Source organism: Eucalyptus grandis, chromosome 10 (genome assembly GCF_016545825.1).
Source record: "Eucalyptus grandis isolate ANBG69807.140 chromosome 10, ASM1654582v1, whole genome shotgun sequence".
Taxonomy (NCBI): Eukaryota; Viridiplantae; Streptophyta; class Magnoliopsida; order Myrtales; family Myrtaceae; genus Eucalyptus; species Eucalyptus grandis.
In genome coordinates this window covers 35,458,351-35,529,117 of record NC_052621.1, presented here as the reverse complement: position 1 = coordinate 35,529,117, position 70,767 = coordinate 35,458,351, and the positions used below count along the sequence as shown (strand labels likewise).

Sequence of the window (70,767 nt, the reverse complement as noted above, 5' to 3'; positions counted from 1 at the left end):
TAAATGGTGTCGATTCCAATTGCTCATTTTGGATAGTGTCTCTAACATGATTCTTTCTTTCCTTTGATAGGAAGACATCAAACGCTTAAGGGCAAATGTTAGTGAATGGTAATGCCAAGTTACCAAACATCCACGAGGGTGAATCCAAGAGATGTTAGCTCTCAAAGGATAAAAGCGAGTGAAGGGTAATAATGTATCGTTTCCAACATTTCAATTCCTAAAGATCTTTGCGCTAACATATTCTTTTACATTCTTTATAGGGTTACCGGATCGCCATGCCGCGGGTAAGTACCCTTCTTCTCAATCTTTTTTTTTTAAGTAAAAAAAAAGGAGAATTTCCATTACAAAATATAACTTTTGGCACCTTCTTAGAGACAAGCAAAAAAAAAAAATGAAATGAATAATTGAAAAAATTCTACAAACATTTGAGCATCCATTTTATCTCAAAATTGTCTTCTCGTTTTGTGGGTTATTCCTTTTGAATTAAATTTCTCTATGGAGATTGATCTACTCAAATGATCTCGGCAGAGTGAAAAGTGAAACATTAACCATGCCAAACAAGAAGTGCTTAGGACGAAGAAAGGTGAGCCATTTCCAAACACGTCCTTCAAACACTTTTGAGAGTTGAGAGAAAAGCGACCTTCTCTTAGGATGAATGATTCATCCGCATTGAGCGCAAAGATCGAAATGATAAAGGCGTTTCCTTCATCAATCCCAAGCACCGTACTAATCTCTTGCTAGCCCTTTCGGCTGAGTAAAGATGATTCTTGAAAATACCCCTGTCGAGAATGACCCTACATTGGGGCAGCATAGGAGGTTACGATCGTGTTGTAGAGCGAAGGATCGAGAAAGATTCTATTACTTTCACTTGCATTAATATTTTGGTCGTAGCTTCAGAGGAATTCTCATTAGAGCTTGACTCATCCTAATGTGAAGAAGATCATTTCCTTCTCTACCCAAACATTGATATCCATTGATTTAACCAATTTGGGCTTGATTATTCATTTCTAAACCCTGAGTGGTGATCATCTCCCTTCACTGGGGCAAGGCATAAGAATTTATCAAATACAATTGACAGTCACGAGAAAATATGAAAAAAAAAATCTCGAAAGTCATAAGAGCTACAACAGTTCAAAGAACAAAAAGTTCGACAAACTAGGGGGCATGAAAAAGCAGTGTGCTTGGTAAAAGCAAGGCCAATACCCATAAAAAAAAAAAAAAAAAAAAAAAAAAAGAGCTAAAAGGCTGCATCTTATGTGAAAAAAAAATTATTATCAAAATCCAAGTGCTTGCGAAAAAAAATCATCATCGTATAGGGCAAAAGAAGTTAGAGAAAGGAGCAAAGCTCCAATGTAGAAATGATTAGTCAAGGGACTTTCGAGATGCGCAGTGTTTCAAAAGCCAAATGCCTTTGAAAGATCGAGTGACTTGGTCACAATGCCATGATGATCACCAACTCTTAAAAACCCTCCTGAAAATTTTAAGCCTTTTGAGCCTCTCCCGAGCCAACATTACAACCTTCTTCCGAAGTCTCTTCTGATTGGGATGGTTTGAGTGAAAATGAGAATATCACCAAGAAGTTATTGCTTGAAGGAGTGGAAGTAATTTTATCTTGTCTTATCTTCCAAGTTCTCGACTTGTAAACCCGTTGAAGATAATGACAAATATTCATTTATTGGCCTCAAAACAATAATTCCTTTGTGTAAGCCCTAACCGAGCCTATATTGCAGTCCTTTTAAAAGACCCTTTTAATCGATTAGATTGTGCTCATCGCGAATGTTTCTGAAAGCCTTTGACATGGGTTATGTGAGATATCATTAGCAATCAGTTACTTCCCACACGAATGGATGGGATTAAGTAGCCATTTTATCGAGAGTGGGTGAGAAACCCTTTCTAACTAAGAAGCTCTAGTTTGGCATGCTTAATGAGCCTTTTTCATAAGTCGTAACCGTTTTGATAAGAACTTGACTCCCGGAGAATTTGATGATTAATGATATATCCCTGAGTAAGATGACAGTTTTGCGCCACATAATGCTAATTGACATCGTATGTTTTTCTAAAGCAGTCGGACTTAGCTTGATTAGCATGTTCAATTAATGCTGTAATATTGCCAATACGTCTCTTGATGATGTCTCTAACGACATTTGCTCAAGTTGAGTTTGACAGGATTCCTCAGTGAAGCCATGCGGTTTTCATGGGGTTAGCGAGTGCTTCCCTAAAAACCAAAGGTTCATGGTCAGCCTTAAATCATGCCATCTCAAAGGTTCATGGTTAGCCTTAAACCATGCCATCTCCAAAGGTTCATGGTTAGCCTTAAACCATGCCATTTTCCAAAGGTTCATGGTCAGCCTTAAACCATGTCATTTACAAGGTTGGTGGGTTTATCCTTAAACCACAAGGTTGGTGGCTTTTCCTAAACCACACGGTCGAAACCCGTTTGTACACGGTGAGACTATCATCCGATCGAAACCCGTTTTTACACGGTGAGACTATCATCCGGTCGAAACCCATATGTACACGGTGAGACCTTTCTCCCAATCGAAACCCGTTTGTACACGGTGAGACCTTCCTCCCAGTCGAAACTCGTTTTTACACGGTGAGACTATCATCCAGTCGAAATCTGTTTGTACACGGTGAGACTATCATTCGGTCGAAACCTATTTGTACATGGTGAGACCTTCCTCCCAGTCGAAACTCGTTTGTACACGGTAAGACTATCATTCAGTCGAAACCCATTTGTACACGGTGAGACCTTCCTCCCGAAAACCCGTTTTTACACGGTGAGACCAAATCATCCAAATAAACCCGTTTGTACACGGTGAGACTATCATTCAGTCGAAACCATCGTTATACGGTGAGATATTCCTCCCGTCGAAACCTGTTTTTACACGGTGAGACCATCATATCAAGTCAAAATCCGTTTTTACACGATGAGACCATCACATCAAGTCAAAACCCATTTTTAAATGGCGAGACCTTTTTTTTTTCCAGTCTAAACCACACGGTTCGTGGGTTTATCCTTAAACCACAAGGTTCGTGGGTCATCCTTAAACCACACGGTTCGTGGGTCATCCTTAAACCTCGCTTTTAAAATGTTCATGAGTTTATTTTTAAATTGCAATTTTTCAAAAGGTTCATGGTCAACCTTAAACCATGTTATCTACAAAGGTTCATTGGTTTTCCTCAAATCATGCATTTTCAACCCGGTCAGAACCCATTGTTACACGGTGAGACCTCATTCCTCTCTTTCTTCTTATGACACGGCGTGCTTCTGTAACCCGGGGTATTTTCATTCTTCTTAAGACACGACGTGCTTCTGTAACCTGGGGTCTCCTTTTCTTCTTATGACACGGCGTACTTCTATAGCCCAGGTCTCTTTTTCTTTTAATGACACAATGTGCTTATGTGCCTATGCACCTAGGGTCCATTTCTCGTCGAAATAATTTAGGTGTCTTCTATATTTGAATGCAACCTCTTCGAGCTCCCATTCAAAGAGGGGCAGTTGTTGACACCTAAATTTTACTATTTTATTTAAGACTTAATCGTGTACAAGATTAGGAATTAGCCACTAAAAATAAACAACAACAAAACAAAAGAAAATACAAAAAAATTAAGTAATTTAAAAAAAAAAATGAAAACGAGAGACTCCATTCTCTCTTTCTTTTTCCCCCACGCGCAGGCCCTTGAGCAGCCCATCTTCTTTTCTCCCTCACGTGGCCCACGCACGGCCCATCTTCCTCTTCTTTCTCCTCGGCTCGGCTCGTCTCGTGCCCAGCTTTCTTCCCCCCTCCTGCTGGTCTTCGCTGAAAAAGACCTGCAAGAATAGAAAAACAAAGTAGCAGAAGTTGCAGCAACACAGCGAGAGCAAGAAGATCAAGGTCCGGCGTGATCCGCGGGTCGAGAAGCAAGCTGGTCGACAGGTTGGCGAGGCAAGAACCAGACACACCGACCGTTGATCTTGAAGAGCTCGGTAAAAAAAAAAAGAGAGAAAAAAAAACAAAGAAAACAGGAGGGCAAGACAGAAAACGGGGGTTGGGGGCGAGAGAAAAAAAAAAAAAAGGAAGAACTCCACAAAGGGAGGAGGGAATAGAACGGAGAGGGAGCTGGGGCAAGAGAAGTCCTGGAGAGTGAGAGCGGGAGCGAGAGAAGTGCTCGAGATCCCGCTTCTTGACCCCCTTCTTCTGGAACTGTGAGAAACCGAGAGAGCTGAGGAGGAGCCAAGGGGAGCACTGAGAGGAACCAGAGAGAAACCGAGAGGGAGAAGAAGTCCGAGTGAGGAAGCAACTAAGGGAGAGCAAGGGAGCTTCAGCTGTCGTTTTAGCTGCGTGCGAGCCCCGCCGGACGACCCCTCGGCCAACGTCCTCAAGTTGAATACGGTAGGTCCTCGCGCCCTGTTTTCACCCTGTTCTGTGCATCCCAGGCCGGAGTTTGTGATCGACTGGTTTGCGTGAACTCCGGCCCCTTCCACTCCCTCTCTGGTTTTTGTGTGTCTTATTGTTTGTTGGTGAGAGTCTCGGTTTGGGTTCGGGTCCTGGTTGAGCTAGAAACCGTGCGATTCGGGAGCGCACTCCACCTGTTCGGTTAAATGTCTAAATGAGATCTAGTCTTGTTTCGTCGTTTTGAACCGGAGTCGAGTTGTTTAGGCACCATCCCACCTAGCCGAGGTTTTCATGTGATCTTTTTAGCGTCTTAGACGTAGCCACGCCACTCGACCTGCGGCTGCTCTTGTTGCGACGCACGAATGCCGCGGATCTCTTTTGTTTTGGGCACAGGTGGCGGCTCTCGTGGCCATTGATCCGCTTCCGGTCAGACGAGAGTTGAGCATTAGGCTCGGCTTGGTCAAGGCGGTGCCATCACGCCTCAGTTGGACTCAGAAACGCGGCATCTTGCTACAATACCACCTTCGTCGCGACTGGTTTGTTGCGAAACCGCAGGTCACGAGGTGGGTCAGCGGGCCAAACCCAATGTTGTCGCTGGACTTTCGTCGTCGATGCCCTGTGTAGAATATCAGTTGGCGGTCAAAGAAATGTTGGTGTTAAGAGTTTTAGTTCGTAGAAGTAAATTGCAAACGGAGGGAGACGTTCGGTGAAGAAGACGTAGAGGAGTAGAACGCACGAAGGGGAAGGAGACCAAAGGGGAAGAGAAAAAAAAAAAAAAAAAGAAAAAGACATATATAGAAAAAGTAAAAAAAAAAAAAAAAAATAGAGAAAAAAGAAAGCAAAAATTTGCTTCGGAAAGGAAGAATGCAGAGAGAGAAGTACAGCACAAAAAGACAAAATCGAAAAGGACAAAAAAGGATAAAAGAATTAAAAGAAAATAAAAAGAAAGAAATGTGAAAAGTGCGCTGAGATGTTCTGTTGTGGGCTGGGCTCATTTCCAATGTGGGCCGGAAAAAGAGTTAAAAAATTCATGAACTTTTATATTTAATTCCAAGCGGCCTTTTAGGGTTAATGTTTTTAGTTTAACGAAATACAATATGGTTCGGGTCTATTTAGTTGGGTCAAGTTTCATGACCCGGTTCGCCCCTTTTTAAATTAAAAATTATTTTTAAAAATTAAAAATTAAAAAATTAATTATTTAAAAAAAATTAAAAAATTACAAAGTTTCGAAAATTAAAAAATGATGGTGTTTGGTTAGGACTTGCCATATATAGTCTTTTTAGTGAAATTACATCTTTAATTGCTCGTATATTGATTATATTGCATGTTTAACTTACATGTTTAACTATGTTCGTACTTGTTTAGTTACATGTGTTTAATTTTACTGCAATTAGAATCTTGGTAGCTATGATTGTTACTTTAATGATTGTGCACCCGCAAGACAACCTCACATGTTAGTGGATAGGTATAAAATCAATTCAAATTGCCTGACAAAAATCATTTTTGTTAAAATGAACAAGATTAGGTACCGAAAGGGCACTAATTGATTAATTAGTGTAATCAAGTCCCCGACCCTAGATTCTCTGGTTGCGTAGGAAGTGAGGTACACTCTCATGCCTCACTTGGTTTCTAGCCGACCTCAATAGGCTAGTGGGGACTTATTTTATGCAAAATTCCTAAAAAAAAATACTCCAATGTCACGCGGGGCATGAGCTTAGGAGAGCCCACGCCTAATCATGGGCCTTAGGCCCGTCCTTAGACAATACCCCTAAACCTGCTCTCTCCCCCCGAGGGTAGGTTGCGACCAACTATGCCTTCCCTTCGCGAAACATTTTATGTTTAGCGGAACACCAAAAACTAATGTCATTTTCCGGAAAATGACTTCTAATAAAATATTTTCCGGAAATGGTCCATTTTTCACGAAACGAACATACTCTTAAATATTCTCATTTTTTTAGTTGATTCTCGAATTTAATATGGGAAGTCAAGTGCGACTTTTCATAGTTAAATTATGCTTAAAGATGAATTCAAGACTTAATCCCTATAATAATTTTACAACTTCATTGTACTTTTTAAAAACATTATGACTTAATTGCAATTTTACGACGAGTTTTAAGACTTTAGTAATGCTTATTCCTATAATAATTCATTCAAGTTGGCCAGGCAATTAAATTTGGTGCGGTCAAGTATAATGGTTTTAAACTTTGGGCTATCTCTTGTTTCTACACTAACTTCATATATAGTGAGTATTATGACATGGAGGGAGATCACATTTATAATATATATATATATATATATATATATATATATATATATTTAAATACCTCCTATCTCGTTCAAACATGATTTGACGTGTCAAATTTGACCAATGAGAGGTCGTACATGTGAAATGGATTGGTGCAAAACACAACTTTGATGCTATATGTATATGAAGAACATATAAACCCCGTAAACAGATAATGTGGTGATATTTCGACACGACATTAAATGTTGGACATTGTCTTAATGCATGGCTTGAAGATTTTAGAACATATATTATTGATTCCATAAACTTTTTACTCAAATAGTCCCACATTATTAGAAAAAAAAATTAAATCATATGTCAATACATACTAATTTACCCAAGCTTCCCATTAACTCGGGTCTTCGAGCGAAATTGAGTCTAATAAATTAGGTGAAATGGGTACTCGCTTTGAAGTTATGGAATGGCATGCTTTGGAGTGCATTTAAAAGTTTGTACGCTCGTTTTACTATTCCTAATTGATCCTAATAAGAGCAATTCATTCAATGATTTTATTGATGGCTTGAGTAAGAAAAGCATCGGACTAATTACATGATTTACCACCACAATACTTGAGAACAATAAAGATGATTTTTGCTTCAATAGTGCACATTGCACTATTGAATAAAGAAATTAAAGAGCAAAGACTTTGCTATAGTAAAAGTGAGTTTTACTTTCACATTCGACCAGAGAAAGAATCTTGGTTGATTTGTTTTTCGATTCAAAAAGAGAATCTTGTTGTGGAAGCTGGTTTGCCTTTGCAAAAAAGACAAAATGGAGTTGACCATTTCTTTGGTCCATCGGTTACTATGTCACAACAACATTATCATTGCTAAGATTTGCTTTTAATTGACGAACCGATATATTTTTCTTCTGATGCGTCCTTTATATCTAGTGATCATATGTGCTCTTCTTTTCGATGTTTTTACCAAACGATATGTCTTTTTAAGTATTTAGTTACTCTAGTTGCTCTTGACAATGTCTTGGCCAAATCGATGATGGTGATCTAATCGTCAGTGTAATGTCAGCTTTGTTTTAGGTTCCATGAAAGTCGACAACTTAACAAACATTCAATTAGCGTGAAATGGATGACGATATTCAAACTCTAATTTCCTTATCTCCTCTCTTCTTACGATCTCAATTATTTTGTCATAAGTGATGGATTTAAAGTCATTAAAAGTGACTTGACTCTCCCCTTGTCTTCAAACTAGATCAGTAAAGCTTTGGTCAATTCTCATGGTAGACCAACAAAGTCACTAGAGAACGGACGATAAGGGGCTCGAGTTCAAGACACATTTTTGTTTCGAGTCTGTGGTTCTATAGTGCTTGATCAGATCAACTCTAAACCAGAAGGGACATTACATACTTATGTCACGGTATGTGCAAATTTCTGCTAGTCTCATATCATCAATTGGTTCTTTCTTCGAGTTTGCTCGCTAGGATGAGCCCTCATTTTTTTCGAGTCCTGCCATTAATTGTCGTAGATGGGACAAATCAATTACATGTCAGTGGGTCCTTTTTTGATGAACATGCAACGTTACACTGGTGATGCATGTTACGAAAAGGTGAGCGATCGAATAATGATATAGACAAATGAAGAAAATAAATTGGATATTATATTTACGTGGTTCAATCGTAAAGACCTATGTCCACAGGGAGAACAGCAACGAATTTCACTATAAATCAAGCGATATAAAGAGATTACACATTCAAGTCACTCAAACACTCTCTCGGTGTTTCCCAAATCCCAATTACACCAAATACACCAATCTTTCTTGGATGTAAATCACAAATAAGCTTTGCCGCATGAAAAACACGAAGACTCGCTATCAAGCACCCAGCACCAACAGACGTCTCTCACAAACAGAGAACACCCACGGCACTCAGAGTAAACGACGCTTCAATATGTAGCTTTTCTCAACACGTTGTTGACACCTAAATTTTGGCAACCCATTTAGTCATTTATCGCCTTAAAAATTAGGGATTAATTTTATCTCTGAAAAAATATTAATTGCATAGCATATAGATTTAGGTGCATTTGTTTTTAATTTGCATTTTTTTTTACATTTATTTATTGGATCTGTGGCAGATGGGTCGAATTAGTGGTTTTGGGTTTTAAATTAGCAGGCTGAGCTAGGCCCACGAAAGGAGAAAATTAACCAAAGCCCGTCGTTATGTTTAATTAATTATCTTATGAAAAATTAAGATTTGATGTGATATTATGATGATTTTGAAAATTAAAAAAATCGCATTGTAATCTTATCTTTATCAATAGATGATGAAATCGGGAGAGAATATTTTTGAGATAAGGATTTTTGTGATCAAGAGGTTATAAGCAATATTCGTGAGATGAAAATATTAATAAAAAAGATCATGTTTTGTTTCGCCTATAAAAGGATGCGTACGGAGATCAATGAAGGGGGGCCTTTCAAGTTTTTTTCTTAGGGTCTTCAAAAGAGAAAAAGGTGAAAAGTAAAAGTGAAAGGAAAGTTGCAGCGAGTGACGTGAGAGAGAGAGAGAGAGAGAGAAAATCGAAAAAAAAAAAAAGGGGAAGGGGTCACCGCATCGTCTTCTTCCCGAGGGGGAAAGCTCGGACGGGCCAGCCTGCCCTCGTCCGGCCACCGTGCCGGCACCGCCTTGCCGGACACCACCGCACCTCGCCACCTCGCTGTTCCGTTCGCCGCCGCCACCGTTGCGCCGCCGGTCTCGTCGCTCCGTCCGCTCCTCGACGCCTGCGCTTGAGATCTGCTCGCGACCCAGCACTCGGCGTTCCCTGCTCCAGTCGTGACCGGCGCTAGCTGAGCCTCCCTCGCCACACAAAGCCCGCCGTCGCTACCGTCGGCCACCGTCACTCCGAACTCCCCTCTGGAAAGCCGGTAGTCCGCGACCCACCTCGACCGCACCCTCCGGCCCGCCAAAGCTCTGCCCAGGCCGGACCCGAGCCAGATCTGCCCACCGCCTGCACCGCGTCGACTCCGAGCTTCCCCGACGACCGTTGCTGCTACTCCCGTGACGCCCCTGCATTGCGCGCCTCTACCCCGCTCCTCCTCTGCTCCGACGACCCGGCTCTATTTTGCCCGTGAAGCCACAGCTGTTGCCGATCTGCATCGCCACCCGGTTGGTCTCGCCCGTGACGCCGCTTCTGTCTCTGTTTCGCCCCTCTCCGAGCGACGCCCACAGCAGCTTTCCGCCGAGCCTTCTTCACCAGTCGCTGCTGCATATCCGGTGGTCCGCTCGACGCCAGCAACGCCGCGACGCCCCTTTCGCCGGTGCCCGAGCGCCGGTTGCTTCGCCCGTGCCGTCCCTGTCCCGCCTGACCCGCGACCAACTGTGCCTTCCCTTCGCCGGAGCTGCCCCTGCCGGACCGATGACAGTTGCCCTGGGTGACCTGCCACGAGCAATCCGTGCTTGGGAAGGGAAAAAGAAAACAGAAAAACAAAAGAAAAAAAGAAAAATCAGATTAGGTAGTTTCTCTTTTATGTTTTTTATTATTATTTCTTTAATATTCTGTTTTAGTGGAATTGTTCCTTAATATATTATTGATATCCCATATGAAATAGTCCCTCAAGCTAGGATTGACAAGTTCAATTTTCGCGTCCGAAATCCGACTCGCATTCCTTATAAAAATCGACAATCCAATCTCTGCCCAAATTCGATTCGCGATTTAATTTAAAATCGCCAACCCGATCTCATGTGCGAGATATGATTCGTCAATTTTTGGATATCAATTTTATCTTGTTTGATTTCTATCGTCGAGTTGGTTGAGTCAATCTTATTTTTGTAAAAAAAAAAAAATCCAAAAGATATTTGAGTTAGGAATAGATTTGCTTTAGAATATTTATTGTTTAGGATTAAAATTGCAATCTTATTTTGAAATTTAAAAATAAAAAATGTTGATTTAGGGTTAGGTTTTTTTTTTTTATATTTATAATTTTTTTTAATCAAGGAAAAGAAAACCAAAAAAGAAAGCACATTCATTTAGGATGTTAGTGTTATCATTATTTGAATTGCATGTGAAAATTTTAATTTCGAAATTAATAAAAAAAAACACAAAAATCATCATGCATATATCATGTTGAATTAAGGCATTCTTTGCACGTCATTGCATGTTAGGGTTGCATGTTGATCAATTATAGGTAGATAATCTCTCCTAGATAAATTGCATGTTTTGTTAGGAAAATAAAAATGCCCATGTCATATAGAATTAGGTCCATTAAATGCACGTCATTTAGTGATTTTTGTTAGGTCCATTTAATTAGAAATTGTCAGTCATTAAATTAATTTAGATTGCATATTTAAATGTTGCATTTCTTTAATTTCGAATCTCATAGAAAATACAAAAAAATTATTTAGAATAAATCCATCTCATGCTTAGGATAGACTACATGCTTAGTTATGTCATATTGCTTAGGTCATATAGTTAAGGCATGTTGCCATGTCATATCATTTCATGTTAAATTAGTGGCATGCATTTGATTTTCATTAAATAAGTGCAAAAAAATGAAATTGCGTGTTAATTAGAAATCATATTTAGGACTCGCCGATGTGAATTCTAAACTAACAACGCAATGCTTTCGGTGCTACGAGGTAAGTTCTGCAATTTATTTATTGCTTTACTTGGGTGTTAAATTGGTGGTTTGCGCACCCACACGATCGTTTCACATGTTAGGGAAATAGATTTAAAATCAATCCAAACTAACTTGTCAAACATTTTTCAAAATAAAAAGAAAGGTACGAAAGGACGTTAGAGAAATCTAGCGTAACCAAGTCCCCGTACCCAAATCTACTGTTCGTAGGAGTAAAGTAAATCTCCCGTTACTTTACTTGGGTTTCTAATCGACCCACCAAAAATAGATTAGTGGCGACTCCTAGTTAAAAATCAATTGCATGTTAAGAACTCAACCGAAAGTCGCGAATTGGTATGGGCTTGGGAACCCGAGTTAAGTTTCAGCTTAACAATCATTAGTCAAACCCTAGGTGGTTCACACCCGAAAAAATTGGTCGCGACACACGTACATAGGCTTCGACGGCGTCTTTACGTAGGGTTTCAGGCTGCAACCAAAACCAAAAAAAAAAACCTGCAAAAGAATTCTGTTTTATACGTGGGTGTGCCCAAGGTCAAAAGTTTGACCTTGGGCCCCACCTTTCCCTTTTGATTCTACGAAACCGAGTGGGACGCTGCTTCTTTGTAACTTCCTTTTTTTTAATGTGTGCCCATTTGGGCCCCACCATGGCTCAATAAAATTCGGCTCCTCCTTTGCAACGCAAAGAAAACTTTGCTGCACATATATTATATTTTATTTTATCGTTTGTGCAGCTTCAAGATTCCAACTCAAGTCATAATTTAACAATCTCCACCTTGGCTCGATGTTTGAGCCAACTCTTGATGGGCTTGAAGATTCCAACTCAAGTCATAATTTAACAATCACTTCGCAAAAAATTCAAACTCTGCTACTACTTATCCATAGCCATGATGGGCTCAACTGCCACAAATATTATCCAAGTCCAAGCCTCGCTTGAACTTCGCCATAACCAAGAACGTCATCAGAATACCAACTCCACATGCACCTTTAACTGCTCTGCAAAGATTTTCTGATACAACCTCCTTAACCGCAAATAAAGTAAAACCATTGTTGCATTCATATCTATCAGGAGATCAAATATATACCTCGTCAATATCAGCAGTTACAACAACGGTTGGCTCTATAAGCTCTACCTCAAGAGTTTTTAGTCGCAACTCCACCTCAAGTTGAATATCGTCCAGATCCGTATTAACACTGCCACAAACACTCCTAGCCAGAAGTATCAGAGACTTGTCAAGGGTAACTTCTCTACTGCCAACAGGTGAATTTATATTTGGGCACTACAACTGATTGCCCCGCTCACCTTGTGCATAGCCATGTAATATGCACATTGCCCTACAATCAAGCTTATCATTACTCACTCGAAAATAACCCGGGCAACCAAAAATTCTAATAATAGAATAACCAGCAACGTTACTTGACCACTTTTCTTCAAAAGTTCACCTTTCAATAGCAATTGATGGGGATCTATTCACTAGGTAGCTTACCGTACTTAGCACATCAGCTAGAATTCTCCTAACAATACCGGCACTAGAGATAACTTTTCGGGCCGTCTCTAGTAATGTTATTCTCGTAAATTTTGCAAATTGTTGTGATTTATTTGCACTAGTGCGGTGTTTCACTATGCTTTCTTTCATGCATAATTTATTTGTCAGCTCCGAGCAAAACTCCATGCTATTGTCAGTCCGCACATGCTTGATCAACTTACCAGTCTCCGTCTCGATCAAAGCTCTCAACCGCATGATCCTGACACCAGCATCAAACTTGTGCATCGGCATAAACACCCAAGTCTTCCTTGAGTAATCAATAGACTCTCGAACAGATGCATCTGACGTCTCCGAGGCAAAATCTGTCATTGTCTCACCTTGAAGTTTATACATGCCTCTGTGCTTGATTCCTTTCATTATTACCAAGGCACCTCGAACAACCTTCAGAACTCCACCTTTTGAAGAATACCTACAACTAGCTGAATCTAGAGCACCCAAGGAAATTAAGTTCTTTTTCAATTTTGGAACATGCCTCACTCCAGTCAATGTCTTCACAATACCATAATGCATTCTGATTTTAACATCACCAACACCCACAACATCGCACTCAGTGTTGTTCTCTAACTGGACTTTACCACTACCCGTGAACTGATAAGTGATAAACCAATTTCTATTTGGTGTGACATGAAAAGAACAACCAGAATTCATAATCCATCCATCAAGCGATGAATCATTAGTGACAGACAAGACATAATCGGCATTATCTGCTACAGTTACAATATTATTTGTAGAATCAACTATAATTCCCTTACTTTTCTCATTCTTCAACTTAAGGCAATCCCTTCTAAGATGCCCCCTCTTGCCACAGCTCCAACAGACAACATTAGCAGTCCTAGATTGACTACATCTGTTCATATTAGTACTACTCTTACCCACACGTATTACAGATCTTCGTCTATTTTCATCTACTAAAGCAGTAGATACAGATTTGCCAGATTCTCTTCTACGAATGTCCTCGCTCAGAATCAAATCTCGAACCCCATCAAATGTCAAACTTGTTGACCTAGAGGAATTACTAACAGCAGTAACAATAGTATTTCAACTATCAGGCAATGAGGATAATAGAATCAAAGCACGTACCTCATCTTCAAAGTTAATCTCAACTGAACTCAATTGACTAACAATCACATTGAGTTCATTGATATGATCTGCAACTAACGCACCTTCACTCATCTTCAAATTAAACATACGTCACATCAAATAGACCTTGTTGATCGCAGAGGGCTTCTCGTACATATCCGATAGGGCTTGCATCAAATCAGCTGTGGTCTTCTCCTTCAAGATGTTAAATGCGACGTTACGAGCCAATGTTAGTTGAATAACACCCATAACTCGTCTATCCAGCAAATCCCAATCATCTTGCTTCATCGTCTCTAATTTCTCCTCAGATAAGGGCAAGTGCAATTTCATCTGATAAAGATAATCTTCAATCTGCACCTTCCAAAAACTAAAACCCTTCACATCAAATCTGTTGATTCTCACTTTTACTTCTTCTGTCGCCATCGATTCGCTTCAACTTAGCCAAGCCTGGCTCTGATACCACTTGTTGCGAAAAGGCAAGCGATTGAACAATAATATAGACAGATGAAGAAAATAAATCGAACACTAGATTTATGTGGTTCAGTCGTAAAGACCTACGTCCACGAGGAGAGCAGTAACGAATTTCACTATAAATCAAGCGATACAATGAGATTACATATTCGAGTCACTCAAACACTCTCTCGGTGTTTCCCAAACCCTAATTACACCCAATACACCAATCTTTCTTGGATGTAAACCACGAATAAGCTTTGCCACACGAGAAACACGAAGACCCACTATTAAGCACCCAGCGCCTACGGACGTCTCTCACAAACAAAGAACACCCACGACACTCAGAGTAAACGACGCTTCAATATGTGGCTTTTCTCAACACGTACGTAGGCTTCGACGGTGTCTTTATGTAGGGTTTCAGGCTGCAACCAAAAAAAAAAAAAACCTGCAAAAGAATTATGTTTTATACGGGGTGTGCCCAAGGTCAAAGTTTGACCTTGGGCCCCACCTTTCCCTTTTGATTCTACGAAACCGAGTGGGACGCTGCTTCTTTGGAAACTTCCTTTTTTTTTTTTAATGTGTGCCCATTTGGGCCCCACCATGGCTCAATAAAATTCGGCTCCTCCTTTGCAACGGAAAGAAAACTTTGCTGCACATATATTCTATTTTATTTTCTCTTTTGTGCAACTTCAAGAGTCCAGGGAATTGCGTTTTTGCAAACGCTCAAACTCGAGTCATAATTTAACAATGCACATCTTCTCCGGTAGCAGGGCTCTCATCTAATCAATGATACTGGTTAATAATACTGGTTGTTGCATTAGAACCTCGAGACAAAAAGCTTATTCCACATTCTAAGAATTCGAGAGATTAGGATTGCCTTTTATTTGGATATAAACATGTTGCAAATGTGTGCATTATCATAAGTCAAGCTCAAGTTTTGTGTCCATAATTTGTTAATGATGCTTGCGTGTATATCCTAGGATGCTTGTGAGAAGTAGTACGTTAAGACCACCAGAATCCTAATTATCAATTTTCTCATTCTACCCCTTCAACATTGCCAAATTGTTGCCTCTTAATCAATTGTGTTGATTCCAACTTAAATCTCAGTTGAACCCCAAGAACGTGCTACAAGGGCCTGTTAATGCCAATTACCTGATCCATGGATAACCTCAAAGTTAGAATCACAACTCACCTCCGCCCATGCTCAATAAGGAATTTCTAATTCCCCAATATTAGAAATGCCATGAACTGACATTGTGAATGGAGAAAGAAGTAACAAAGGACGAAAGGATATCATTGTTCAAAAGTGAGTTTTGCAGATTTATTTATAATAAGAAAAGGGAAATGGATGATGCAATTAAAAAAATATATGATGGTACAAATTTGTTGACAAAGCCTTTATGGATTGGAAAAGTTCTACTACCTTGCCATAGGGGCATTGTCAGAATGGAGCTCTGGGGAGGTAATTTCAAAGGAACCGCTTGATTTGCTCACCAAAGACACTTTCAACTCTGCTAGTACATCATTTATGTCCGGCCTTTGACTTGCTGTTGATCGCGTACAGGACATAGCGATCTCCGTTACTCTCCAAGCCGAGTTGACGTCGAATTCTCCTTGTAACATTGGATCCATAATCTTCTCTATATCCCCACTTTCAACAATAGGAATCAACCATTGAAGTATGTGCATTCTGGCATTGCCATCCTGGCTTCTCATTATTGCAGATTGGCCCGTGATCAATTCAAAGAGTATGATTCCAAAACTATAAACATCACTCTTCCTATTAAAGATTCCAGAAAAATGAAACCTGGGTGGAAAAGAAAAGCAAATAATGGATCTTTAAATCAAAAATGAAATCCTAGGCAATGTCAATTTTTATATGTAGAATCACATTGATAATATCAAGTTTTAGCTATTACTCGGGGTCAATGTAGCCAGGAGTGCCCGCGGGACAAGATGACACATAAGAGTCATTTTGAGTCACAAAAGTTTTTGATAGGCCAAAATCAGCTATTTTGGCTTGGAAGTCTTCGTTCAACAAAATGTTCGTAGTCTTCAAGTCTCTATGGATGATGGGTGGCTTGCAACCATTATGCAAATAATCCAAACCTATAACTCCTCGCAGAAACCATGTCAAGAATGCCAAAGCAATGTCAAGAAAAAACCTAAAACTGTGGTTATCCCATTCATGTACCTTTTGCTGCATCCATAGCTATTTGTATTCTCTTACTCCACGTCAAGACCTTTGGATGGTCCTCTGTTGGATGCATCCTAACTTTATTTATGAGCAAGAAATAGAGTTTTACATGACTATTTTAAAGAAGAAAACAATAGAAAAAAACATATATACACACCTGATAAATGTTGCCTTAAATTTCCGTTGGCCATGTATTCATATATTAAAGCAATGTGCCTGGAATCACCACAATATCCAAACAAAGAAACCAAGTTTCCGTGATGAATAAGCATTAAGAGTTGCACCTGCAGTGTCACAAGTGTGCATTATAATAATGCATGTTGACAATAATCTAAGAGGAATTTTCTAAATGAACGTCTGCATAAGTGTCGGCGTAAGTCGATTTTAAAAGGAAGAGTGATTGCATCATCCTATCTAACCTCAGCTTGAAATTCCTTGTACCCTTGCTTTGATGATTTAGAGAGAGTCTTCACAGCAACTGTGGTGCCATTATCTAGTGTACCAAGATAAACCTTTCCGAATCCACCTTCACCAATCACTCGTCCAAAATTTCCAGTGATTCTTGAAACCTCTGTATACTTGAAAGGTCGATTCTTTAATCTCAACGTTATTTCACTAGATTCTGTATCAAAAAAGTTCTCATGAGTTTAGTGACTATCCTTTCAGGTAGTAGACTTTCATGGAAAATAACTTCCCATGGTCATTGCATCCACAACAATTAAAAGACATAGGAAGGGTTTTACCAATCCCATTTAAAGAGCTATATTAATGGAGAAGAGGACAATAATTGAAAGATCTGGGCAGGGGTTCTCTGTCGCCTACCTTCAACATGCTATCAAATAGATAATTGTTCTTTTCTCAATACACAAAGATTAGTTGGAATGCTCAATACACAAAGATTAGTTGGCGAACGCACAATCAAACTTTCTTTTTGGGAGCCTCAAAATATTAAGGACAAAGTTGTACTATCAAGCCGTTCTAAGTCCTCGTGCATAGCACGGTTAAGTTAAGCCGAATAATGCACATACGCTTTGTGATGTTGATGCGATCATGCTGTAAATACCCCTTTCTCTCTTTTTTCTCCATTTTCTTGTGACCACTATGTAACTCAAATTATCAGCATTGGAAATTTGGATTAATGCTAACGTTCCTTTATTCCTGAGGTTGATGAGATAGTAAAATGATAGTCCAGGTGGGGGTTGGGGAGGGGGAGAAGAGACAGCAAGTTGCTAAGTTATGTTTTCTCAACTAAATTATCCTAGAAAAGACACCGTTGCAGTTAGAAATGTACCAATGGAAAACCAAAGTCAAGATTGCCGTCAAATGCAGTTTAGATTGCGTGAACAGCACAAGTAAGAATGCTTACCTGCTTTTCGTCTCTGTTTAATTAACCAAACGATAGCTAAAGCACCAAAGAGAACTAAAAAGAAGCTTGAAACTGATGTAACAATTGGAATGAGGATGGAATTTTGTTTCTTCTTCTGCGGACAAGGATCAGCTAGGCAAAGATTCTTGTTTCCTGCCAAGCTGCCACAAGAATGAAGGAGCTGAACTCAAATTCCTATCAACAAATGCCTAGATTGATTTCCCATATGTTGATGGCAAGTTGGCCTTCTTATTTGCTTTTAATCACAATAAAGAAAACATATTGATAGTCTTGCCACCTTATAAAAGTCGCATATGACTCAGAGACGGAGAGAGAGAGAGAGAGAATCAGAGAACCTCATGTTTAAAGTTCTGTCCACGACCCTTTTCTTAAGAGCTTCAGGAACCGATCCAATCAGGTTATTTCTGCTTAAATTTCTGCAAATATAGCCGTGATTAGAGATACGTCCACCTTAAATCTCTTGATGCTTCACTTAGACAAATTAACTTACAGAAATCTAAGATTTGGTAATCCTGCCAGAGTTTCTGGTATCACTCCTGTAAGCTGATTGTCAGACAAATCTCTGGGAAAGAGCAAGTTTAGAGCACCTCATATCAGGTTAACCAACTCCATAGCCAAATGCAATATGTTTCCACACATTAGGGCAATATTTCAACAGCCTCTGTCTTCTAAAACACAACCTTAATTATTAAATCATGAGTTGACTCCCAGGGGATGCTTAATCATGAGTGACGTGCGGACACAACTAATTCAACCATGGTGATACTTACAAGTATTCCATTGTTGACAGATGTGACAGTGATGAGACTATGTCGCCTGTCAAATTGCTCGAGCTCAATTTCCTGACCATTGGAGATCAAAATAGAGGATCATGTCATTGCCATCTTCATAAAGGCAGCATTATTTGGCACAGTATAGAAAAGCTTGTGCAATTAATTCTTCAAAATGAAGATATTTTAGGTCCTCCTGGTGTGAATGTTTTAGGCACTAGAAGACCATAATCGTCAATTTTCTTGCATGGGTCTCACTATCTCCTTGTTCTATAATTTATGTTTATTTTTGGACCTAGAGTACCTAAAAATTATTCTCGAAGGACCCGATACTTGCTCATACACAGAAATTTGGAACACACTAGTGTCAAAAATTGGAAAAGTAGGCTATTGGGGAATCTCACATGATGTTGGCGAGAGCTCATAGACTATTCCTAATTTCACACCCACCGCAAAAATATCACCATCCCATGTGAGAAGTTACTTCAGGAGGTTGTAATTATCTTAAATATTATTCCTCGCTATTACATGCATTGATCATAAATATTATTCCTCGCTGATACATAAAATTTCCAATTTTCATGACAAATAAGATTTCTTTTAAGATTCACTAAGAAAATCAGTAATCGAGAAACAATGGTAGAGAACTCACAATGATATAATCCTTGGAGGATTTCCATAGCTACAATCTAGACCATTCCACGTGTATTTGCTTGGTACACATGGGTCACCTTGCCAGCTTTCTCTCCGAATGTGATACGTTGTTTTGATGTCATTAATAGATTTCACTGTGATTTGAATCACAACAGAGAAAAATATTATTTAGAGAGAAGTATAGAGATGCAAAAAGTGGTTGCAATCAATCACATATAAATCATATAGACTTTCAGTTTTTCAAAAGACTTGTAACATCTTAGGGCTTCAATTTGAAGAGACTTTTCAGCAATCACCAAGCAAAAAGTAGCCAAAGCGGGGAATTAAGCAGATAGCAGAGTAATACTTAGCCACATCTGTTGATCCCAACAAAGCAACTACTGATCAGAGTTCACGAATAAAATAGGACCCACAGTGGAGACTAGTATATTTAGTATAGGATTGCCTAAATCTTACTTACTGACATTGGAATATCTGTACAATTATTGTCGATGTCGGTTGTAGTACAATTGTACGTGTATGTAGACAATAGCAATATGTAAAAGAATAAAAGGGTACCATCATCTTGTGCTGTGGGTACATTTGGAGGATCACGAATGGCATAGAACTCCACGGCATTGAGGATCGGTGGATATCCAGACTTATTTATCGATTCAATCGAGAAGGTGATGGGCAACCCACTAATAGGAGCGGAGACTACAACCACTGGCTTTAAGTATTCAAGGCTCACTGTCTCCCTGAATTGATTATCATTCATGGAAATTGTGAACTCCCTCTGGAGGCCGTTTGTCAGTCTCTTAATATCAACGAAATAAAAATACACAGTCCATGTCTCTACAGAGCTTGAAGGTTTCCATTGTAAATACAAGGGAGTACTGGCATTGATTGAACGTTGAGCGGTCTGAAGAACTTTGCTGGGAACTTTATATGCATCAGTATTGTCAGATGAATTAATGATAGATGTGTTGTCTAGAGAGATCCAATTAGGATAGTTTTTCGTCGCCCAAATCCGATCGTAAACATCGTCAGGGTACCTGAGTGAGGCAATTTTACAAAAGGTTTAAGAGCAAACAATAAAACAATTGACTGAGAGACTAGCAAATGCCAATTCATATGGATAAGCGACAGAATTATTGAATTTACCATATTTAACACATTACTAGCGAAAAGCCGATGCTTTGGTTGGTTGAGAAAATCAGAATATCTCACTGGTCGAAGAGTTACATATTATTAACAAGTGTCATAATGACACTAGTTAAGATCACTAACAGTATAAAAAACACATACTAATATATGTTGTGAATATTGGAAGAAATTGAAATACTCTAAATAAAAATGGTCATATATTCAAAATATAACTAATAGCCCTTAATGAATATCCCGAGAGCACTTTTATTTTTTGTATATATATATGTAAAGTCCCATCTTCATGAGTAGACATTGAGTTGTATAACATACTCGATACAATCCGTGCTTTGCACGGTTGTTGTATTCTACCATTAACATAGGATTAATAATTTTGAGCAACAAATATAATGATATAGTCAATGTGACGCCTTAGGTACATCACGCGCTACACGTGTCCTTTATAATTCCTTTCCAATTATATTTTATGCTTATAATTATAATTATGCATGTGAAAGCATTACAAAATACGTCACCATATATCATACAAGAAAGTTGCATGAATTTAGTACATATTGCTTTTTACTTCATACAACCATCGGTACTTATCATCAAAACATATACACCTAGGACTAGTGAGTTAAGGGCTCACTAGTACTACTACTTCCGTATTATTTCATAAACAAGCCACCATCCAGCTTAGGGTTTGATGGTCTCATGCATCATCTCATCCCCTCCACTGTTATGCACAAGGGAACCATCCTTATTTATAGTCTTCATCCATGGCTATACAATGATTGAGAGTAAGTGTAGACAAGAAATGAGAGCTTTTGTCAAAGAATATAAGGAGTAAGAAGAAGTGACAGTGCATGCCAAACTGAAGGGGTAAGGCCCCCTTATTTATAGTCTTCATCCATGGCTATACAATGATTGTCTTACCTAAATGCAAGGCTAAGTTTTTCAATAGAAAACCCCACCTGACTTAACTAAAGTTTGGGTGGCAAGTCTACTTATATGATGTGTCTTTAGTATAATGATTATGGAACAAGTGCTCCAATGAATGAGCTTCAAGTGGCCCCCATGAGAATAGCCAAGGCACAAATGGCCCGATGAAAATTTGCCACAAGAAGTTAATTAAATGGAGGTGAAGAGCTCCTCTTCTTTGGCCAAGTGTGTGCATATATCATCAATACATTGATGAAATATAGGGATGAGTCACCCAAAACATTAATGAACTATAGTTGAAATTGATGATGCCATGCATGATTTAAAAGCCAACCAAATCAAATATCTCAAACCAAAGCATAGGTTTAAAAATTTTGGTAGAGAAAAGAAAAGTGGCATGCCAATTGAAGAGATATAGAGATTTAGGGAAACCGATATTCATTCTGAACATTAGTAAGTTTGAAAATATTTTAAATCTACTAAAATTATCAATGAAGATATCAAAATTAGGAAAATCTCAATTCAATAAATTTGAAATTTGGATATCATAAAATATGAAATTCAAAGCATATCAATCCCTTTTTACAATTGATATGATTGTAACGATCACAGAAAATCATGTTAAATACTTTTATCAACCATAAAAAATTCAAAATGTCACAATCAACATGATGTTTTGGCTTATTATGTTTCGTTTGTTCTTACTATGTCTCAAGTGCATCCGATTTATGTATTTTTATTTAGTAAATGTACTTGTATACTAATATATAGTATTATGTCATTATCAAGGTGCGGAACTTCTTCGATACAAATGAGGTGCAATTAAAATAAAGAAATAACGAAGGGAGGAAGGAGAGGGACAAGCAATAAGTAAGTAGCAAAATGAATAGAGAGTATAAGAAAATACTCCTTTCAACCAGATCAATCCCTTACAAATAACAATCCTATGTGTCAACCTTAATGGTGATAATAGGGAACGCATTTGTGCATGCGAGAATTAATTGTGAGATTTGTCTATGAATTTGAATTAATGGAACACTCACGTTGGATATTTTTATATAATTTATCCACGGATCATATTGAACAAATTATAAATTTATGGATTACATTGCACATTGAAATAAAGTTCATGGACTATAATACATATTAAATTAACGTATAAACCCCTGAACTTAGGCTCAATCAAAAGATTTGTCTACTTAAATATTCTTGAAGAAGAAAAAAATATATTGTGTTCCTTAAAATAGGAGCTCCTCTTTATTTAATATAATAATGATATAGATTAAAATCATACACGTATGATAGAAAGGAGGTAAGGAATATGATTACATTTGTTGACATGACAATCTACCAACAATAAGTGAATTTCCTCATATTACAAAATCTTCAGTTTGTTATATCACTAAAGTTTTGAACTGAGAGATAATTATCAATTTCGCCTAAATGATTGTTCCTCAATCACATCATCTGATGGTGAGTTTTATTGAAAAACTGTATGCAACTCAAAATCACCACATGACCTTATATTTATTTGACATCAATAACTTACTATAACATTAATGTCTTTAGTAAATAATTTGCAATGTTTTCATTTCAAACCTTTATGATAGTATATAATACGTATTAGTTTATTGAATATTTAGTTGCATATTTAAGGCCAAAATTAATTATGATTATATTCAATTTTTTTTGCAATGGCGTTAAATTTTTTTCCTAAATAAATCAATCAGTCTGCTTGTTATGTTGGAGTAACTTGAGTGTTTTTTATACATATCTGAAATTCTACTCTTGATTTGGATTATAATTTCAACTTTTTCAAATAACTTTTTTTTTTCCTCGGACCTAATGGCTTTTCTGTTTCTCTTTTAACATTTTCAATCATCTAATGATTTTTGTTGTAATCTTTGACGTCTAATATCATTTTCTTTAATGATATTTAAAGTGTCGTTTGTTTCGAAATCTGTTGATTTTTCTTGGCCTTTTTTTTCCTTGCGTCTTCGCTCAATTTTGCCTTGTGTAGTGGCCCCCTTTTGGTCTTTCACACATTTGACTCGTTACCAATTCGGTTGGCTTCATTTTTTTCTGTTAAATTAGGTACATGTGCCTTCAATAGTTTGCAAAATGGCTAAATTCGATTAAAAAGAAAACGGAGTCTCTCTTGACTATGATCACCATGCATCTGTATATAAAAAATTAGCTGATCACCTGATGAAAGAGTCCGGGGCACCTCCGATGTCCTCTCGCCATTGGAGTTCCAAGAATCCAGATCTTAATCGATAGATGCCATCATCATCTATATGTCTTAGTTCCAATGCCGAAATGAAGGGCACCCCCTTGCCAGTATTGACAAGACACACTTGTATATCATCTGCCGAGGACACGTACATGATTTCTTCATAACTACGATCCGAGTAGTCCACCGTGGTCCAATAATTAACATCAATGTATAGGTCGAATGAAGGAGCCTGATCCTTTTTATCATAGTTTCCATACCAAAACCTTGCCCTGATCAAGTAGGTGTTGTTCTTGCCTTGGTCTGGTTTTAAAGTGTAACAATTTCTCGTTCCGTTGGGAAAAATCCTTAAATTAATAAAAAACGGTCGAAGGCCTTCTCTTATGAACACTGAGGATATCTGCTTGTTTTTTCCAGAGTCTATGAACCCTTCATCGGTTTTGTATATTATTGTGGTGTCAACCTCAGTGTATTCATCAGTTGCTCCACAATCAATACTGATAAAACCTTATAAGTTCAGAGAAAAAAAGAACTCAGTAAAATGGAAAAACAATTTATCTTATTGGACCATTAGAACAAACTTGGTGTTCCTTGATCATTCGCATAGTTCAATAGTTATTATTTCTAACGCATCGATGATTTGATGCGTAGATCAAATGAGTCTGAATAAAAAGAAGAGAGCACTTGGTTTCAATAGAGGGTCATGACTATTGGAGGGGTACGCAGACGATAAAATGACCAACATTTCTTGACGTCATAGATGGGACAATAACATTGTACGAAGCTTAAACCACAAGACAGGAAAAATATCATGCTGTGATGAGGCGAAAGGGGAGAAGAAATTGGGGTCGAGGATGTCCATGATTTAGATTTCTCCTCCTCTCCCATCTTATAAAAAGTCATAATTTGTTCTGAGATTTTCACTCAAATTTCCCCGTCCGTTTTCTCTCCTTATAGTCCAAGCAAAGCATGCAAACTCTAAATCTTTTAGCATCTCATGCAAACTCATGGGAACCGAAAAACTTCTCTCTTAGCATCTCATGCGAACTCAAAAACTTTTCTCAACGCAGGCGCGCAGGCATGAGAGAGAGAGAGAGAGAGACCTGGAATCTGTTGGGCTTGAACCACAGGGACTAGTGATGAAGCTAAACCAGCAAGCAAAGCAAACGAGAAAGCTGTAATAGATATTTCCATTGTCATGGAGCAGTGGAGATTGTCGAAGAGAGAAGTGTGAGGAAGATATGCATGCAGGCCTTATATTTATAGCGTGAGCTCTCCGTTTAACCGGCATCATCTTAATGGCTATAGACCAGTATATTTCATTAGTCTCATCTTAATGTCAAATTACTAAGAGGATCGGAAGTACACGCAACCTCATGTGGTGCTGGTTCGCCCCCACATCAATCTCATCTTGAATTTTCTTCAGTTTATAAATGACTGAGACATGGCTCGAATGCAAGAAGCCCAAGAATTGAAGCTAGGTCTTCATCTGCAGATGTACGAAAGTTGAGTGCCGCAATTAATCTCAATAGACAGCTTGATTGATCACGTATGGTCCATTGGTAAATTAGAAAGGGAGAATTACCCAAAAAGTCCTAAACATATTGCAATTGTGCCAATTCAGTCCTAAATTTATTTTATTTTTGGCCAATTTAGTCATAAACCTTTTACAATTATGTCAATTCAGTCTATCTGGCCAAAATTGGCCGGCCGGCGTTGACGTGGACGTCAACCGTTCGACGATCGCTAACGTGGCATTTTTTACAAAAAATTTTAATTCTTTTTTTCTTTTTTTCCCATCATCTTCTTCACCTCTTGGCCGCCCGACGCCGGCCAAAGGCAAGGGCCGACGAGGTCAACCTCGCTGGCCAATGGCGAGGCTCACCCCCGCCGGCCACTGGCGAGGGCGAGGCCCCGCCAGATCTGGCAAGGTCAGCCTCGCCAGCCACAAGCGAGGGCAAGGCACCGCCAGATTTGGCGAGCTCGGCCCTCGCCAGATCTTGCTGGGCCTCACCCAGCCAAGGCAAGGGTCGACCTTGCCAATGGCCGGCGAGGCAACCTTGCCCGCTGTCCACAATGCGGCGGCGATCGGAAGCCGCGAGCTCGCTTGCACTCTGAAGGCACGGTCGCAAGGCACGAACGAGGCGGAGAGAGAGAATAGTTCCGAGTGAGCAGCGAGGCGACCTCCTAAACCGGAGAATCTATGGGTGACTATCCCTCTCTCTCTCTCTCTCTCTCTCTCTCTCTCTCTCTCTCTCTCTCTCTCTCTCTCTCTCTCTCTCTCTCTCTCTCTCTCGTTTGAAGTGACCGAGCGACGGCGACGGGGCACGCAGCGCGTGCAGTACACTCGGCCAATCGTGATCGAGATGTGGCGGCCGATAGGGTTTCAGGGGAAAACAACGGCAATGACGCGTCGAGCAGCAACTTGTCACCTGTTCATAGCGAGGGTACGGCACAGTGGCGTTGCTGGTCGGCGAGATGGCATCGCCTGTTGCGATGGCGACAGACGGTAGGGATTTGTCTCCGAGACAGCGTCAGGACTACGCTGAACCAAATGCTAGCGAGTGATAACGACGCGGCGAGATCTGGTGCAACGACAGCGTCGGGGGGTTTGAGCAGCGTTGACGGTGCCTCCTTCCTACTCAGATCTGACCTCGTTCTCTGGTCTCTCTTCCTCTCTCTGGCCCCTCTTTGCAAATTTGGAACTCCCTTGCCTAGAACTCCTCCCCTCCGGCTAGATCTAAGATCTCCGGCGGGGCCTCGCCCTCGCTAGCCCTTGCCTCCAGCCGACGCCGGCTAGCCAGGAGGTGAAGAAGATGATGGGGAAAAAAATTAAAAAAATTAAAAAAAAATTATAATGCCATGTTAGCGATCGCCGGATGGACTGAATTGACACAATTGTAAAAGATTTAGGACTAAATTGGCCCAAAAAAAAGTTTATGACTGAATAGGCACAATTGCAATAGGTTTAGGACTTTTTTGGTAATTCTCCCAAATTGGAAACAATACGTCATGTGATGCACTATTTTTTTTTTTTTGTATGTATCATTTTTACAATACACCGTGGAATTGACTATATTTTTTCAGCTAGAGGCATCCACATTGAAAAAGTTATTTTTGGCTAATTGGATTTCTCCGACAAGCCATGTCAGGCTGATACATAATAAATTAATGTTATGTCGGATTTTCCGGTCAAGAAAATTGTGGATGACACTTAAGTAATTTTTTTATTTTTTATTTTTTTTATAATTAGGTAGTCAAGTGCTTGCTCAAGAAGTTTTGACAATGAAGTGCGTGTCATACAAAAATTATGGCATTTCTTATGTCCTTTCCCCTATTAAGGTATAACATGGAGCAGTAAAGGATACGTCACCACACAATCAAATGTGAAATTATCTTTCATCTTAAGCTTGCTGGTATGCTGTTATGTAACATGTAGGAGGAAATAACAAGTTGAATTCGATAATCGTGATTGGGTGTTCATCTCTAACACTACCTATTTAGCATGGCGGTGGTGGTACAATTATCGGCATGTCAACAGTTACGGCTTCAGCTAAAGATTCACACATGAGACTTATGTCTTCAACCGCAAAGTTTAGGAGGACACACAAGTTCTAATAAAAGAAAGCTTACGGAAGGTGAGGTCACCCCACATGATGTTCCAGAAAAGGAAAAGAGAAGTCAGGCTTAGTTGTATCTCTTAGCATATGCCATATATTATGACAAGTAAGCGAAGCCTTCAAAAGAAATATTCCTAATAAACACATAAGGCGGTGATTATTTGAGGTAAATATTACCTGAAACATCATAGGACCTCACCCATCTTATACGAGACTTGAGGGGTCACGAGATAAGTGTTGAATTTCCACATTTACCTTGCAAGGGGAACACCATCACAGTCAAACCCCAGAGCGGCCAGTTCAATGAAGCCGGTTGATTCCATCTCACTATTTTCCACTCTCTGGCGTGCCATGTCTATGGCTAAACACTCCTTCAGTTTAGCGAAGATGTGACTTGTCTCTGGCCTCTTCATTGCACATGGCGAAGCACATCACGAATCCCTATCTTCACGACTTTCCAAGCTGACATTCGTTGGGTCCGCGTGCTCTCTACGTCTCCGCTTTTGACGATTGGAGTCCCCAACCGCATTTTCTCCAGTTTATATTGACTGAGTCATGGCTACAATCCAAAAAGACCAAGACTTGCAGCTAGGTCATCATCAGCATGTGCCCAAGTCTCAGGACCACAATCAATTTGATTGATGACATATAGATCATTGTTAAATCTAAAGCAATATATCATATTATGCATTAATTTATTATTTACTATATCATTATTACCATGAATTATTTTTATTTTTCCGGCCGGAGGCATCCGCCTTCAATTTAGCTAAGATGTGGCTTGTGTGTCTGGCATCGCAGATGGCAAAGCACATCATGACATCCCTATCGTCACGACTTTCCAAGCTAACATGCCCTGAGTCCGCAGTGCTCGCTACGTCTCCGCTTTTGACGATTGGAGTCGCCCACTGCATTTTCTCCAATTTATAGTAATTGAGTCATGGCTACCATCCAAAAAGACCAAGACTTGCAGCTAGGTCTTCGTCAGCATGGGTCCAAGTCTCAGCACCACAATCAATGTCAATACGCAGCTTTTTTGATCGATGACATATAGATCATTGGTAAATCTGAAGCAACATATCATGTTTTGTGCTAATTTATTATTTACCATATCATTATGAAGTATTTTTATTTTTCGGGCCAAAGGCATCCGCCATCAGTTTAGCTAAGATGTGGCTTGTGTCTGGCATTTTAGATGGCAAAGCACATCACGACATCCCTATCATCACGACTTTCCAAGCTGACATGCCCTGAGTCCGCAGTGCTCGTTACGTCTCCGCTTTTGACAATTGGAGTCGCCCACTGCATTTTCTCCAGTTTATAGTAACCGAGTCATGGCTACAATCCAAAAAGACCAAGACTTGCAACTAGGTCTTCGTCAGCATGTGTCCAAGTCTCAGCACCACAATCAATGTCAATACACGGCTTTTTTTTATCGATGACATATATACCGTCTGTGAGACGTCGGATGCCCACTGCCACCTTCTAGAAATAGAAATTTTATTATGTTATTTTTTTCATAAATATAGATTTTGGGTAGTTATCAAACACGTTTCTTTATTTAGAAACTCGTCAAAGAAATAAAAATGAGAAATCAAATCTTTGTCGAAATTGATTTCTTTTCAGAAATTTTGTCATACACGCCCTTATTATATATCATATTACTATTACAATGAATTATCTTTATTTTTCCTGCTGGAGGCATCTGCCTTCAGTTTAGCTAAGGCGTGACTTGTGTTTGGCCTTTTAATTGCAGATGGCGAAGCACAAGACAACATCTCTATCTTCGTGGCTTTCCAAGCCTAGCTTATGTTGGAGCCGTCCGGATATTCCTTGGGTCGGCAATGCTCTCTATGCCTCCTCTTTTGATGATTGGAGTCACCCACTGAATTTTCTTCGGCTTATATTGACCGACTCATGGCTACAATACAAAAAGACCAAGACTTGTAGTTAGGTCTTCGTCAACATGTGTCCAAATCTCAAGACCACGATCAATGTCAATACACAGCATTTTTTATTGATGACATATAGATCATTGGTAAATCTAAAGCAATATATTACGTTATGCGCTAATTTATTATTTACCATATCATTATCACCATGAATTATCTTTATTTTTCCAACTGGAGGCATCCGACATGGAAAACCAGTAAGGTAAATTATAATAAGGAAGAGTAATTAATGGGAGGATGAGTTTTTACTCATGCTTTAGCAGTTGGCATGGTCGGAAACAACTGATTGACGACAATGTTTTCATGGGAGATGAGAATTTCTAGTTCTGAATGCCATGTCTATATCTTCTGCAACGACCACTAAACAGACCATCAATATGAATTAACCTTACCATGGTTAGGCAGACCACCTTCCATTGCCATGCGTCATTACCGAAGGCTAATTTTGTTATCTAGATTAAGAAAATCTATTTAGTTATGCATGGGTAACCCGAGAAAGGGAAAAGTACCAAAAAGTTCTAAACTTTTTGAATTGGTACCAATTAGTCCAGAACATTTTCACATTTGTACTAATTTAGTTTATCTGGCCAATTTAAGCTGGAAATTACTAACGTGAGCGCCGACGGTCCTAAATGACACCATTAGCACCAACTTGGACAAATTTTATAATTTTTAAATATTTTTTAAAGATTATTAATTTTTTTTTTTTTCTCTTTTCTTTTTTTCATTTTTCCTTTCTCCTTACCCCTTGGGCAGTGAGGTTGCCTGCCAACCATCAATGGCCACAAGCGAGGGTGTGGCGGCCCTTGCCTAGATCCAAGCAAGGGCACCATGCCCTGCCTGCTACAAGTGAGGGCATCGAGCCCTCACCCAAATCCAAGCAAGGGCCACAACAGTCTTGCTTGAGGCATCACAGCCATCGCCCGCCACAAGTGAGGGCCTTCACACCATTGCCTATGGGTGATGAGGGCACAAAGGCCCTCACTCACTCTTGGTCGACGAGGGCCACCACACCTTTGTTGGCCAATAGGCTAGGGTTTTAGCCCTCGTTGGCCAATAGGTAAGGGTTTCAACCCTTGCCTGGATCGAGTGGGGACCAACGCCCTTGCCTATGGCAAGCGATGGTTGGCCGGTGACCTCGTTGGCCAAGGGGTAAAGAGAAAGAAAAAAGAAAAAAACATTTAAAAATTATAAATTTTGTCCACATTAGCGCCGGTGATGCCGTGTAAGACTGCCAACGGCCATGTTGACAATTTCTGTCCTAATTTGGTCGAATTGACTGAATTGATAATAATGTAAAAATGTTTAGAACTAATTGGTCCAATTAAAATATTTAGGATTAAATTTGTACTAATGCAAAAATTTAGGACTTTTCTTGAGAAAGAGTAGGGCAATTGTTGCTTTCAATGAAAATGGTATTTCAGAAGAAGTCTATTAGAAACGTTAAAAAAGCACCTTTCATCGGTGAATAAGGCTATACATTCATATATAATTAATGTGTTGTGGAAATAGCTATACTTCTCAAAGGTCCAGTCCAAATATAATTAATACGTTGTGGAAATAGCTCTACTTCTCAAAAGTCCAGTCACCCCTCGTGTTATTCAAAAAGGAAAAAGAAAAAACGCTAGGCTTATTTGTCCCTCTTCGGATATACCATGTCTTAATGACCGGTTCAATGTGGACTGAGCCCACAAAAAAAGTATTTTGAGCGAAGTGATGACCATCTCAAGTGGATCTTGCTCATTTATAACGTCACAAGACATCATCTTTTTCGACGTGGGAATTGAAATACTATGTGATATGTCTTGAATTTCCCCCATTTACCTCGCAAGGGGAACACTATCACAGTCAAGCCCCAGAGTGGCCATTTCAAAGAAGCTGTTTGATTCCATCTCACCATTTTGCACTTTCTGGCTTGCCACGTCTACGGCTAAACATTGCTTCAGTTCAGCCAATATATGACTCATGTCTCGCCTCTGAATTGCGGATAGTGGCTTACATGACATTGCTATATCCTAGCTTTCCAAGCCGAGCTTACGTTGAACTGTCCGTTTAACCTTGGGTCTCCAGTGCTCTCCTTGTCTGCACTTTTGATGGTTGGAGTCACCCACTGAAGTATGTGGATGTGTTGCCCTCTTGGGTTCTTAGTGAACATTCACTTCCTCTCTTTTCCAATTATTTTTTATGTTTCTAGAGGGAGTGAACCACTAATCTCTAGAATGATACAAGGCGATGAATCATTAATCTCTAAAATGCTATAAGGAGGGGGGTTGAATCGTTACAAAAACAAAGTATATTTTCTTTATTGAGTTTCCGATCTTTCTCCACAATTAGAATTTGAACTTTTGTTGTGTGCGCCAGCAAGTGGTATCGAGCAAAAGGTAGGAGACCGTAAACTCAGCGCTCAGGAGACATGGTGCATGAAGACAGTGGTCCAAAACTATTCTACGTGAGCAGGTGGTCCGGGATCGGAGCGCCAGAGTTCGACTAGTGCATAATCAAGGATTGTGATCAATTGGTCTAGGACCAAGCTTACTTGGTATAATGTTGGGCATTATAACCAAGTCATGCTCATGGATATTTTGAGTCTTTTTAGCAGCATTGAAAGGCTCAACAACCCCAATGGTAATAATTAGAGTATCCGCATTCATATTTACCTATTAGGTCAAGACTTAAAAGAGATATTGTTGGCGGCAGCAACACCACACTATATATAGATGATAACGAGTTGAGAAAGCAGAAGATAAAAGTTGGAATTGTGCTTTATGTTCTGGTAGTGATCGTTGAAGATGAATTGTTACAAAACATCGATAAGGTGATGACTCTGAAGGAGGTGTGAGATGCCTTGCAGCACTGTTTGCAACAACAAACGATGCCAAGTGGCAATATTGGAGAACAAGTTATTGTCAATTTCACAACAATGCATGACGGTGAGTTAATAATTCTCCAAAGTAAAATCTCTTTGTTAAGAAATTCTAAAATTGGATTCTCAGAGTGCCATGTCCAAGATAAGGATAAGGAGAATTATCATTCATGGATTATGACTGGAGTATAATGATATTGTCATGGCCATCCGTAGATAATCACAAGACCCAGCTCTTACTGATCTAGAGAATATACTGGCCAATCCAGAGGCTTTAAAGGAAAAGTTGTTTAGGGTCTTAGACAAGGATGATAAAAGTGCACTACTTGGTAATAAAGGAGTGCTCAAGAGTAAGAGGAGAAACGGACCATGCACTGAAGATTAGAAATAGAAAAAAAAAGGTCACCGAAACTATCAAAGAACTAGAGAGAGCTCATTAGGATCGAGGAAAAGATAACAAGAATGAAGATAAGAACAGATAGAGGTGAGATGGTCATTGCTAAATTTGTGGCAAAATTGCTCACTTTGCTAGGGATTGTCGATTAAAATGATCATAAGGAAATGTTGCAACATCCATCATGAAAGAGAACAAAGTTAAGAATAGTGGGATTTCCAAGCATCTATTGTGGTAAAAAAACGAGTAGAGTTTGCAGCCTTCTTTATCACTATGTTAGATGATGCGACGGCTTTTGTCATGGTAAATTTAAACTAATTAATTATGACAATGATTGGATAGTTGACTCACGATGCTCAAACCATATGGATCAAAACAATCTATCCAACATGTTTGAGTATACCAGTAGATGAGTAGAGTCATCGCAAAACTAGACAGTGATCACGTCCAATTCAGTTGACATCAGATTGATTAGCAAAACACGTGTATCAGTACTAGGATTGAAAAAAACCTATTGTTGGTGTCATAACTTACAACTTGAGAAATTATGTGGTGTTTCACCTAAATGATTTAAAGGTGCACTGCAATTTTCAAACCACTAGTAGGTTGATCAAGGAGGGGTGTTGACTGAAGTTTATATACATGATGTCGGCATAGACAACATATGTGGACAAAATCCAAAAGAGCGAGACACCCAATTGACATGCTCAGCTCTGACACATAAATTATCATAAGTTAAAGGTGACGATGGAGAGGCTATGATAAAGGGTCTCCCCCAATTAGATGTTCGAGAAGACATAATATGTGTCCGGTGTCAACATGGGAAGACACGTCAACTTCTGTGTGAGGAGTTCCAATACCAAGCCAAGACTCCTCTTGAACTCATCCACTCAAATGTATTTAGACTAGCAAAGCAATGGATATTTAGATGTCAAAGTACATGACAACGTTCATTGCTAATTTCTTTAGGTATGTTGATTTTATAGAAAAAATGTAAGGAATTTAAAGAAAATGCAGAAAAAGAATTCAGCAAGCAAATATGATACCTTCGTCCTAATAATGGGGTGAGTAGACACCACATGAGTTTACATAGTATTAGCAAAAGTGTAAGATACGCCAACAATTTACATTTCCAAGTACAGCACGACAAAATAAAGTTGCAGGAAAAAAAAAAGAGAATGGGCATGTGGTAGAAACCTATAGGAGCATGTTTCAAGTATAGAATGTTCCACAAAAGTTTTAGATCAAGGATATTAAGACAACAACGCATGCGATCAACAAATTACTCCAAACAAGTCTTGTTTTTATGACATCATATGAGAAATTATGGAATTGCAAGCCCAAAGTGAGTCACTTTAAAAAGTATTTGGATGTGTATATTATGCATTCACGCCTAATCACCTATTATTGACACTTGATTTTAGCCAACAAGCCTGGTTGAGGTAAAAACTTGAGATTAGAGGTCCCTAATCACGACAAATCCCGTTTCCCGACAAAAAAGAAGACATTTCATTGGTTTCTTAGGACGCACATGACAAAATTTCTAGAACATAAATCAATTTCTGGCCAATAATTGATTTCTCAATTTTATTTCATGGACAAATTTCTAAGTAAAAAAATGTGTTTGATAACAATTCAAAATTTCTATTTCTAGAAGCGGCAACGACCGATGTCCGATGGCCGTAGTTCGATGTTCGGTGTCCGGTGACCGAGGCGGGCAGCCAAAGTTCGAAGTCCAACGTTCGGTGTCCGGTGCCAAATCCGGTGATCGGTGGTGGGTGGCCAAAGTCCGTCCGACACCAAAGTCCGGCAACCGGCAATCGGCGTCCAACATCCGAAGTTCGACGTCTGATGTCCGACATCTGGAGTTCGACGACAGGAGGCCGACGGCGAGTCGCTAGTGGCCGGAGTCTTGTGGCGGGTGGCAAGCGGCCGACATCCGACGGCCAATGGTGAGCGGCGGACAGTCATTGGCAAACATCCAATGGTTGGTGATGAACCTCCGGCATTCAATGATTGGCGATGAGCAGCCAACAACCGGTGGGCATTTGGCATCCGGCGACCGGCGATTGGCGACGGGCGGCCGGAGTGCGATGGCCGATGGTTGGCAATTGGTGGCCGAGGCCGAGGGTGAGCGGGCGGCAACCGGCGGGGGCCGAGCAACTGCGGGCGTCCGGTATCCCATGGGTGGCAAGTGGGCGACAAGCGGTGACAAGAGTGAACGATGAGAAAAATTTTGATTTCTCATTTTTATTCCGAAATAGAAAAGTTAAAAATTTTAATTTCTGATTTACTCTCCAAATCTATTTCTAAATAGAAATCATTCCAAAAATAGAAAAATGAAATTGTGTTACTAAATAGATTTATGTTCCAAACCTGTTTCGGAAACGAAAAAAAAAGAAAATAGAAAAACATAAATTTTGTCATGCGCACCCTTAAAGTTTTTCAAATTCCATTGCATTCAATCGAAATGCAAGCATTGATTTCATCAATGATCCAACGTTGACTTTAGAGTTGACCTTTTAATCATATCCTAAAGTCAATTCTTCGTCAACATTTTTCAAAAATTTGAAAGATCGAAAAATCATCAATTCAATTATTGGCCAACTTAATTTTTTTTTTTTTTTAAAAAAACGATAGAGAGTTGACATTTTGACCAAACTAAAAATTTTGACCCCGATCGGTAACATTCAAAATCCATTGATTTCTAGAGTAACTTCTTTGTGCCAATAAGCATTCCATCCCTGCCATGCCTAGCGGTATTGGAGCATACGCTTCAAGAGCACTCTTGGACTATGGTTGACGGACATTTGATCCAAAAGTTGTAAAGCAATGAAATCTTAAGCCAATTTTGAGAATTTGAGCTTGAGACAGGTTAACCAATTTTTGAGCATCATTTTAGGGCCCCTATCTATCCTTCATAGGTAATGCCAATTAGTCCAATTGGAATCCAATTAAGCTAAATTTATTCAATTTCAATATCAATTTTGGCAAAATCTAACTTGGCATAACTTGACTAAAAAGGCAAATTGGGATCGATAGGGCCCGGCCAAGTCAACCCAGTTGACCCGTTCCAATTGAGCCCACTTGGACCAAAACCCGATTTAGCTAATTGGGCAGAGCAAGGCAAGGTTGGCCAAACCCATTATGCAATTCAAAGCAATTGGGATCCCACAAGTTAATTCTGTTGAACCTAGTCAACCAGCCTCGAACCGAGCCATCCAAGTTTGACCGATAGGACCCGACTCCTTGGGCCAAAGTCCAATGCAATCCCACTTGACCCAATTAACTAAAACAGCTCAGCCCATAGCATAAGGGGAAAAAAACTACCAAAAATCCCAAACTTTACTCAATGTAACAAATTTACCATAAACTCCTGGGTTGAAAGTGGGATTCTTGCTTAAGCCAGTAGAACCAATAATTTTTTTTGGCCTTTTTTCTTTGAAACCCGTTTTGACCCATATTTTACAAAGCACTAACCTTACAATATCAATTATACTCATGACAATCACATGACATCCACCAATGGCTGAAAAGTCTTCAATTTTTACCACAAAATATTGATATCAGACAAAGCCATGAAGGCTTTGTCCGTGTGTAGCATCTTTTAGGTTCAACAATAGAGTTTTGAATCATGTGAAATTATTTGGGATTAGGGCTATCAAAATGGGTTATATGAGTTGTGTGTGACAATGTCCTAATCCTAGTATAATAGCACATTGGTTATTCAAAACTATACGGTTGGGACCTAAAAGGTGTTTGCACTCGGACAAAGCCTTCATGGCTTTGTTTGATATTATTGTTTTGTAGTAAAAGCTACTTAGGGAGATTATCTAAGCTATAAGCTGGCTCTATGGACTAAGGGTGCATTTGGGTAGACTTTTGGAAAAGTTTTTAGGAAAATGCAAAGAACTTTAAGTGAAATGGGTTTGTCAAAATGCAAATTGCGTTTGGAAAATTATAATCTGAAAGTCCATTACGAAATATCTTTGAACAAAATGGTGTTTGGAAGCCTTATATTTACAAAGCATTTTTATTATTAAAAAAAGAAAAAAAAATTATTTGGCCGGTAAGGGCAATGGTCGCCGGCGAAGGTCATTGGACCTCAGTCGGCCCCTAGAAACCACCGGCAAGGGCCGCCCAAGGTCGGGCGACCGCGAACGAGGGTCACGCGACCCTTGTGAGACCCTCGCCTAAGGTAAGGGGGCCTCAATGAGGGCCGTGCCTGGGTCGTGAAACCTCACCGGCAGTCGCACGACCCCGATCAGTAATTGCCGAGGCTACGCAACCCTCGCCTGAGGTTGGGGGACCTCAGCGAGGGCTGTGCCTGGGTCACGCAACCTCGGCGAGGGTTGTGCCTGGGTCACACGACCTCAAGCGAGGTCGCTGAGATGCAAATCGCGCAGCCCCCCGCGAAGGCTGCCGCGACCCAGATGGCATGGAGGTCGCCACAACACCCTAGCGACAATCGCCAACCTCCCTCTAGCCGGTTGCTAGCCCCTTGCAGCCCTGCGCAACCCCACCAACTGCCCTCAACGAAGAAGATGAACAATGAACGCCGAAGATGATGAACAGTAATGTTTATCGACTGAAAGCCCAAGGCACCCCAAGACCAGCCTTGGGCTTTCAGCCTTGAGAAGGCTTGGCGGCTAATGGGACTTGTAAAATTGTTCCCAAACACCTCATACTTAGCCCAAAGGACTTTAGGGGTTCAAAGCCCTTTGCAAAGTAGTTTTCAAACGCAGCCTAAGAAATACTAAGGTCTTTCAGCCTATCGTGGATGCCATGTGATTGTCATGAGTACAATTGATATTGTAAAGCCAACTATTTAGTGCTTTAAAGTTCGAAAAACCGGTACTACTTCACAGATCTTCCAAATATTAGTGTCACATCCAGCTATTATAGGATTTGGTTGATGATGTTAACCTCTTCTTTTTAAATCATCGGCGCTTTTTCCTCTCTCTCTTGCCTCTATAATATTTATTCATTTCATGCCAGCGAAGAAATGCCTGTTTCATTACTTGAGCCCTAGGGAGTCACTATCAATGTATAACTTTGAAAAATTCCAACCAGAATATTCCAATCCATACTTGTGTAATTTATTCAAACCCTGATCTCCAAGAGAACATCTAAAATCATTCTTAGCCGCGGCACGTTTTGCACATAATCACCAAACGTCACAGGACTAAAGGCCAAAATGATCACTATACATGCATCCGATACCTTGTTTCTAGCTCTATCTATTTAAGTGAGAGTGAGGAAGACGGAGTGTGTGTTACAGGTTGAATCTAATCACCTGGGTCGGCCACATGGAAATAATCAGGACCATTTCTACTACAGAAAGTTGCACCTAATGTAGTTAAAAAGCTTTTCAATTAATTGATCTAGTTTTCACGGTCATATTCGCAAACAAAACAGATGCACTGATTAAGTATCAAGCAATCTCTTCATAATCTAATGAGGCAACCGAAACGTGCCTCTTAGTAAGGTTATGACAGCAACAGCGGCTTAAGTTGGAATAAATTCCCTTAACCTTAGAAAGGTCATGACAGCAACAGCGGCTTACTTCGCATAAACTCGGCGAGGGACATTGAACCCTCGCTGGTGCCTGACTCCCTCTCTTTCTCTGTCAATGGATCTCTAATGTTAAGTTTTATATTTAATTCTTGTGCAACTTTTCAGCTATCGGACAAAGGTGCCCCTAGTAATCCTAAAAAACATGCACATGACTAGTACGTGCAAATATTTTGGCCGATGACCAAAATATTTGCATCTCCGCTGCAACAAAGAGAAGCACCGAAAATGCAGAAAATCGATGATGGTAAGGAGGACGGAGGATTAAAGAAAGTAGAAGGAAAACATCAAAACCAACGAATCCAGATTCCAACTAGATGAGCCGAGGGAAAGGAAAACAAAACCGCGGACTAATTTCCAGGAGAAGTACAAAGAAATCCATTACCCGGCCGTCATATTCAGGAAAAAAAACGAGCTTTCTTCTTGTTGCCACAACCTGAAGATAAATTGGTAAGGAAAAAGAATTTAGGCCGTGTTTGGTAGTTTGGACCTACCTAGTGTTTGGTGACATTCTCCGTGTTAGAATAAATGTGTGAACTGTGTTAAAGAGAATATGAGAATAGGTGTGGTGTTGAACAATTAATATATTATTTGGCCTATATCTCATTAGCTTAAGCATCCAATTGACTATATTGATAAATTCAAACTTAAATTATTTCTTGGCGATCTCATCACGTATCGGGCTTTTGCAAACTACTGCACTCTCCTAACACTCCAAAGCACATAAACCCAGATTAGATATAAAATTTGAAAAATAACTAAAAAATTCATATTTTATCTTTTAAAAGAATGATAAAGTGACGAATCACATATTGCTTGCCTACACCACTCCCCTAAGGATCACCACAAAAATTATCTATGTTCATCACTTTTGACCATCACATAACCGTTGCCTTTGACCACTGCAGTCGGTGATTGTGTTCCAGCAAGTTAGGGTGAAAAGGGGCCTCAAGACGATCGCCATGCCAACTCTGCATGGATCCTCCTTTCCACCCTAGTCGCAAACATGCATAACATTGAGCCGACCTTCCACGATGATTCGGCTCTTCACCTGCTGGTCGATGAAGAATGGCCAGCACACCATCAGTTTCTTGGTGACCAAGCTCTGAAGTGTTGAGTTCTAGCATCAAGAACGCTGCAACGGTACTGTGATGCAAAACCTCCTCCCGCGGGCATATCCCATGACGTACATCTTCTCCGCTATCGCCTCTCTTAGCCACCTTCTTTGGCAATGGAGCCTAGTCGTACAACCCACATGAAGTGGGTTCTGCTGTTCATGAGGCCGTCCAAAATTATGTTAATTCGTATCCATTGAGAGGCCTCATGTTCCCGAGGTCTACTTCCCAAGAGGGTTTGAGTCTCACGTATAGAAGGGACAAAGTTAAATATGGGATTTTCAAATGAGAAAGATTTTCAAAGATTTTCGATCTTATGTAGTTGTGGATTTCCAAAAATTATGAAAGATTTTTTTCAAAAATTCCAAATTCTATCTTAACTTGGGCTAAAGATGTGATAAGATATTTTAACAATTCGAGGATATGTGAAAGATTTTCAATCTTCTTTATCCTATCATATTATAATTCAAAGTCAGACGACTAAACAAGGGATAAAGGCTCGAAGTCAACCAATCTGCAGATCAGTAGATTAGGCCAGCGTAGAGATCTGTAGCAAAGAAGCGGAGCAATTGCAATAGTTTAGCTCCATATCGACGCACGAGTGGTGCAGGATAAGCAAAATGCACCAGGATTTGAGTCACTCTTTCATGTGATTTCCCCGCTTGCATGTCCAGCCCATTTTATTTGAGAATTTTTCATTTGTAGAAGAGAATCATGCAATCCCTAACATCTCGACCTTTACAATTTTCTGCAATATATCGGAAGCAATTATTTTCCTAGAATAAAAAAGAAGAATTTCCAGTAATAGCGAAATCGATTCACATATAAAAAATTTGCCCGGATCTGATTCCGTTTTGATTTTGCGGTCCACGAGTAATCACAAAAGACCTTGATGATCAAGTCTGAATGGTCATCTAAGAGGTATGCTTGTTTTGATTGCTCTTGCTGCTGCTTACCAAATTTAAGAAAGAAGGATTCGTCGTCGGTACTAATTATCTCTGAAATGGAGTGGAAGTTCAGATTTGAAGAACCCGAGAATTTGAGACCTTTGTATCAATAGCTTCTAAGACGCAAGCTAATCAACTTTGAGACAGTGGCCCCTGTACAAGAAGATTTTTGTCATTTTCTCGTTATCACTACAATACTAAGCAATTGCACGGGTTTTATCAACAAAACGTGAATCAACTAATCCAGAAAAGGAAAGAGAGAAACATAGATGCGGCCCCGAGAGAATTTGCTACTTACCTATTACGATGTTGCGGCGGCCAAAGAATCATTAGTTCGTTATGATCACCTTTTGAGATAAGTCAAAACACGAAATTCGTTATCTCGAATGATAAGGCCGGGTACTTAGCTCTTGTTTGCTCACACGCAAGGTGTTTTAATTTCATCTCTAACTCATGTGTTGAGAAATTACTAAAAAAATTTGACAAAGCATTCCGCTCTAGGAATATTTTCTTTGTGCAAAAGCGTAATTGGATAGATTTGATCTAATGAATTATATTGTCTCATGATAATAAAAAAAATAATCATATTCACATTAGAATTCACGAAATAGAGCTACAGATATACACTATCATTAACTCGTGGGCATTAATTTGGTTCCAATGGATACATTTGAGCATTCTTTAATTAGTAAATCTTCTTTTTTAAATTCAAATTGCAAAAATTTCTTAGTTCCAATGGAGCCCCTTTTTTGGGACAATAAAAAAAAAAAAAATTTGTTTTACTTTATTACAGAAATATTCTTATTTCTCTATCTCTATATCTATCTACATCTTCGCCAACCGAATCTCGCGGGACTTCCTTTTTCGATCGTCAGATCAATTTAGCTCAGGATGGAGTCAAGTAGTCTGATAAGAAAAAAATAATATTCAAGCACCAAATTTTAATGCTAAACTCCTATTATATATAGATACTCTTATTATATATTGATACTGGTAGTAAAGAGATTCTCTCGCGCCATACTTCCTATTTTGAAAAAGGGCTTTTCACGTAAAAATTCGTTTGTTTTCTTCTTTCTTTTCTTTTCTTCAAAGATTCGCGTTCCTAACGGCTCAATCCACTGCCAATGGGTAATTTGCTCGATTCCGACACCTCCGATCCTCTGTTTGCATGTTAAAACTTGCTTTTCATACGTTTTCTTCTCGTGACTGAAGTCTCTGATTATTGCAATAACATCTTTTATCGCTTTTGGATTCTCTGAATTGCCGTTGGTTTGCGTTTTGTTAGGTATTCTCGTAGCTGTTGTTGGGTCATATGTTGTTTCGCTTGTAATGTCGAATTAAGGCATCTGCTGACTTTTATCTCCTAATGGCAATTGCGAGGGCTGAAAAGTTTAAGGCTTTATTTTCCTCAGCCATTGTTTCAGTTCTCGAGAACCTGTAGAATAGAGCTTTAGTTATTTGATGTTACGACAGAGACTTTGAAGATTAAGAAGTTTCTTGGCAAGTACCTATGACACTGATCATCTCCAAAGATGGGTTTCTAGAATATTGTCGACATCGTGATTTAAGGGGTTGACAGGGATTACTTCACTTCCTTAATCATTAGGAGACATATGTTCTCAATGAAATTATTGAGATAATAAAATCAACCTCTTGGTACTTCTCGCCATTTAGATACTTTTGCATTATGCAGGATCCAAGGTTTTCATTCTCCACTAAGAGTTTTTTATTGTTGTCGTCTACTCGAGGCATAGTGTACAGGCTTATCATGTCACTCTCTTTTTGACTTGCTAATTTGAACATCTGTTTCCTCAGATAATTCTGGTGAATGTTTTTCTACTCAACTAATTGATGGTGATGGCACATTCAATGTCGACGGACTGGAAAATTTCATCAAGGAGGTCAGATTGAGGGAATATGGCCTTTCATACACCGTTGTCTCCATTATGGGTCCTGTTGCTAGTGGTGTGTATTTACTCCCAATGACATTGCTTTGGATTTTGCTTCTCTTGCTAAATATAGATAACAACAAAAGTTTTTGTAAGGGCTGTGAAGTGATCGTGAAAAGAACAAATTTTCTCCAGTAACATTGGCTCTCTTTTACATATTATATGATATTTCAAGTTGCTTAAAATTCAGTTTAATTCTTTGGTTTGCCGTTCTCCTTTTATTTTTACTTTCAGCAAAACCATTACCTGGACAGCTCCACATTGCTGCTTTTGTTTCCATCTTCACTTATCTTTTCTTTTGCCTTCAGAAGAGTTTTTAACTTATTCTATTGTTGTGTATGATTTTTGGCAGGGAAGAGTACGCTATTAAATCATTTATTTGGCACCAACTTTAGGGAGATGGATGCTTCAAAAGGAAGGCATGTCTACAAACCAACTGTTACCTCACTCTAATGAAGGATTTGGATTTGGAAAGTCTAAAACCAGTTTGATATTTTTCCAGGTCCCAAACCACCGAAGGTATATGGTTGGCGAAAGGTGCTGGCAATGAGCTGTGTACTCTGGTTATGGACTTGGAGGGAACTGATGGAATAAAAAGAGGAGAGGTATATTTACTATATGATTTTACATGGATATATAATGGCTTATTTTGTCCATGTTCAACTACTTATTTTTATCCATGAGTGACTGCAAATTCTATATTTTTCTACATGTTGAAACATTAATTGGTGCATCAGTAGCTGCCGTATGATCTTTAACTTGCTTTTCCATTTTTGTATGTCTTTGCTTATCTTACCAACCCAGAAGCTTGATTTATGTGTAGCTGATGCTCATTGAAACTCACCTAATCTACACTTGGTTTGAGTAAGCAGCAATTAGCATTCTCGCAGCTTCTTAACCAGTGTCATTTTTATTCAGGACGATACTACTTTTAAAAAGCAGAGTGCTCTTTTCGCTTTGGCTGTCTCTGATATAGTGCTCATTAACATGTGAGTCTTTTGCTTTGCTCTAGTGAGATACCGTTTCTGTTTCTGCCATGTTATCTACGAGGTTGTTGTTTTAGAATTTTCCTAGTGCCCTTTCAAGCATCTTTTTCATAGGTGGTATCGTCATATTGGCTGTGAACAAGCTGCCAACAGGCCTCTTCTGAAAACCGTATTCCCGGTATTTCTTGTCTTCTTGCGTTAAGATAAGCTAAATTTCTAGTTCTAAGAGTTGATGATAAATTCGTGACTCTTCTTGAAGGTCATGATGCGATTGTTCAGCCTTCAGAAAACAACTCTGTTGTTTGTCATACGGGATAAAACAAGGGTCGGTACCTATACTTAATCATGTTTCCATTCTAAATTGTGATGGTTTTTATCTGTTCGTTTTGGTTGCATCTGGTAAGTTTTACCGATCTGAGTTGATTTTCTTTATATGCTCTCTGGTTTTTCTTTTTGTACAGATGCCTCTGGAATATCTAGAACCTTTCTTGAGAGAAGATGTGCAAAAGGTGAGGGTTGTCGCATTTCCGATTAAAAATCGACTTTGTAAAGTTGTTCCTGTTTTCATTTAGTATTTTCCTGCAGATATGGGACAATGTTCCTAAGCCACAAGCACACAAGGAAACTCCTCTCAGTGAATTTTTTAATGTAGGTGCTTTGATGCTTGTATGAGTTCCTCTCAATGATTTGCTTTTGCCTTTAATTGTAGTAATGAAGTGACTCTTTTTTGCTGTTCAGGTTGAGGTTGTTGCTCTGTCTAGTTATGAAAAGAAGGAAGAGCAATTTAAAGAGGAGGTATACCTACCTTGCACCACATGGAAGCATGTTTGGATCTAGAGTAGGATTGCCCATTTTTTATGTTAGCTTTGTTGTTGTGTTTACAAAATTCTTAAATGCTGCAGTGGGCGCTATTTCCTTCACACAAATCCTGTACTTGAGTACTGTTTAAGACAAAACTTTGGTCCTCATAAGCATAAGTTTTGGAATATCTGTGGAAATGCCACTCATCATTGACAGCTATTTCTTATTTTTTTTTGGAGGCTTATCATTGCTCCATCGTCCTTATTGAGTTTGGTGATTTTCACTACTCCAATTCCCTTTCTTAATCAATTATACTTTCACTTTGAGCTTTTGCTCTTTTGTGGAATTTGGACCATTGGCTGCCAATTTGATTATACTTTTTATCTGTACTAACTTTTGCCACATCATTGAATTTCGTCGGATGAAAAGGTAGCCATCCTTAGACAGAGGTTCTTTCATTCTATTGCACCTGGCGGGCTCACCGGATATCAAAAGGGAATAGTCCCTGCTTTAGGATTTTCTTTTAATGCTCAGCAGATGTGGAAGGTCATCAAGGAGAATAAGGACCTTCACTTGCCTGCACACAAGGTCAGAGATTAATTGAAAATCCATTGGATATATTGTTGATAAGGAGAATGCAAATACTAATGTATGCATCATGCTATCCGTGTTAAGGTCATAGTTGCTACCGAACGATGTGAAAGAATTGCCGATGAAAAATATTCCAGTCTTACTGAAAATGAGGTATTGATCTGGGTTCTTGCTGGACATTAAACTTACTTGTCTGTTTCGCTATTTTGAAATGCAAGCAGATGCATTTTATCTTACACGTATTAAGATCAGGCTAGCTCTTCTAAACAGGATTGGCATTTGATTGAAGAGGCTGCACGGTCAGGACCAGTTCCTGGTTTTGGAAAGAAACTTAGTTCAATTATTGAGGCTTGTTTATCAGGGTAAGATAAGAATTTTATCTGATGAATTACACAGATGGGGTGCAGAAACTGAATTTTATGTTTATTAAATAATGCAAGTATATTAAGGTTATCCAGTGCAATCGGCTTCATATTCTTACTTCTAAGAATGTTGCTTCTTTTAAGTTTTTCCCGGCTTACATGAAGTCGGGGTAGGAGCTCTTTCTTTTCTTGAAACAAGTGCATTTTATAAAGAGCAACCACAAAGGAAACCTCGGCTTGTATGAAGTTTATATTGCTTAATTTTAGATTGACAAGTTTGCCTCTGTGATATATCTACAATCTAGTTGTTGAGGTCTAGCCTGAGTAGATGATATATATGTGTCAAGGTCTGGCCTGTGTAAAAAGATATGGCTATTCTGTTCAAGTGATCATTCCAGTTTGGAAATGGCCCCCTTCATTCACAATCTGAGTATTGTTTCAACTGGTTGTTCGATGGTTGCTTTCAAGCAATCATCTTTTCATTTGATTGATCTGTTTTCATGATAGTAGGAGAGTAATGGCTATTTACAGTGTAGCAGTTGCCTAGCTGACAGCTTAGCTTAACTTGGCCATAGCTATGGACCCTGTTCTGTTTGAAATGTTTCCTTGTTTTATTTTTGGGTGAAGATTAAGTTCTATCAAGGTTAGAATTTGTCTATCAATATAAGTACGTTCTATTAATGAAGTTTCTTGTGCTCCTTATTAGGTATGAATCAGAGGCTGTATATTTTGACAAGAATGTTAGATCTTCAAAACGGAAGCAGCTTGAAGAAAAATCACTTCAAGTAAGAAGTTATGGGATGTTTTTCCTTGCTTAGAGTGCATCATTTTTGGGTTCCATTGTATGACTACCACTTCAAGCCGCTTGGAATGTGGAAATATTTTCCCTTTCTGACACATTTTTATTTCAGTCATGATGTTTTCATTTGAAGTTAGTTTACATAGAGAGACTGTCTGTTGAGGATATCTTATCATATGTTGCTTGTCGTGTTTTGTGGGAATCATCAGCTTGTACAACCAGCTTTCCAATCTGTTCTTGGACATATTCAGTGTGGAACTCTAGATAAGTTCAAGGAAGCATTTGATAAGGCTTTGAATGGAGGAGAAGGGTTTTCTGTGGCTGCTTATGACTGCACTCAGTTTTATATGGCTCTATTTGACAAAAGATGTGCAGGTACGGCAGCTTGTAATGCCTTCGTTTGGCCTAATGTTGTAAAGTTAATGCTCGGAAAAAGTAGGCCAAGAATGAAGGCTTATCGTTGTGCTTTGTCTTGTAACTGAGATCTTTTGTTGTTCCTCGACTCTTTCTGTACGTGCATTTGCACTCCCTTGGTGGCCTATTAGTTGTTTTATTAGTATCTATCAGAAATGAAGGTTTTGTGTCTGAGACTGGAGGCTGATGTGAAAATATGGTCTTGTTGGTAGATAACACACTGGGCTCCGAGGAAACTATTTGTAGGTTCATGCCATGCTTTACTTTCTGACTTGTTATTGGAGAAATTTTACCACCGAATGTATAAGATTCATATCATACTTTGAACAGATGCCGTAATTGAACAAGCCCAATGGGATACATCTGGAGTACGGGAGAAGCTGCGGCGTGGCATTGATGCCCATGTTGCCTCAGTCCTTGCTGCCAAGCTCTCTGAGCTTACAGAAGAATATAAGGTAGCATAATGAACAGAGATATTTCATCTGCTCTTGAGCTTCTCCTTTTACAGATGGAGGGTTTTTCCCCCTTTCACTTAATGGAGGTTGATGTGATCTGCACAAATTTTATTATGTTTTTATAGGAAAGACTTGATGGAGCATTATATGTACCAGTGCGAGCTCTTTTGGCTCAAGCTAATAGTGAAACCTGGTCAGCTATCAGGAAACTTCTTTCGCGGGAGATCGAATCGGCAGTGAGTCAGTTCTCTGGTGCCCTTTCTGGTTTCGACATGGATAAACAGAGCAAGGAAAAATTGCTCACGGGTATCAAAGATCATGCAAGGGGCATGGTTGAAGCGGAAGCAAGGCGAAAAGCTCGACATGTCCTCTTATACATGAAGGACCGGTATGCAGTTTGTGATTTTCTCATCAGTTAGATTCAGTGCCTCTTGATATCTGCTTCATTTTCAATCCAGGTTTGTAACATTGTTCAGCAATGATGCTCACCTTATGCGAAGAGTTTGGACAGGGAAGGAAAATATTCGAGCAATCACACAACTTGCTCGTTCAGCAGTATGCAAAATTTAAATGCGGCAAATTTTTTACATGTTTCTCCTGTTTCTTGCTTGTGGATCTTTTACAGAAATGATTTAACGACACTTGCAGTCATTAAAGGTGCTGTCTGTAATGGCGGCAGTGCGTTTGGATGATGAGAGAGATAATATCGAGAGAACTTTGTCCGCTGCTTTGCTGGACACAAAGCCTAATGCCACTGTCAGGAGCATTGCAACAGATCCCTTGATTTTCGGCACATGGGAAGCTGCTTTGCTGGACACAAAGCCTAATGCCACTGTCAGGAGTATTGCAACAGATCCCTTGATTTTCGGCACATGGGAAGAGGTGAGTTTTGATTTTATGGTGCTGGTTCAATTAATGCAGATATTCAATTTCTCTTGTCTCTAATGAAAATGGATGGAAGAGTTTAGGCCCCATTGTCCATACTAGTTTTGATGTTATCATCTGCACTTGTGAAAATTGGATTATCTTGTGCTAAAAGAAGGTGTCACATTACTGATTGACGCTGCCACTGTCCGAAGGTGATGCTGAAATAAGCCAATGTACAACCGACAAACTGCATAGTATATGTTATTGCTCCTTTAACTCAATATACAAGAGCCTTTCATTTGCTGAGAGCACTTATTCACTGTTTAATTGCAGATTCCTCCATCAGAAACACTGATCGCACCATATCAGTGCAAATCATTGTGGAGACAATTTGAGGCGGAGACTGCGTACACCATCACTAAAGCAATTTCTGCCCAGGCACGATACCTATATCGTAAAAGATGTTTAGTAGTATAAACGCCATTATTATTATTATTTTTTAAAATGCCATGTCATCATCCCTCCACCCCAACACACACTAACAGGACAAAAAAGGAGAGACGGCTCTATTGAATCCAATGCACTAGATTTTTCCATAAGAACGGATATTCAAGATCAATTCTAAGCACCACTCCACATTTGCTTGCCACTTGACTTTGAGACTATCAACATAGGAAATGCCAGAGCACTGAGAAATAGTTGCAACTCCACCAAAAAAAAAAAAACAAAAGGGGGTACTTGCTTATGTTGAGTAAGTAGTTATGTTTGGAGGACCTCACTAGCATGCCATGTGGTCAACTTACCATCATAGACGAACATCTCTGAAGTTCTTTCACTACTGGAGCTATTCTATTATTTGCTCTCTTCTTTCAGGAAGCGAAGAGGCGTGAAAACTTGCAACATTGGTTGGAAACTGTTGCGTTAGCTGTTTTGGGATTCGAAGGAATTAGGACACTTCTTAGGTATTTTACTTCTGGAGTTCTGCTTTGGTGTCCGATATATTTATCTTTGTTGCTTTTGCTTGACACTTTTTCTTTTTCTTTTTTGGCGGAAGGGGACTGCGACATTTGAGGGGGAGAGGGAGAGGCTAGGAGCTTTAGAGTGAGGGCGGTGGTGCTGCCTCGTCGTCTACAGGGGGAGAAAGAGGAGCGTATATAAAATTTCATTTTTCTCGGTTAGGTTGAAAGTGGGATTATTGCTTAACCCACTAAAACCAATATTTATTTATTTTTTGGTCTTTTTTCTTTGGAAACCATTTTGACCCATATTTTATGAAGCATTTTGTGACCCATATTAACAGCCCTAATCCTAGAATAATGTCACATTGATAATTCAAGACTCTATTGTTGGGACCTAAAAGATGTTTGCTCACAGAAAAGCCTTCATGGCTCTGTCTAATCTCGGTGTTTTGTGGTAAAAGCTGAAGGACTTTATCCATTCGTGGATGTCATACGATTGTCATGCAATTATCATGAGTACAATTGATATTGTAAGGCTAATTATTTTTTGTGGTAAAAGCTGAAGGCCTTTAGCCATTCGTGGATGTCATACGATTGCCATGCGATCGTCATAGGTACAATTGATATTCTAAGGCTGGCTATGTAGTGCTTTAGAGTTTAAAAAAAAAACTGGTACAACTACTTCATAGATATTCCAAAAATTAGTCACATCTTGCTATTATTGAATTTGGTCAATGGGTGTTGACCTCTTCTCTTTTGCCTTTACAATATTTATTCATTTGATGTCAGCAAAGAGATGCCTGGTTCATTACTTGAGCCCTAGGGAGTCTCTATCAATGTATAACTTCGTAAAATACCAACCAGAAGATTCCAATCCATACTTATAGAATCTAAGCAAATCCTGATCTCCAAGAGAAAACGACCCAAGATCATCCTTAGTTGCAGCACATGTTGCAGATGAACACCGAACTTCTCAAGATTAAAGGCCAAAAATAATCACTATCTATGCATCCGATACCTTGGTTCTAGCTTTGTCTATTTAAGCAAGAGCGAGAGAGACTAAGTGGGTGTTATGGATTGAATCTAATCATCTGGGTCGACCAAATGGAAGTAACCGGGCCCATTTCTACCACAGAAGGTTGCACCTATTGTAGTTAAAAAGCTTATCAATTAACTGATCTAGTTTTCACGATCCAAAGTATCTACAAACAAAATAGGTGTACTGATTAAGTATCAAGTAATCTCTTGACAATCTAATGAAGCAACCGAAATGTGCCCCGCAGCCATGGCCTGAAGCAATACCGGAGAACATGTTTGTCGGACTTAGGTACTTCTGAAACCACGGTCTCTAGCTTTTCATCATTCTGGAAAAAGACGAAAGATTTATTGACAAATAACTCAAGGAATATGCAGGAAGTATTTGTTGATAATGTCAATTCACGAAAACAGCATATAACTTCACCATTAAGGTTTCGTTATGTGATGAAAACACTAGGTCTCTTTTTACCATTGTGTCCTATCCAGTACCACGTCTTCTCGTTAAACATATCTTATCTCTATCAAGAAGTACTTAATGCAGCAGACTAGCAACTGCTAAGAAAAGTTTTCACTAACTAGTCGTATGAAGAACAATCAAAAACCAGGCAAGGTAAACTGAATAGCACCTTCTGAAATGATTAAGGCAAAATGTAACAATATTGTAGCGGCTATGTTCTGTTTGATGTGCCAAATATGAAGACATGCTTAAACACAACTGGTCATAACAAGTTACCAACCTGATCTTGCGTACAGTTAGTGCGGGTAACTGATGTTAGTTGTTCCAATTATCCATTTTCAGATAATGAAAGAGCACCAGGAGGTGCCTCTCACTCACAACCTAGAAGTTAGAAAAAGATATAAAATATATTGTAGACAGAGTCAACTGTGGAGAGCTACCGCCATAATGCCAGAAAAGGAAACCGGAAGTATCATTCCGCCTTCTGCCTTCTGTCACCATGATACTCCCACAAAACAAAAATATTACTGGGAGACATGAGACGTCCGACCAAAAAACTAAAAAAGAGACGTACCCTATCATTCAGGATACTCAGGGTGCGCATGGAAACACTTTTCTTTTTTGTTCCTGAACAAAAAAAAAAAGTGTTTACATTCCGGAACGATTTTGAACAAAAGAACGCTTTTGGTAAGTATAAAAAAAAAAAATGTTCTTGGAATAAAAAATAACAGAAACATGTTTGAATCGCAAATCAATTTCTGTTCCTAGAATAGAAAAAAAGAATATAAACACGTTTGGTAAACGACAAAAAAATTTCTGTTTTTTTTTTTTTTTTTTTTTTATTTTTTTTAAAAAATTAATGAAGTTTAAAATTGATATTGAATGCTCATTCTTATGAAATGCTCATTAATTTTCTGTAGTCATCTATTTAATTTATTCTTAATACGACAAAAATTCTCCCGTACGTGCGCCGTAACCTGGTAAGGAAGCAAAAACATTCGATGTTTTCATCAGCTACTGTCTAGTTGGTTTGCCATTCTAAAGTCAAAACAGGGCTAGAGATGCACCAACACCAGTTGACAGGACTTTTGGAGTAGCTTTACTGCCATGCTCCAGAAAACCAGACCCCTCAAATTTGATTGTGCAGATCAGAGTGAACATACACACATTGATGTAAACGGGGCAATGAGCTTATACACAATATAATACACACTGATATAATTGCATGGTGATAGTTACAAAATGAGGACGAAACCGCGTGAGACAGTAGAAAAAGGAAAGGACGGCGACTTGCCGATCGCTTTTCCTCTCACGTCAGGCCCCAAATGGTCATTATCTACAATCTATACTAGCAAGTCATTTGGGAAACAGAAAAGGAAAATTAGTCCACAATAATTACAAGCGATCTGTGTCCGAGCTTCTTTCTATCTTTTGCTGATCTTTAAATCGTCTATTGCTTTGGTGATTCCTCAGAAGTCGCAAGAAGTTCCCAACCTCTGCTTCGAGCTGTTGCATCTAGCGTTCTCCGTGACCTCGGGCAAGAGCTTCTCGAAGATTTCAAGGAACAGTACCCACTCATCTTCGCTCATATCTCCGAAAGAGATCCCCTCGCCCTCATTGTCGTGTTGCTGCACTGCACCGTGCATACCTTTGAGGCATAAAAAATGGTAAGTCACTATTACAGATGATTACAGTCGACTCATGACATGGCACGGACGGGGCAACAAAAAGTGAGAGAACGACCCTCACGGGGCTGGCAATTTGTTGAACTTTCGACCATGAGAATCATCACACGGCCTGATACCTGAGACATTTCGGCTTCCAACTTTGAGATTGGAGAGGAGATACCCATGTCAGATCATGGCATCGGGTTGACGTTCGGTGATGATGCTTCGTATTCAGGCAAAGTCTTGTACGATTCATGGATCCTCCTCAAAGTAGGGAACTTGGCCTGCAACGAAGAAGAATACGGACTCAGCTAGGCTACTCAAGCATCAAAGTAAAGACAACATGCATGGATGCTCGATCCACGAGTGCGGCACCAATGATGGGTTTCGAGAATCACAAAGCTCCGACGTTAACCATTCCAATACAGAATGTGCATCATCCAAAAGCCCTCATGCAGTGCTATACCATAGAGATGTCCCGGACTCGAGGTGCACCATGAATACATTTTCATATGTTTTTGCTCGCGAGACATATCTATAGTTACGATACATGGCAGCAGGTTCGCATACGATGAACTGTAAATTGAGAAGTAAAGGGCCTCTCATCTGAAGATCTTAATACCCCTATTTGGTAATTGCAATGTGAAAGTTCTCCCAGCGAGACAACTATCCCCAAAAAACAAGATCTTCTAAAGAGAAAGCATTATGAACAGGACTATACCAGCACAGTCAGCATCTGAAGAGGCTGTATGCTCGAGCTGATTATACTTGCAGCCTGCCAAAACAAATGACAACGCCAGTTGTTTTTCTACTGAAAACACCCACCAAATTGAACCTAGAGTCTGTTGTGAAGTGACAAAGCAGAGAGGATAGGGAATGAAGAGCACTACAATGGAAGATCTCATCTAATCAGTTTTGATCATGCGTAATTCAGCAAAAACTCAGAAATTTCATGTAAATGATCATCAAAATCTGCGGGAAACTTCAGCTTTAAAGGAATGGAAAGTGCAAAAAAAGAAAAGAAAAAAAGAGACCTGGAGGTTGAGAGCTTTCAATCGAGGATCACGAGGTAACAAAGCCTTCTGAGGATACTTTTCTTCCAAATACTGAACAAAGATAACACGTGCTTTAGCAAAAATCAAAATCGAAATGCACTCAAACCAATCAAACTGATCAAATCAAGCAAAGGGGCCAGAAACTATGCATTGAGTTGAAAAAGGAGCTAGAGAGCTTCTATTTAAGGCTCCTAAATGATGACCTCATACGTATTGGTATTTTAAGTTACGCGTCCATCCAACTCTTATCTATTGCAAACTCTGCTGCATAGCCTAAATAACACCCACCAGCAAAATTGCATAAGAATCTGAAACCACGAAATCTCCGTCCACTAACACTGGAACCAAATGCATAGGATTTAACTTGTCAAATTCTGCAAAATCAAGCACACAACTTCGATCAGAGCTAGAGAATACTTCACTAGATTTCACAGACTTGAGGTAATCGTGCCAGCGGGTATTATGCATACAAAATCTTTCCATTGCCATTCCGAGGCCTACCTACTGAAATCTCGAGAACAATTTGATCTATGACTAAAAGAAGGATCTGAAATTACCAGCAGTATATTGCTTTTCTTTCCTGAGATCCACTGCTTTATACTCATATGAGATCCCTACACACCAACCAAGAATAAAGTTAAAAAACATCACCCTAAAGAAAGGTCTTTTTAACATCGTTTCAGCTGCAAACTTCAAGGGTTACTTTCAGATTGTAAGCTCAACATCTGGTTTATCATAAAGCCAAAACCAGCTCGAGCGAGCTGCTGCTGCTGGAGCTGCTGCTCGAGCAGCTGCAGCTCGCTCGAGCCTCGCTCGAGATGCTGCAGCTCGAGCGAGCTGCGGCTCGAGCTCGAGCTGCTGCTCGAGCAGCAGCTCGAGCTCGCTCTCGAGCGAGCGTTGCTCCCCCTTCGGCGCGGCAGATCTGGGCGAGCAACGCTCGCTCGAGGCTCGAGCGAGCCGTCCCAGATCTGTCGCGCCGAAGGGGGAGCAGTGCTGACCGGAGAAGGAGCGCCGAAGGGGGAGCGACGCTGACCGGAGGAGGAGCGCCGAACGGGGAGCAACGCTGACCGGAGAAGGAGGAGCACCAGAAACGTACCTGGAGTCGCCGGAGTGAGGAGTCGCCGGAGAGTCAGCCGAGTGGGTGCCGCCGGAGAGATGGGAGAGACGCCGGAAAAGGAAGAACGAAGCTTCAGCCGACGAGAGGAGCGATGAGCACGCACGAAGGAGAAGAGCTTCGCTTTTGTTCCGATTTTGTTCTTTTGTTCCTTTGGTTTTTGTTCTTTTGTGCCTTCCAAGAAGTGTTTCTTTTCAAAAGAAACAACTTTTTTATGTTTCTTTTTTCTGTTCTTATTTTGTTCTGGGAAAAAAAAAAAAAGGAACAAAAACGCAATCAAACGCATTGCTTTTTTTTCCTAGGAACACTTTCCGTACGAAGTGTTAGAAAACACTTTTTGGAGTGTTACCGTGCACGCCCTCAGTAACTTCACACGTTTTCATGATCCCAGGTATCTAAAATGCCATTCTCATCAGAACTTCCTAAGGCAGATGACTTGTCTGGAGACCACCGGAAACAAACCAATGGTCTAAATCATGATGTTTTTTCTCTAAACTTGAAAAGGAAAGTGAGGAGATCCTGTTCCAAAATTAAGAACCAATGATATTAAAATTGACTTTTTTGTGTCAACACGATGAAGATCGGCATGGTGAGCTTTCTCAAGCTGGGAAATAGACAACCGAAAGTTCCACCAAGTAAACCAATGCAAACCAACCATGCTCAAAACCAAAGACTTCAAAGGACAACATTTAGGGATCAATAAAATAATTAGGAAGAAAAGCCCGACTCGCGAACTATTTTTGCCGCATTTACATCGGGGCCCATGGGATGGGTCCAGTGTTTAAATTGTGTCTGAAAAAGCCTTCCAAACTCATTTATGACTAAGGAGAGCGTCTGGGAGAGTGAGAAACGCCTTTACACAGATGCAAAGGATTTTAGGTGAAGAATTTTTAATGAAATTCGAATAGCTTTTGGTAAACACTATGTGCATACAAGCTAAAGAACTTTTTCGAAATAGCCAATAGTGTTTACATAAATGACTTTATGTTAAAAAAAAAATTGCAATAGTGGCCAGCAAAGCTAGAAGCTTCAGCAACAATTGTTGCCAAGGACGTGTGATCCTAGGTGAATCGAGGCCGGAGTTCACGCAACCATAGCCACTCACATTAGCGTCCTAAATCTCCAAAATCCCATCTTTGCAAAGTCCTAGATACCAATGTCGTGCGAATTTAGCCCCTTACTCTGCAACCTTGTCAAGCCAAATATAAACCAGGGATGAGTGTCGCGCGTAGCCTTGGTGATTGGCTGTTAAGCTCATATGCTAGAGTTGGGAACAGCGGCAAGCCAGATCTCAAAACAATGGCAAGCTCAAGGGCAACCCTAGATTCTCCATATATGGCTTAGATCTCACTTGACCGGCCTGCAACCATCGACCTTTAGCAACACTAGACCCTCGATGACGGTCCACGTTCATGAATTTGTTGAGTTGAATTGAGGGTTTAAAAACATAAAATTAGACTTATGATTATTGAATGGGGTTGAGATGGGAAATAAAATAAAATTTTAGGTGCCCTCAGAGAAACTTCCTTACAAATGTATCGTAGTTCACAAATGGGCTTTTAAAACCTTTTACCAAATGGACGTATTTGCCTGAAGATCCTTATAGGCCGCAATCCATTAGCAAAGTTATGTCAGATGGATCCTAAAATCATTTTAACCGCTTTCCTATCATAAAGTTGTTAGGTCAAGGCAGACCTCATGTGATAAATCTACCTAGCTCAAGTTCAAGTGTAACGGGTATTAAATATTGTCTCGATCTGTCTATATTTATGCAATAATTGGATCAATTTACTTAATATATGCAGCATACGCTGAACCCATACTCTTCTAAAGCTATTTCTTTACTCTATGTAGCTCTTAATTTTTCGTTTCTTGACCGTGAAGCAATTATGAATCGCCGACTTTTGGGACGAGGAATTAAATCGCCGGCAGAGATGCGCTTTGGGAATGTCCCCACGTCTTTTTGTTATTAAATGTGCAACGAGGATTTTAAATGAAAAAAAAAAAAAAGGGATAAAGAAAATTGAAAAAGTAAGTAAGAGCACACGTGTGGGATCCACTTTAAAATCAAAAAGCACCCGATGGAGTGCAACGTGGACGGCGAGGATCGAGCCGTGATCCCACGCGCTGAAAAGGGGCAGTGAGATCCCGCATTACACCGTCCCCGTCCCTTTGGCATCATTTCAGAAGGAAAGAAAGTCGATGGACGGCTGAGATGGGCCCACCGGATGGGAGTCGGCGGCGAGCGGCTTGATTAAAAAGTTGGGAGAGGAAGATGACAACTATGCACATCGATCGAGTTGGATCCACCGGTTTTGTTTTAGTAAAGTAAAATCCTTAATATTTCTCATTTTTTAAGCCGATTCTCGAATTTATTATGGCAAGCCAAGTGCGACTTTTCATAATTAAATTATGCTTAAAGATAAATTCAGGGACCTAATTGACTGGACGGTAAATGCTTAAAATTGTGATTATCCTGACTAGAAAGCCCACAGGTATTTGTGAACGCGTTTGAATAGAAAATATAAACCAGGAAATTGCTTATAAGAAATGATAATGTGTGCTTATTATGTTAATCATGGTGTTTTATTTATTAGCGTAGGAATTTGGGGACGCGCGCATGCGCTTGGCAGCTTGAGTCGTCGTCGCCCATGCGATGGAAAATCATTCAAGCCCATCCAACTTGACTTGCTATTGCTTTCCCTAATCACTTGAGTGGGTAAAGAGAAAATTAAGGTAGAGTTGAGTAGACTTGGGGGTTGATTAATAATTAAAGGCTCGTTCACTTACATTTAATTAAAAAAGATAATAGAACAAACGGTTTTCAAACTTTAGTTCAATATATAATATTAACCTTAAAAAAATTTATTTATGTAATGTCGTCCCTAGATTTACTTATAGTTAATTAAAATAAATAATAGAAAAAATAGTCCATGAACTTTGATTCAATGTGCAATATCATTCATGAAATTTTTTAATTTGTGCAATATGATATTTGAATTTCGATAATGTATAATGTCATTTCTAGACTTTTAAGTTGCTTAATGTGGTTCATTAATTATTTGTAAATATTAAATGCAGTCCCTATATTATATGAAAATGTTTAAAAATTCATATTGAATTAGAGTTGAGAGATCATTTACATTATTTTTTCTAATTAGAATGAGCTTACTTACTTCCACTCAATCAAAATTCTAAATATTATATAAAAAAAGTGTTGATGGATGAATGTCATGTAAGTCTCGAGAGTTTTGGATGTAAAAAAAAATGAAGTGGTGAAATTTATGGGAAAAGCAAAAATTAAAAGTCATTCGAAACCGGATGTGTAATTTGCGAATACCATTGTGAGATTAAAGCCCTAATTCTTTATCAATTGGCACGAAAGCTTCAATCAATGGAAGACAAAAGACAGGAGTCACATGTCAAGTCCATGGCGCAAGTTACCAAAGTGCTCACGTGCCACGGTGCCAGCCACACTCCCTCCATCGAGACTGAGAATGCACATGCTCCAGGCTGAACTTTCCTCTAATCCCCTATTTATTCTTTTAAAATATTTTGTTATCTTTCGCAAAAGTTCCAAAATGTATTGAAAGTTACGATAAATTACTAATTACAAAAAGACATTACTCTCGCGAGTAATTTGTACCTTTGCCTTTGCTGAATAACAGAAAAAAAAAAAAAGATACTTTGGGCCCACTATTGTGGTGAATAATAAAATGAAAAGTAATATACTTTGAATCTATTACCGTTCGGTCTAATCGATTACGCTTATTTGATTTAGTAGGTCCACTTTCTAATGGGAACCACTCAAAGCTATCTAATTAGTAGCATGGTTAAATTTTTATAACGAATTCCTCGCCTTAATTAGTTGTACCTCTAGAGTCCTCTTCATCTCTTGTTTACCAATTAAAATGATTAAGGATTTACTCGATGTGAGATATTACATTGTTAAAAAAATCCTAGATTTTGTCAAATTCAGTTTCTTGACATTCAGTTGTAGTTTGAGTGGAAGTTGGACTAGGATTGAGTATACTCTTGAAAACTGTTATGTATTTCATCATTTTTTGAGGTTTTCTAAACAGAATTTTCGTTTTCACCTTATGAAATTTTGCATGGGTGTCATGTAATTTTTTTTTGCTTCCAATTTTTCTCATTAAAAGGTACGATATGTAATTATCCACACTAAATTTCAGGGATGCACATATTTTGAAGCTTTCTAAAAATACTCTACTCTAACCAAATTTCTAAAAATAAAATTACTTATTCCAATTTTAGTAAATCATAACAACAGTTTGAAGTACTCTACACCTTGATATTCCATTCATGTGATTTTGAGATGATTTAAGGTATTCAACATAAAATTATAATTTAATATTGAATTGTCCTGGAAAAGTCAAAATGAAAATTACCCTCAAATATATGTTATAAATTAACTTCATGAACACAAACAAGGACTGAAAAATACTCATACAAGAAATTATTTGGTCAATGATATTTACTAAAACAAATTACGCCGTTCTACAATGAAGTTCGAGATTTCAGGTGAATTAATTACAAAATATTTGCGATTTTAGTTGGAAAAAAAGAACAAGCTTGAAAATAGTCATGACAATATGATGACTGATTATTGTTTGGTTACTTAACCATACATTTGAGCACTCTTTACTCTTTAGCCAGTAAATATATATATTTATATATATTTTAAATCCTGTTTTGGTCAAATTTTTGAAAGGCGAAAATTGATTAGTTCCAATGCAGCCCCCTTTTTTCCCGACCAAAACACGTAAAAAAATAAATTTGTCACTCTACTACAGAAATATTCTCATTCCTTTCCTTTTTTTTTTCCATTACAAGGGGGTATTATTCCCTCTCATAAAGGATCAGTCCGGCTCTCTTTAACTTTTCTGGCGAGCAGACGAGGTAGAAACCCGACGTACCTCTTCTCGCGGATCCTGTCACTGCTTCTCCTTCCATCCCTCGCTTTCGCTGTCTCTCTCTCGGTGGTTCGATCGATCGGATCGGATCGGATCGATCTCCATCCTCGCCGGACCGAATCTCGCGACGCCTCCGCATTCGATCGCCCGATCGGCCCCTCGCTCGATCCGCCGCCAATGGGTATATTTGCTCGAATCATGAACCGATCCCTTTGTTCGCGTGTTTAAACTTGCTCTTCGCACGCTTTCTTCTCGCGATCGATAGTCTCTGATTGTCGCGATGGCAATCTCGTATCGGTTCTGGAAATCTCTGAACTGCCGTTGGCCTTTGCGTTTTTAATTAGGGATTCTCGTAACTGTTGCTGCCGGGTCTTAAATTTCCCCTTCGCTTGTAATGTCGAATTAATGCATCTGCTGGTTGCGGATCGCCATTACGTAACAGCTCGTGTTTGCCTTGCATTTTGATCCGGATGCTGTTGCGTGGCATGATTGTTTCCTCTCTCTACTTCGGATCGCGTTTGTTGCTCAGTTAGCTCGACGACGATTGTTTCAGCTCTCGAGAACCTGTAAAAAGAGAGCTTTAGTCGTTTGAGGTTATAAGAGTGACTCTGAAGATTGAGAAGTTTCTTCGTGAGAACCCTTTTGATTGAGGTGCAAAGGGTAGCTGATGACATTATTCATCTCCCTCAGAAGGTGTTAGTGTAACAGGATGTCGATATAATAATGTCCCAAGCACTGCAAAGATGGATTTCTAGATTGTTGTTGACAGCTATGTTTCAAAAGATTGACAAGGATTGATTCACTTACTTCATTGTCACAGAAATATGCGGTTTGATAAAACTGTCGAAAGAGTGAAATCAACCTCTCAAGTACTTTTAGCCGTTTAGGTACTTGTGCATTATGTAGGATCTGAGGTTTTCATTCTCGATCACGAGTTGTTAGTTTCGTCTTGCCTACTCTAGGCATAGTGTATTGGTTTATCATGTCAATTCTCTTTTTGACTTGCTAATTTGGAAATCTTTTTTCTCAGATAATTCTGGCGAATGTTGTTCTACTCAACTTGTTGATGGAGATGGAGTATTCAATGTCGATGGACTGGAAAATTTCATCAAGGAGGTCAAATTGAGGGAATGTGGCCTTTCTTACGCCGTTGTCTCCATCATGGGTCCTCAAAGTAGTGGTGTGTATTTACTCCCAATAACTTGCTTTGGACTTTGCTTCTTTTGCTAAATGTAGATTACATGAAATGTTTGGTAAGGCTGTGAAATGTTCTTAAAAGAAACAAATTTTTGCTGGGTACCATTGTCGATTTGTCAAGTTGTTCAAATTCAGTTTAATACAATTTCTTCACCTTAAAATTTCTCTTTCAGCAAAGCCATTACCTTCAGGGCATCATGTGGAAAATTGCTGCTTTTTTGTTTTCATCTACATATCTTTTCTTTTGCGAGTTTCAAACTTATTCTATTGTTTCGTATGATATCCGACAGGGAAGAGTACACTGTTAAATCATCTATTTCGCACCAAGTTTAGGGAGATGGATGCTTTTAAAGGAAGGCATGTCTACAAACCAACTTTTCACTCACTCTAATGAAGGATTTGGATTCAGAAAGTCTAAAACCAGTTTGGTATTTTTCCAGGTCCCAAACCACCAAAGGTATATGGCTGGCGAAAGGTGCGGACATTGAACCGTGTACTCTGGTTATGGACTTGGAGGGAACTGATGGAAGAGAAAGAGGAGAGGTATATTTATGAGATGATTCTACATGGAGTTATAATAGCTTATCTTGTCCATGTTTAACTACTTATTTCTATCCATAAGTAATTGCAAATTCTAAATTTTTGTACTTGTTGAAACATTAATTTGTGCTTCGGGTAGCTGCTGTGTGATCTTAACTTTCTTTTCCACTTTTGTACGTCTTTGCTCATCTTACTAACCTAGAAGGTTGATTTATGTGTAGCTGATGCTCGTTGAAACTCTCCTGATTTACACTTGGTTTGAGTAAGCAGTAATTAGCATTCTCGCAGCTTCTTAACCGGTGTCATTTTTATTTTCAGGACGATACTGCTTTTGAAAAGCAGAGTGCTCTTTTCGCTTTGGCTGTCTCCGATATAGTGCTCATTAACATGTGAGGCTTTTGCTTTCCTCTAGTGAGATATTGTTTCTGTTATTGCCATGCTATCTATGAGGTTGTTGTTTTAGTATTTTCCTAGTGCCCTTTTAAGCATATTTTTCATAGGTGGTGTCATGATATTGGCCGGGAACAAGCTGCCAACAAGCCTCTTCTGAAAACTGTATTCCAGGTATTTCTTGTCTTCTTGCATTAAGCTAAGCTAAATGTTTAGTTCTAAGATTTAATGATGAAGTTCTGACTCTTCTTGAAGGTCATGATGCGATTGTTTAGCCCTCGGAAAACAACTCTGTTGTTTGTCATACGGGATAAAACAAGGGTTAGTATCTATACTTAATCGTGTTTTCATTTTGATTTGTGATGGTTTTTATCTGCTCGTTTTGGCTGATCTGGTAAGTTTTACCGATCTGAGTTGAATATATATATATATATTTTAAAAATTTTATGTGTGTTCACTGCCTTTTCTTTTTATACAGACTCCTCTGGAAAATCTAGAACCTGTCTTGAGAGAAGATGTGCAGAAGGTGACGCTTGTCACATTTCCCATTGAAAACCAACTTTGTAAAGTTGTTCCTGGTTTCATTTGGTATTTTCCTGCAGATATGGGACAATGTTCCTAAGCCACAAGCGCACAAGGAAACTCCTATCAGTGAATTTTTTAATGTAGGTGCTTTGATGCTTGTATGAGTTACTCTCAATAAGTTGCTTTTCCCTCTAATCATTGTAATGAAGTTCATCCTAATGACTCTTTCCTGCTGTACAGGTTGAGGTTACTGCTCTGTCTAGTTATGAAGAGAAGGAAGAGCAATTTAAAGAGCAGGTATACCTACCTTGCACCACATGGAAGCATGTTTGGATCTAGAGTACGATTGCCCAAGTTTTATGTGGGCTTTGTTGTTGTGTTTGGACAAGATTTTCAAATGCTGTAGTGGGCGCTGTTTTCTTCCCATAAATCCACTGTTTGAGACAAAACTTTGGTCCTCATAAGCAGAAGTTTTGGAATATCTGTGGAAATGCCACTCATCATTGACAGCTATTTCTTGTTTTTTTGGAGGCTTATCATTGCTCCATCGTCCTTATTGAGTTTGGTGATTTTCACTACTCCTGTTCCCATTCTCAATCAATTATTTTTTGAGACATGTTATGTTTCCATCTCATCTTCTTTTGCTCTTTTGTGGAATTTGGCCATTGGTTGCCAAATAGATTATATCTTTTTATCTGTACTAATTTTTTTCCATATGGTTGAATTTTCCTTGGACAAAAAGGTGGCCATCCTTAGACAGCGATTCTTTCATTCTATTGCACCTGGTGGGCTCGCAGGAGATCGAAGGGGAGTAGTTCCTGCATCGGCATTTGCTTTTAGTGCTCAGCAGATGTGGAAGGTCATCAAGGAGAATAAGGACCTTGACTTGCCTGCACATAAGGTGAGAGTTAATTAATTGAAAGGCAACTAGATGAGAATGCTAATTAACACATGCTTTCCTAGATGAGAATGCTAATTAACACATGCTTTCCGTGTTAAGGTCATGGTTGCTACTGTACGATGTGAAGAAATCGCCCACGAAAAATATTCCAGTTTCACTGAAAATGAGGTACCAATCTGGTTCTTGCTGGACATTAAACTTGTTTGGCTTGTTTTGCTATCTTGCAATGCAAGTAGATGCATTTTATTTTACACATATTAAGATTGAGAGAACTCTTTTGAACATGTTAGGATTGGTGTTCGATTGAGGAGGCTGTGCAATTGGGACCAATTCCAGGTTTTGGAAAGAAAGTCAGTTCAATTCTTGACGCTTACTTATCAGGGTAAGACAAACAATTTTATCTGATGGATTACAGATGGTGGTGCAGCAACTGGATTTGTGTATGTTAAAGTGCATTAAGGTTATCCAACGCAATCAGCTTCATGTCCTTACTTCTAAGAATTTTTTTTTTTTTTTTTTTTTTTGGCTTGGAAGAAGTGCATTTTTTTAAAGTGCAAACATAAAGGAAACCTCGGCTTTTTTTAAATATGTATTGTTTAATTTTTGGTTGTGTCAATTTACCTCTCTGATATATTTACTAGGTCTAGGCTGAGTAGATGAGATATAGCTGTTGAGGTCTTATGTAGATGAGATATAGCTCTGTTCAAGTGATCTTCTTCCAGTTTGAAAATGGCCCCCTTTACTCACAATCTGAGGATGATATCAACTGTTTGTACAATGGTTGTTTTCGAGCAATCATCTTTTGGTTTTGATCTGTTTTCTTGATTGTAGGAGCCTAATGGCTAGTTAGGGTCTGTTGGTTAACTGGCCAAATAGCAATTGATTCTATTCTTTTATTCCCCGAAACAAGAAAAAAAGTATAGAAACCCATTTTATAACTTTTTTGCTCCTGGAAATAGATTTGGAACAAATAGAAAAAAGTTGTTTCTTTGTTCACAGGAACAATTTCAGGATCAAGCCAAATTTTTTTTTTCTCTTTTCGTTTCTTCTTTTCCTTTTCTTTTCTCTTCTCTTCTTCTCCATGGCCGGCAACTGGCTAGAGAATAAGAAGAGGGATGAAAAAAAAAGAGATAAAAAAGAAGAAGAGAAAATATAACAAAAGTACTAAAAAAATTAAAATAAATTCTAATTCACAAAAGAATCTAAGATTTTACGAAACGAATTGCTTTCACGGGAATAGAAATTTTGGATAGTTACCAAACGTCTTCAAAGGGAACATAATAAAAAAAAATGATTTCTAAACAGAAATAGTTTTGGGAACAGAATGGTTACCAAACGCTCCTTACAGTTTAGCAGCTGCCTAGCTGATGGCTTAGCTGAATTTGGCCATAGTTATGGACTGTTTGTGATGTTTCCTTGTTTTATTTTTTTGGGTGAAGTTTATGTTCCGTCTTCGTCTATCAGTGTAAGTATGTTTTATTTATGAAGTTTCTTGTGCTGCTCATTAGGTATGACTCAGAGGCTGTATATTTTGAGGAGAGTGTTAGATCTTGACGAAAGCAGCTTGAAGAAAAGTTACTTCAAGTAAGAAGTCATGGGATATTTTCTTTGTTTAAAGTGCGTCATTTTTTGGGTTTTATTGTTTGACTACCACTTCCAGCTGCTTGGAATGTGAAAATATTTTTCCTTTTTGACACTTTTATTTCAGTCATGATGTTTTCACTTGAAGTTAGCTTACACAGAGAGACTGTCTATTGAGGATATCTTATCATATGTTGCTCATTGTGTTTTGTGTGAATCGCCAGCTTGTAAAACCAGCTTTCCAATCTGTTCTTGAACATATTGGGTGCGAAACTCTAGGTAAATTCAAAGAAGCATTTGATAAGGCTCTGAATGGAGGAGAAGGGTTTTCTGTTGCTGCTCATGACTGCGCTCAGTTTTATGTGGCTCTGTTTGACAAAGGATGTGCAGGTACGTCAACTTGTAATGCCTTCTTTTGACCTAATGTTGTAAAGTTAATGCTCTGAAAAAGTAAGCCAAGAATGAAGGCTTGTAGTTGTGCTTTGTCTTGTGACTAAGCTCTTTTTGGGTTTTTTGACTCCTTTTGTACATGTGCTTTTGCTCCTTAGTGGCCTATTAGTTTTTCACTTGTATCTATCAGAAATGAAGGTTCGTGTCTGAATTGGAGGCTGATGTGAAAATATAGTCTTGTTGGTAAATAACATTCTGGGCATTTAGGAATCCTTTCTGTAGGTTCATGCCATGCTTTACTTACTTTTGACTTGTTATTAGAGGAATTTTACCACCGACTATATGGATGAGTTTTGCATCATACTTTGAGCAGATGCCGTAATTGAAAAGCCAAATGGGATACATCTAGAGCACGGAGAAGCTGCGGCGTGACATTGATGCCCATGTTGCTTCTGTCCGTGCTGCCAAGCTCTCTGAGCTTACAAAAGCATATGAGGTAGCATGATGAACAGAGATATTTCATCTGCTCTCTAGCTTCTCTTTTTACAGATGGAGGGTTTTTCCTCTTTCACTTAATGGTGGTTGATGGGATCTGCACAAATTATGTTATTTTTTACAGGCAAAACTGAATGAAGCATTGTCTGGACCAGTGGAAGCTCTTTTGGAAGGAGCTAATAATGAAACCTGGTCGGCTATCAGGAAACTTCTTTCGCGTGAGACCGAATCGGCAGTAACTGGGCTCTCTGGCGCCCTTTCTGGTTTTGACCTGGATGAACAGAGCAAGGAAAAAATGCTTTTGGCTATAAGAGATACTGCGAGGGGCATGGTTGAAGCAAAAGCAAGGGAAAAGCTGGCGGAGTCCTTGCACTCATGAAGGACCGGTAGACACTCTTTATGTTTGTGATTTACTCATCAGTTAGATTCAATACCTTTTAATATCCTAATGTGCTTCATTTTCAATCCAGGTTTACAACATTGTTTTGCCATGATGCTGACTCTATGCCGAGAGTTTGGACGGGAAGGAAGATATTCGAGCAATCAACAAAGTTGCTCGTTCCGCAGTATGCATAATTTTCATATGGCTAATTTTTTACATGTTACTCATGTTGCTTGCTTGTGCATCTTTTACTGAAATGATTCAATGACACTTGCAGTCATTAAAGTTGCTGTCTGTAATGGCGGCAGTGCGTTTGGATAATGAGAAAGATAACATCGACAAAAGTTTGTCTGTTGCTTTGCTGGACACCAAGCCTACTACCACTGACAGGAGCGTTACAACAGTAGATCCCTTGGCTTCCAGCACATGGGAAGAGGTGAGTTTTGCTTTTATCGTGCTGATTCAATTAGTGCAGATCTTCAATTTCTTTTGTATCTTATGAAAAATGGATGGAAGAGTTTAGGCCCCATTGTCCATACTAGTTTTAATACTATCATTTGCACTTGTGAATATTGGATTATCAGTGCTAAATAAAAGATGTCAGATAACTGATTGATGCTGCAGCTGTCTGAAGGTAATGTAGAAAGAAGAGCCTTTCATTTGCTGAAAGCACTTGTTCACTGTTTAATTGCAGATTCCTTCATCAAAAACACTGATCACACCAGTTCAGTGCAAATCATTGTGGAGACAATTTAAGGCGGAGACTGAGTACACCGTCACTCAAGCAATTTCTGCTCAGGCATGATACTTATATCTAAAAGATGTTTAGTAGTGTAAACGTCATTGTTGTTATCAAAATGCCAAGCCAGCATCCCCCACCCGCAACATGCACACACTAACGCCAAAAAAAATAAAAATTGTATAGATAATAAAAGAAAAGGAAAGAAGGCTCTATTGAATCCACTGCACTAGATTTCTATTTGAATTGATTATCAAGATCAACTCTGAGCACCACTAGGAGGACATCAGCTTGCTACTTGAGTTTGAGAATATCAATATAAGAAATGTTAAAAGTGTTGAGAAATACTTTCAATTCCATGAAAGGAAGACATACTTGCTTATGTTAAGTAGTGTGCTCGCTTATCTACAAAGTTCTTTCGCTATTGGGGATATTTGATTATTTCCTCTCTTCTTTTGGAATTATCAGGAAGCAAACAGGCGTAACAACAACTGGATGCCACCTCCATGGGCAATTGTTGCATTAGTTGTTTTAGGGTTTAACGAATTTATGACACTTCTTAGGTATTTTACTTCTGCAATTCTGCTTTGATGTCCAATATGGGTATTTTCTTTTGCTTGACATGAGTATGTTTTTTGGCGGCAGAAATCCCCTGTATTTGGGCGTCATATTTGTGGGATTTTTACTCGTCAAAGCACTATGGGTGCAGCTTGATATATCTGGTGAATTCCGTAATGGCGCTGTAAGTGTTAACAGTTCAATTTGATTTTTTTTTTTCTGCCATTTGATATTGGATTATCGGGAGTTATCTGCCAAATAGACGAGCAAATTTTTCTTCAAGGGAGAGACTGTTATACACTCGTATCTGATCTCCAATCTTTTATGAAATGGAAAGGGCTTCATCTTTTCTCATTAGTGATTTGAATGATGAAGCTGGACAGTTGAGAGACTTCAATTCTCATGAGATTGCAAGCTGTGGGTTGTAATGTAAATTGGGTGCTTAGGATCTTGATAGATGAAAGGTTTAGAGAAAGGGATGATATTCAGTTGTCAATTTTTGGCCGCATTAAAGATCTTAGCTCTCATTGTTGTCATCAATTGACAGATGTCATTCTGATGATAAAGAGATTTGTATACTTTATGCTTTTGTTGATTCTCAAGGTTGTCTTTGGCTCTGATGTCCTAGTGGGTTTCTTTGTCACAGCTTCCTGGGCTTATATCCTTGTCAAGCAAGTTCGTTCCCACTATTATGAACCTTCTCAAAAGACTAGCAGAAGAAGGGCAAGTGCCTGCATCAAACAATCCTCACGGAAATCCTTCTCTCACATCAAAGAGCTTACGTAATGGAGTCGGAACATCGAGTGGTTTATCTTCCACTGCTTCTTCCAACGTAACCTCGGAGCAAGAAGCTGAGTATTCAAGTCCTTCTAAGGAAGAGTAGCTGGGAAGTCATCCTGCTGGAGTTATTAGTGTTAGATCGAAGATTCTTGTAAGCTACCCCAGAATGGTAGGCATCACGTGGAATGCTTGAAGAATATCTGCTGCGATCATTGCGAGACGAGACTAGTACATTTAAAGGCATCTATTTTTATCAGGAATGCCACTCGAAGGAGGTTGTGCGTCTTGCAAGGATCCCCATTCACCATTTAAATCTTGTGATATTGATTTATGGTAAGTTGCAGCGGCGGGCTTCTCGTTTTCGCCTTTTCTTTGCTTCCTTTTCTTGTTTGGGGCTTGGAAAGAGTCATGCTGGTTTGAGGACTTCTTGAGTGCAATTTTGTATCGCTGGCATTACTCATTATAATAGACCAGAAAGAAAGAACATGTAATAGCTTTTCATTGTCATCTTTATTAATTTCATTGTGCTTTTTCGTCGTGCGGGCTTGAATTTCAATTTCGTTTAGAAATAGATGGTGTAAAATGCGAGTGTTGTAAGATCATCTCATGTGTGTGCTTGATTGTCAAGATAATCATGGAGGGGAGCTTTTGTTTCATGGAGCTCAGAGTCAGGACAACTTGTGCGCAAGCTCAACTCATTTGTGGACCCTGTGCCGCCTGTGCGTGCTTCGTCCATGTGATTGGTGCATGGCACTTCACCTTGACATCGATTTCTGTTTCTTGTTGGCTTTAAATTCTCGCAAAATGGATTAAGAGAAAACGTAAAGATTTTATCTGTTAAGCTTCAACTTGAAAAAAAGGATAAAGTAGGGAGTATTTTCAATCATACCCTGTCATCTCTCAATTTATGTATTTTATTGACATCGTGCTTAAATGTTCAAAAACTAATAAAGAGAGTTCATCAAGATTTTACCTGTTGTCGAGCTTAAACCTGAAAAAGTAAAGGATAAAATACAGAAGGTACTTTAGATTATACTCTTCACTAGCATGACTTTATTTTAATGATAGTTTGCTAAACGCACTTGTAAACGGTGGAAATCCTGAGCCAATTACACAGTTCTCTTAAGCCAAGTACAAAAGTCTTCAAAGATGTTTCAATAGTCTATAATTCTCTTTTGTGAATGTAATTATCCAATCAGATCACGATATATATACGGTAAGACAATTAAAACTAGAGTGAAGACCCCCGTTAATTGGATGAGCTAAATTAAATTAACATTCATCCATAATAAACAGGATTTGATATATAATCAGATCAAAGTCAATATTGATCGAAAAGAACCAATCACCTTGATAAAAGAAACTCCTCCATCCTCTTTGTAAGTAGGAGCTCTCTCTATTTATCTTGGGACGGTATGTGGAGTTGCAGTAGATATCGAGAAGTACTTAAAAATTCAATAACACCAAATCTATAGGATTGAAGTCATCGAGACCTCTATAAGCATGTCGTCAAAAGCTCGCCAAGCTTCCAGATCATCAAGTCCACGACCATCTCCAATTTAAGATCAATTCTTGGAGGCCCCCGAATCCGGTTCTTTATTAAAGGAATTGAATGATTCGAGATCAAGCCGCTGAGACACTTGAATTGCGCTCATGTGGAGAACCAAAAAACGACTATTCCATTTGGGATTAACCTACTATTAAGGCACTCGAATCGCATTTAAAGAATGAGGAGTTCTTTATTTAGAAATGGAACTTTGGAGAGAGAGAGACAGAGAGAGAGAGAGAGAGAGGGAGGGAGAGAGAGAGATCAATTGCTAGGGGGTTGGCTTGGTTGGCTGGCGATTCTTGCCTGGTCGCAAGTGAGGGCTTGCTTGCCACCACTGCACAAGGGTCGACTGGCGCTTCCATATAAAGCCGCTCTTCCTTTGGAGCAAGATGATGGGGTTCTTAGCAACAAATTACAGCTTGGCTAGTTCATTTACGTTAGTCCATGGTTTCGAAGAGGGTGTAGGGGCGAAGGGCCTGGTGGCGGAGGAGATAGCATTCCGTGTCCCATGATTTTGCTCTGCCAAATCAAGATCTAAATCCAAAAAGCGGGTAATCTAGGTTACTCTAGCAACGACATCCCCTGTTCATGTTCATTACACAACAAGAATCTCAAGGTGCGAATGTGAGCTTACGTGGTCTTAAATCAATATGTATCTGGCCAGAACTTCAAGGCAAATTCATGTTCGCTCAAGCTACCTCTGGATAAGCTCCTGAGTCTCTGCCAAAATTGCCTTCTCTTTCCCATTCTCAATGGGCCCGAGCGACAATGCCTCGTGGAGTACCCGGTTTCTTCGTCCTCGATCCCAGTTGATGCTCTGAAGCATTCCAATTGTTCTAGATGGTTAAAACCTTTGATTGGTGTACTGTTGCCTGTCAACAAAGCTTCAACAAATTCGTGTGGAACTTTACGAACTTTGCCATCGACACAACTAGAGGATTCTTGGCCTGTGCAACTTCCGGGACTTAGCTCCTTCGTTTCATCAAACTCGTTTATAACTAGCTTCAAGGCTTGAACCACTTCACCCATGAATGGACGGTGCGATGCCTCCGGTTGCACGCACATTGAAGCTATTGCCGCCACCTTGGCCACGCTATTGAATGACATGCTCGATCTCACGGATGGGTCGATGATTGTTTGCAAGCCATCCTTGTCTGTGAGGAGCGGCCGGGCCCAGGAAACGAGATTCTCTTGGCCAGGCGGTTGCGACAGATCTACCGGCTTCCTGCCCGTTAGAAGTTCGAGGAGGACAACCCCGTAGCTATAAACATCACTTTTGACTAGAAGATGACCCGTCATTGCATATTCTGGTGCCAAGTAGCTGGAAAGATGACACCATAAAGATTAACAATACCGAAGAGATATGACAAACTACAAAATCATCTACTTCTATTTGAGAAATTTTTGCGGACCTTCTTGTCATATTCAATTGATCGCTGTGTTTTATTAGGGACTGATAGAGGCAAGTTAGCACGATAAGTTATTTTAAAGTCACCTTCTTTTCACTAACAATTATTCGACAGTGTGTTAAACAAGAACTTAAGCGAAAATTTTCATACCCAAAAGTCCCCATAACATGGGTAGAAACTTGTCTGTTGTTCCCCTCGTCCATTGCAGCTCTAGCCAATCCAAAGTCAGACACTCTTGGCGTGAAGTCAGGCTCCAACAAGATGTTGCTGGACTTGAAATCTCGATGTATAACACGAGGGCTCGAGTCTTCATGGAGGTAGGCCAAACCTCGAGCCGCACCCAGTGCGATCTTCATTCTAGCACCCCAGTCAAGCGGATCATTCTCCTTGTCACAACCTATAAGCACAACATGATACCAGTGAGAAAAGTTCCCCACAACCAAGTAGTTCAACCTATCAAGGTTCATGTTTGAAGCATATAAAGATTTGTTCTATCTACCATGTAAGTGGGAATCGACACTTCCATTCGCTATGAGTTCATACACAACACAGCGGATGTGTTCTTCCACGCATATGCCAATTAACTTGACTAGGTTTCTGTGGTGGAGACGGCTCAACATTTCCACCTCTGACAAGAAATCACGGCTTCCATGACGATCATCCCTCTTCAGAACCTTCACTGCCATCTCCTCTCCATTGTCTAATATGCCTCTGTAGACTATCCCGAAACCGCCTTCTCCGAGTACTCTCGAAGAATCGAAATTGTTGGTGAATCTCTCTATGT

The 70,767-nt window shown here is 39.3% G+C and overlaps 5 protein-coding genes across 8 annotated transcripts in view; 2 read left to right on the top strand and 3 right to left on the bottom strand.

Annotated features, from left to right (window-relative positions):
- Positions 1–15,616: 15,616 nt before the first annotated feature.
- On the bottom strand, positions 15,617–24,859 carry LOC104424136 (putative leucine-rich repeat receptor-like serine/threonine-protein kinase At2g19230). 2 transcript variants are annotated; one of them, XM_039303656.1, is made up of 13 exons: positions 24,738–24,859; positions 23,607–24,141; positions 19,890–20,365; positions 19,330–19,465; positions 18,678–18,749; positions 18,398–18,469; positions 18,243–18,323; positions 17,887–18,047; positions 16,940–17,142; positions 16,678–16,804; positions 16,518–16,598; positions 16,243–16,432; positions 15,617–16,130 (listed from the first exon to the last, which is right to left on the bottom strand). In XM_039303656.1, exons 1-13 carry the CDS (start codon positions 24,832–24,834, stop codon positions 15,743–15,745), a joined length of 2,619 nt encoding a protein of 872 aa, XP_039159590.1. In that variant the 5' UTR covers positions 24,835–24,859; the 3' UTR covers positions 15,617–15,742. The 2 variants fall into 2 exon arrangements, with proteins under 2 accessions (XP_039159590.1, XP_039159591.1); XM_039303657.1 differs by having other exon boundaries at positions 16,518–16,580.
- Positions 24,860–41,915: 17,056 nt separating this feature from the next.
- Positions 41,916–47,884, top strand: LOC120289004 (protein ROOT HAIR DEFECTIVE 3-like). The gene is made up of 19 exons (XM_039303400.1): positions 41,916–42,064; positions 42,401–42,467; positions 42,551–42,653; positions 42,967–43,037; positions 43,149–43,212; positions 43,294–43,359; positions 43,496–43,543; positions 43,620–43,682; positions 43,773–43,829; positions 44,265–44,423; positions 44,511–44,579; positions 44,697–44,788; positions 45,495–45,573; positions 45,797–45,962; positions 46,332–46,456; positions 46,582–46,844; positions 46,915–47,011; positions 47,105–47,260; positions 47,657–47,884. The coding sequence occupies exons 1-19, from the start codon at positions 42,046–42,048 to the stop codon at positions 47,798–47,800; spliced, it is 1,908 nt and encodes a 635-aa protein (XP_039159334.1). The 5' UTR covers positions 41,916–42,045; the 3' UTR covers positions 47,801–47,884.
- A 3,097-nt stretch (positions 47,885–50,981) lies between these two features.
- On the bottom strand, positions 50,982–53,787 carry LOC104434376 (glutathione S-transferase zeta class). Its single transcript, XM_018867717.2, has 7 exons — positions 53,596–53,787; positions 53,057–53,113; positions 52,788–52,873; positions 52,479–52,550; positions 52,166–52,219; positions 51,582–51,728; positions 50,982–51,425 (listed from the first exon to the last, which is right to left on the bottom strand). Exons 3-6 carry the CDS (start codon positions 52,851–52,853, stop codon positions 51,636–51,638), a joined length of 285 nt encoding a protein of 94 aa, XP_018723262.2. The 5' UTR covers positions 52,854–52,873; positions 53,057–53,113; positions 53,596–53,787; the 3' UTR covers positions 50,982–51,425; positions 51,582–51,635.
- Positions 53,788–58,495: 4,708 nt separating this feature from the next.
- On the top strand, positions 58,496–67,565 carry LOC104423021 (protein ROOT HAIR DEFECTIVE 3). The gene is given in 27 exon segments (XM_039303399.1): positions 58,496–58,728; positions 59,578–59,727; positions 60,035–60,101; positions 60,185–60,287; positions 60,603–60,673; positions 60,785–60,848; positions 60,930–60,995; positions 61,153–61,200; positions 61,277–61,339; positions 61,440–61,496; positions 61,942–62,100; positions 62,200–62,268; positions 62,391–62,482; positions 63,609–63,684; positions 63,906–64,071; positions 64,445–64,456; positions 64,459–64,482; positions 64,485–64,567; positions 64,691–64,916; positions 64,919–64,952; positions 65,037–65,083; positions 65,086–65,132; positions 65,226–65,384; positions 65,643–65,747; positions 66,156–66,250; positions 66,333–66,429; positions 66,892–67,565. Coding segments are annotated over 27 exon segments (2,421 nt in total). The 5' UTR covers positions 58,496–58,724; the 3' UTR covers positions 67,129–67,565.
- A 1,542-nt stretch (positions 67,566–69,107) lies between these two features.
- The window catches only part of LOC120286354 (receptor-like serine/threonine-protein kinase ALE2), a 4,951-nt gene continuing 3,291 nt past the window's right edge, over positions 69,108–70,767 (bottom strand). For all 3 annotated transcript variants that reach the window (XM_039303396.1, XM_039303397.1, XM_039303398.1), the window contains exons 8-10: positions 70,483–70,767; positions 70,134–70,380; positions 69,108–69,895 (exon numbers count right to left, since the gene is read on the bottom strand). The exon at positions 70,483–70,767 is cut by the window's right edge. In XM_039303396.1, the coding sequence (XP_039159330.1) occupies positions 69,220–69,895; positions 70,134–70,380; positions 70,483–70,767 (1,208 nt within the window). In that variant the 3' untranslated portion in view covers positions 69,108–69,219. The remainder of the gene's footprint in view (positions 69,896–70,133; positions 70,381–70,482) is intronic.

Excerpts from the sequence above, each read along its gene's own strand:
- LOC104424136 (XM_039303656.1), bottom strand. The coding sequence starts at position 24,834 with ATGACAATGGAAATATCTATTACAGCTTTCTCGTTTGCTTTGCTTGCT. Across the intron at positions 18,470-18,677 it reads CTGTCAACAATGGAATACTT|AGATTTGTCTGACAATCAGC; the intron begins GTAAGTATCACC and ends GCTCTTTCCCAG. Across the intron at positions 16,131-16,242 it reads CCTGGCTACATTGACCCCGA|GTTTCATTTTTCTGGAATCT; the intron begins GTAATAGCTAAA and ends TTTTCCACCCAG.
- LOC120289004 (XM_039303400.1), top strand. Across the intron at positions 45,963-46,331 it reads ATTTGACAAAAGATGTGCAG|ATGCCGTAATTGAACAAGCC; the intron begins GTACGGCAGCTT and ends TACTTTGAACAG. Across the intron at positions 46,457-46,581 it reads AGCTTACAGAAGAATATAAG|GAAAGACTTGATGGAGCATT; the intron begins GTAGCATAATGA and ends ATGTTTTTATAG.
- LOC104434376 (XM_018867717.2), bottom strand. The coding sequence starts at position 52,853 with ATGCATTTGGTTCCAGTGTTAGTGGACGGAGATTTCGTGGTTTCAGAT. Across the intron at positions 52,220-52,478 it reads TGAAAGCTCTCAACCTCCAG|GCTGCAAGTATAATCAGCTC; the intron begins GTCTCTTTTTTT and ends TTGTTTTGGCAG. Across the intron at positions 51,729-52,165 it reads TTCAGATGCTGACTGTGCTG|GCCAAGTTCCCTACTTTGAG; the intron begins GTATAGTCCTGT and ends TCTTCGTTGCAG.